Here is a 60,948-nt window from a genome sequence, read left to right as displayed (position 1 = left end):
TTACCAAATTTTCCTTTTATGGATTGTGCTTTCGGCATCAAGCCTGAGAACTTTGTTCTAAACACTAGGTCCAGAAGACGTTCTTCTATTTTTTCCCTAAAAGTTTTATAGTTTAACATTTTACATTTATGTCCATGATTCATTTGAGTTAATTTTCGGATAATGTGTAAGGTTTAGGTTGGTTCACTGTTTTGTTTCCATGTGTTCATTTAGGTGTATTTTTAAAGGTTAAGCCTTGCAGCAACTTTTTGAAACGGCTATTGTATTATCATCCCATTTTACAGATGAAGAAGCCCGGAGAGATTCGGTGTTGCGCCCCAGGCCCAGAGGCTGATGAGCGGTAGGGAAAAGCCCAGGCTTGAACGCACATCTGACTGCGCCGCTTGAGCGCTGCTCCCACTGCCTCATGCCGTCTCTCTCTCTCTGGGAGAGTCTTGCTTCCTGTGCAGATGCTCCAGTTGCCTGCACACATTCCATCATCTTGACCAACCTTGCCCTTGCCGTACCACACAGGCGACCAGAGCCTGGAGCCTGCCAGAACTTGTCCATGCGTCCTGTGTCATGTTTGCAGGGTGGAGAATGGGGGCAGATTGGGAAATTTTCCTGTATGCAAAAAGCTTGTTATTCTGGGTTTGGAGAAAGGCTTACATTGGGTTTCAGCATCTTCCAGAGTATAGCAGAACTGCTTTACCAGCACACTGCTTTGAGATGGCAGGTTGAAAACTCTAGGTTCCACTAAAATAACCACACACACACACCACCACCACCACCACCACCACCACCACCATCACCACACAATTCATTCATTATGTCCTAGGCCAGGAAATTTCCATCCCTGAGCTGCCAAAATAAAATGCATTGATAGAGGTCAGTAGGAAGGACTCAGAGCATCTTGGAGCAAATGTCCTATGTCTATAACATGCTTCTTGCTTCTTCTGGTGGGTTTGGGTCATGGTCAGACTATACCCACCTCATTCATTTCCATTCAGTCATACCATTCCCATTCATTCATAATCTATTCCCATCCACGAGGAGGAGTGGCACCGAAGGTGGAGTTTGCTTCTCCAACTCTCTCCTCTCTACTCACTGGCTGTGGACATTTCAGCCAGGTAGGACCTGGGAACTTCTGCACTCAGACCGCTGGAAAGAAATCAGCAGCCTCTAGGCTGACTTCACTCTTTCCCAACTCACTAAGCATCATTCCACTTATTAATGAGGGATCTAGGAGTTCTTTGCCTCTGTGACATTACACTCTGGAAGATCCCCTCCCACTACTATCCCAGAGCTTATCCAAAGACAACCAGGCTTTTTGTCCTGGTCTAATTAGGAGAGAGAGAGGGAGCGGAATGAGCCTGGTCTAATGACTCCAGTTGCTATAGGTTTATGCATATATCTATTTTGCCAGATTCTTCAGAAGCCTCAAGGTTGCTTGAACCCACAGCTCGTCTGTTTCAACAGCTAGGCCAACAGTAACACCCTTGGGTCCTGACTGTCCCTCAGCCCCACCATTATAAAGTTCACCTTCTCCATGCTCACCCACCCAGCAGATCTCCTGATCTCCCTGACAATAATCTTCCAAGCTTCTCTGGGGCGCAGCAGGTGAGACTTTTCAGGGCAGGCAGGGCCACTCCAGGAGCAATAAGTTTTATTGTGCCATGCCTTGCTCCCGCCAAAGCAAACTGGAGGCCTCCCTCTGACACTGTCTTTTGGTTATGTCTCCTGCTTTGGATTCAGGCTCCCTCATTCCGCCCTCTTTCAGGGAGCAATATTCTATTCCCTTTCTTTCCCCTATATTCTTAAAAGGCTAGCTTTGCTCTTCCAATGCCTAACCCTTTGCATAGGAACCAAATAGACCTGGGTTTGACTCTCAGCTACCACTTACTAGCTATGTAGCCATTCACTACTTACTGTTTTCAAGCCCGTTTCCCCCATCTGTATATAGGAAGACGTTGATCTCACAACATCGCTGTGGATTTAAATAAGATCACATCTGTAAAGTATGTGCAGTAGGCAAAGTAGCTACCGATTCTGAGACAAAGTTAGTGTTCAGTCGTTGCTGTCATTGGTCCCTTTGACAGCTGTCTCCAGGTCAATCTTCCGTCTTTATTCTGCTTGCCAGAATTTATCCTGGAGATGAAACGTAAATTGTTGTGGAAATAGCAAATTCTCCAGCTTTCACCTGGAGCCTGCTCAGCTATCACACCCACACTGTTTCCCGGGAGTCTGGTAGGAGTCATAGTCTCGCTGTCCCCTGAACCTCATCTCCGATCCTTGGCAACAAGCCACCCCAACAAGCCAAGAAGTCCACCTCTCCCACAGTCAACCCCAAACCAGACACAGATCTCTCTGAGGTTGGGGCTGAAAGCAGGGCCAGGAATGAAAGCTCCCTGCAGACAGGCACCCAGCCTCTCAGCCCACTGTCACTGCTGACTTTCTTGGTAATCTTTAGCACACCAAGGTTGACAAATAAATAAATAAATAAATAAATAAATAAATAAATAAAAGAACAAAACCCAACAACAACAAAGGCGATATTAAGCCAGTGAGGCCAAGAAATTCAGACCAGAAAATTCCTATTGCAACTTTTTTACTCCACACTTGCTGGATGAGGTGGTGGGGAAAGGACCCCCATTCAACCTGGGGGGGGGGGTACTCCTAGTAGGGCCCTGAACTCTTCATAAACCCTCTGCTAGCAAAAATTGCATAAATAAATAAATCGAATTCCACTTAGAGCTGGGTCTAAATCAAATGAGGACAGCTTCTCTGTCAGACTCTTGCTTCCAGGGCGCCTACTCCCAGCATCACCCCTAACTAGCTCAAGAGGTGAGCAGGGGGGAAAAAATCACAGGCTGAGACCAAGAAAGGATGCTGCGGTTGGAAGAGGGTCTTTTGGGGATCCTCCAGAGAAACATACCCTCTTCCCAGGCGGGGGTTCCCCCGTCGCTGTCCCGAGCCTCAGGGCTCAGGTTTGGGCTTTCCCCGCCCTTGCAGGGCAGGCTGGGCTCCTCCTAGCGCGGAAGGAGGGAGGGCCGGCTCTCCTCCCCATCTCCACCTTCCGGGGACCTGAGCAGCAGGAAGCGGCCACTCCGGGAGTGAGCAGGGCTTGTAGGGGCTGGAGGCCGCGCGACCCCATGGCCGGGGGCGTGGAACAGCGGCTGGGCAGCCTCACTGTCTTCACCTGCGACGACTTCGAGGGCGACTGGCGCCGAGTCGCCAACGGCGGATTTGGCCAAGTGTTTCAGGCGCGGCACAAGCGTTGGCGGACCGAGTATGCCATCAAATGCTCCCCCTGCCTCCTGCCAGACGCCACCAGGTACCTGCCCGCCCCGCCCCTCTCCTTTTACAGAGGAAAAGCTGAGGGCAGGGAGCTCCCGAGGGAGGGGCCGTCGAGGTTGAGGCTGAGGATTGTCCAGTAGCCTGAGCTCCCCAGCCACAGCATTTCTGTTTCTGTACCTGAAATGCAGTTGGCACACCATATGTGTTTGTGGAGTCCACAGAAGTCACAGGTGAGCAGGAACTAACTTTCAAGTGTCTTCGTCCCAGCCAACTTCCCAAACTGGTCCTGCCTTTTTCTTTCCAGCACCACCTTCCCTCTGGGCGACAGGGTGGTGATGACTGCTCTTGGTGGCTCTTTGCCACCCTCATACCCACCCCCAAACTCTCAAGGCAGGCAGGGCTGAGCTGGTTGAGAAGCTGTGGCACTTGGCCCAGTGATGTTCACTGACCTGTGGGAACCACCATCTCTTTTCCCATGACCATCTGAGGTGGCCCCTTCCCAGGCCGTGCAGGCTGGAGGAGTCCTGGGGGATGGAGACTGCCCAGCCTGCTGGCCTGAGATCCTGTCCAGGCCTCTTGCTGGCTCTCACATGCCGGCTCTTGACCTTGCTGGAAGGTCAAGCCTGGAATGCTGCGATCTCTGGCCTTGTTTTGTCTCTGACTCATCCCCCACTGTCATCATGTGCACCCTTTTCTTACTGTTTCCAATCATCTCTGCCTTCGTTTTGAGATATTCTTCAGTCTCATCCTCACCAGATTTGCTAGTACTGGCTGTGTACTTGCCCCCTGTGCAGCCACTTGGGATGAAAGTCTGAGCTTAATAACCATGTCCTCCTCACAAGGCTCCTGGGACTTCAACTTGAGGGCCTGGGAAGGAGCATCTCCTATTGGCATCTTATTTGGATGTTTTTTGTCATGTTCTCTGAGGATACTCTGCAAACTCCCAAAACACAGCCTCAGGTCCCACACGCTCAGGCCAGTCCCTTCTCTAATTCCCAGACTGCCACCTGATTCACGAATAAGGAATAAGGGCAAAGTGAGATAGCCTCGGACTCACTCACCTTCCTCCCTTAACATTCTCTTTTTGTTTTGTAGTTGAGACAGATTGACAAGACTGTTAGACATTTACAATAACTTCTGCCACTTTTTCTTCCTAAGTCCTGGGAACTCCCCAGGTGGAAAGGGCTGAGGGATGTAATGGTAATTAATGCCCGCTACATGTGGAATACTATACTAGGAGTTTTACATGTATTACTTCACTGGATCCTCCTTCCATCTCCTCATTCATTCATCCACTTGACAGATGTTTATTGCCCTTCTACTTTGGTCAGGCTCTGTGCTAGACCCTGAGGTATAACAACACATAAAACAGGTATGACCCTGTTCTCCTGGAGCTTACAGCCTGGGGGCGGGGGCGGGAGGGGGTGGGACATAATCAGCTAATCCCATATATAAATGTATATTACTGTGAAAAGTATTACAAGAAAGGAAAGATTTATGGTTCTATGAGAACTTATTAATAGAGCTTGACCAAGATCAGAAAAGGTGTTCTTGAGGAAATTACACTTGAGCTGAAATGTGAAAGATGAGTATGAGTTAAGTAGGTCAAAAGGAGAAAACTTTCCAGGAAGAGTCAAGAGAATGTGTAAAGGGCTTATGGTAGGAGGGGTATACCAAGTAAAGAATGGGAAAAAGGCTGGTGTAGCAGAATTTGAGAGAGAGGGAGCAATGGCTAACTCTGAGGGGTTTGCAACTAGATGCGGGGGGCTGGTGACAGGGAGAAATTGGTTAGAATTGCTCTGTGGAAAACAGATGGGAAGGGTAGAGTGAATGCTGGTCCTGTTACTCAGTATTTAGGAGGTAAGAATCCACTCACCTTGGTGCTGGATTGATTATGAAGGTCATGATGAGGAGGTGAGTGTTGAGGTTAACTTGATGTCTGGCTTGCCCAAACGAACCAGGGTCCACTAGAATATCTATCTCGTGAGAGCAGAGTCTGTATCTGTTTTGTTCACTGCTTTAGTCCCAGTGCCTGGCCTATAGTTGGTGCTCAGTAAATATTTGTTGAATGATATTGTTGACAATTAACAAATGGAATACGAAAAGAGGCTCAGGAGATGAAGATCATGAGTTAAGTTTTGTACACGTCAAGAAGAATTGTCAAATAGACTTCAGATTGAAGGACTGAGCTAACGACATTAAAATTTGTGAGTCATTTGTTATATGTAATTGAAGGTAGGGCATGGAAAACATTCATTCATTCTAAGCATCAAGTGAACCAAACAAAGTCTCTCCCTTCATGGAATTTATAATCTAATGAAGAAACACAATAAATAAATAAGTAGATAAATAAGTAAGTAAATACATAAATTTTTTTTTATAATGCTTACAACCACCTGAATATATTCTTGATTAAAATACCTAAGGAGAGTTGAGTACTCTGATCTTCTAAGAACACATTTGACCTAGAAATATTAATCCATTGATCATCTGTGTACAGGTAGATAAGGAATTCCAGAGTTGAGGTAGGGTTACTATTTTACATAGACTCTGAATCCTTACTAATTAGGTATCATTTGTGTAGAGATTTGAAGTGCAGGAGGAGCAAGCCATGTGGCTCTTAGGGAGGAGTGTTCCAGGCAGAGGGAGCAGCAAGTGCAAAGGTCCTTGGCTGTAGACACACTTGACATGGTAGAAGCGCAGCAGGAGGCCAGTTTGGCAGGAACAGAGTTGGGGAGGGAGTGCTTAGTAGGAGATGAGGTCAGGGAGCTGTGCCTGGGGACAGATCATGTAGAGCTTTGTAGGCCATTTGTAAGAACTTTGGTTTTTACTGACATGGAAGAGAGACACTGGAGGGTCCTTAGCAGAGCAGTGACATGCTCTGACTGACATTTTACAAGTATCACTCTGGCTGCTGGGTGAAGACTAGATGGTGGAGAGGAAGGGAGAGAAGCAGAGAGGCCGAGGAAGCTTGGGACGAGGTGCCCATGGGTAGAGGTATTGAGAAGTGGTCAGATTCTTGCTATATTTTAAAAGTAGGCCTGACAGGATGTGCTGAGGGACAGGCTGTGGGAAGAAGAAGCAGAGAGGATTCAAGGATGACCTCGAGACCTTGAGGACTAGAAGGGTGGAGTCCCCATGGATTCAGATGAGGAAGGCCGGGGGAGAAGCAGGTTGTAGGGGAGAATCAGGAATTCAGCTTTAGACACATTAAGCATCAAATACCCGAGTGGAGATGCTGAGATTGCCTAGAGATCGAGTAGTTAGACTGAGAAGATGACTGGAAAGGGCCTGGAGAGAAGTGACAGGATAGAAGCCTGCGAAGGACACAGAGAAGAAACCACCTGACAGAAAGGGAGAGATCCTGGAGAATGCTGGCACATAGCTGAGGGAAGTAAGTATGTTGAGAAAAAACAGAGTGAGAGAGCTGACCCGTAAACTGAGAACTGAAAATTTTTCATAGGCTCAAACAACGTGGGGTTTGTTGGTAACCTTAGCAACAGCTGCTCAGTGAAACACCGCGACCAGAAACCAGATGAAAGGGGGTGGTGGGAGATGAGGAAGAGAGAGAGACAACAGGCATAGCAAATGCTTTCAAAAAGTCTGGGTGTCAGGTGGAATTGTGCAATTACTATTGGTCCCATTTTACAGTTAAGAAACTGAGGCCCAGAGAAGTTGCTTACCCAAGGTCATGCAGAGAATAAGAGGTGAAACTGGGATTTGAAATCGGGACAAAGCTCCTTCGGATCCCTTTCTTTTTCTTTTTTCCCACTTCATGACAGATGTCTCAGTTCCTGACAACTCAAAAGGACATGAGGAGACAGATAAAAAATATTGCAGAGGTGGAAGGGAGCTCTCTGGAACAATAAAGAAGTAGAGAAGAGAACCTAGACCAGCCAACCCGCCCACATGCAAGGGAGAGCAGGTGGCTTTCCCTGGAGGAAAAGTGTCTGGCTGGCTTCCCAAGGAGGCCCCTGTGAGCACATTTCCAGCAGCCTCTGGCTGCAGTGCCGACACAGCTTTGCAAATACTGTGCTTTTAAAAATGTCATTCCTCCTTAATCCTCATTCCTGCAGTCCCCAAACAATCTGTAACAATTTGCATATTTACTGTTCCATGGGCACATACAGTGAAGAGAGCCAGAGGGTTTACAAATGCTTATTTTTCAAGGCTTTCCCTTAAATCTTGACTTTTGTTCAATTCAGCAAAGATGTATTGTGCCTTGCATGGTAATGTGCTGTGGGGCATAGCAAGATGAATAATTATTGTTCATCCATAAAGCGGAATACCATGCAACTATTACAGTCCTTGCTTTAGGAGTGTAACAGTGTAAGGAAGTGCTCAGGCTACACTAACATGGGAAAACAGATCACAAAACAGCCCACACTCCCACTTCATGTGATGGAATGGGAGGGGAGAAAGGAGTGAACGGGAGGGAGAAAGGGAGACAGATACTTTGGATATGTATAGTAAAAGACTATACTAAAATGTTAACAGAGGTCAGCTCTGGAAGGTTAGATTACTGATGATTTAATTTTCTTCTTCATAGCTCTCTGTATTCCCTAGATTTCCTATGAAGTGTATGTATTATTTTCATAATCAAATGGCAATAAATGATATTTTAAAACAGAAGCAGGAAACATAATATTGGCCTTCTAGGGCAGCAGTCCCCAACCTATTTGGCGCCAGGGACCGGTGCTCCTATGAGAACCTGATGCCTGATGAGGCAGTGATGCTAACGCTGGGGAGTGGCTGCAAATACAGATGAAGCTTCGCTTGCTCACCCACTGCTTACCTCCTGCTGTGCGGCTCGGTTCCTAACAGGCCATGAACCAGTACCGGTCCACAGCCAGGGGGTTGGGGACCCCTGCTCTGCCATCTACTGGGAGAGATAAACATATAGACAAGCAGCCAGAAAAAATGGCAGGCTTTTTGAGTCCACTTTATAGAATGGACTTGCTCCTAAACTTGCAAACTTTTTTACTTCCTATCTTGTTGCTGCTGGCCATCTGGACCCTAATCTGCATGCACATCCTACTGGGCAGCCTTTCATGTCTCTCTTTCCTCCTTTACGACCTCACAAGCTCCCAAGGCTTCTCTGGGTCTCCACTGCCTGGCATCCCTGGCATCGAGCCTAGTTAGTGTGTTTTGCTAGTTACTCTTGTAATTAATGGGTCACTTCCTTCCACCTCCCACTCTCTCCCCCTCCATAGCTCTGATGTGAATTGCCTCATAGAAGAAGCAACCAAAATGGAGAAAATCAAATTTCAGCACATTGTATCCATCTACGGGGTGTGCAAGCAGCCCTTGGGCATTGTGATGGAGTTCATGGCCAATGGCTCCCTGGAGAAGATGCTGCCCACCCACAACCTCAGCTGGCAGCTTAAGTTCCGCATCATCCACGAGACCAGCCTGGCCATGAACTTCCTCCATAGCATTAAGCCACCTTTGCTCCACCTGGACCTCAAGCCAGGCAACATCCTCCTGGACAGTAACATGCATGTCAAGGTAAAGGCCCTGGTCAACTTCTCTGCCCATTTTTTACTTTGGAGTCTCTCCCAGGTGAGCATCATTATCTACCTGCCTCACTGGCCTGTCAGGGGTTTTAAGCAGCTCCCTTCATGGACAAATACCAAAGGCAAGGATCACACCTAAAACAGAGGTAGATGAACAATGAAACTTGACTTTCGAAGCTGGGTATCAGGACGCCTGCAATAAGCCTTTTTAGACCTCAGTCTTTCATTTCTAATGCGGGTGGATTAATCCCTACCCCTCCCATCCTTTGCTTCAGTTGGGGATGTGCGTTAATGAGATGATCCCTAAGAAATGTCATGATGACTATTTTTTCAGTTTCCAAAACATGCCAAACTCTTGTTCTGTCCCAGGACTTTTGCATGTTCTGTTCTCACTGCCAGGAACAGTGATCCCCCATACTCTCTTTATCTGCTCATCTTTCAGCTCTCGACATAAATATCACCTCTTCGGGGAGGTTTCCCTAATCCACCTCACAGGCCCTTGTTGTATACCCTCCTTGTACCCTTGTCGCTTTATATTGTTAACCCCAATTTTAAGTCTCATGTGAAACTTTCGTTAGTGACTATACCCCTTATCTGAATAACACTTGGGAAAGAAATGGGTGCGGGGCATCTCATCTTTTCTATCTTCTGCCTGGTTCTCAGGACCCAGCCTTGTTGGCATTTAGTGACTGGTCATTTGGTACATGAATGAATCAATGGACAGAAGCCAAGCGTAGATAAATATTCATGGTGTAAATGCTTCAGGGCCCGTAGAAGTGGGATGAACAGAAGCTCACCAAAGACAGCAATTTTATCCTTAGTCCCTCTGGATGAAGGCAACACCTACCAAGTACTTACTATGTGCCAAGCATTATTCTAAGTGCTTTTTGCATATTTACTCTTTTAACAATGCTCATAATAGCACTATGAGTTAAGTACTCATTATTTCAGTTTTGTAGATGAGAAAACTGAGGCCCTGAGAGATAAGTAACTTGTCCAAGGTCATCCAGGTCATATATGGTAGAGCTGGGAGAGAGCCCATGCTCTTAACCGCTACCCTGTACTAGAAAGGGGTGGGAACCAAGGCAGGTTTCTGGAGGCAAGACTCTGTCGCCCCCTGTCCCCGCCTCTCGCCTCCTCCCAGATTTCAGATTTCGGCCTTTCCAAGTGGATGGAACAGTCAACCCGGATGCAATACATCGAGAGGTCGGCTCTGCGGGGCACCCTCAGCTACATCCCCCCTGAGATGTTCCTGGAGAGTAACAAGGCCCCAGGACCCAAATATGATGTGTACAGGTGAGAGGGAGGCTGCGTTCCGTCTGTCCCCATACCTGGGAGGTAGCTTGTTGTCACCACCCTGCCTGGACCCCATGGCTCAAAGAGCAGAGCAGGACAGGGATGAGGTCTGGCCCCTCCCTGCCCCCATGGGAGGGGAAGGTATAGAAGGCCTTCTGGCTGGAGAGGCTTTGCCTGAGATTGTGTGGTCCATGGGGTCCACATGTGAAACTTTTCTCGGGTTACCGAGAAAGTCACTCAGGGAGCACTTTCCCCTGTCTGCAGCTTCGGGATTGTCATCTGGGAGATCCTCACTCAGAAGAAACCATATTCAGGTAGCAGACAGCAGTGAGACCCTTAGATGGGGTCCTGAAAGGGGCTGTGGGAAGGCTAAGGGCTTGCGGGGGCAAGACAAGTGGCAGGTTTGTCTTCTCTTCAGGGGTTCCCATCCACGCCCTCCTCCCTTTCTCCTCCTGCTTTCTGGAGCTCGCTTTACAGTAAAAGGCAGGGCAGGTGTCAGCCCAGGCTTCTGTCTCTAACTCCTCTGCTTTCAATGAGCTATTTTCTATGTCTCCCCCACTCACCCCTGCCACTGGGAATGTCAGGTGCATAGACTGTCAGGAAACTGGGACAACCCAACGAAGTTGAAAGTCATGTTCATAACAAGGCCCAGTGGTCAGCCCTGCTATCTTTGGACAGCAAAGGCCTGCAGGGCGGGGTCCTATCTGGTCTTGCCCTCGGAGGCAGCTAGAACTGGACCAGAGACTCAGTTGCTCTAATTAGAACCTCAGGAGAGCCTGCAATTTAGCTGTTCGTTCATTATGCATTTGTGGAGCCCCCGCATTGGATCCTCAGAGCCCCACTTCCTGGCCAGCCCCTCTGCCCCCCTTCCCCCTCCCCCCGCCCCCGACAGCTTGCGCTTCCTCTCACAGGCCTCAATATGATGGCCATCATCATCCGAGTGGGTGCAGGCATGAGGCCCTCCCTGCAGTCTGTCTCTGATGAGTGGCCAGGCGAAGCCCAGCAGATGGTGGACCTGATGAGACGCTGTTGGGACCAGGACCCCAAGAAAAGGCCCTGCTTTCCAGGTTCTTGTCCAGCCTGACCTGCCCAGGGACCAAGGAGCGGAGTGGGGCCTGGATGTGAAGGGGGAAGGAGAGAAGATGACAGAAACCCTAGCCACTCCCGAGGGCTCTGCAGAGAGAAGCCCCCATGGCGTGGGGGCAGGATCTGCGCCACTGTGTTGGGAGGGTGGCAGTGGGGCAGGAACGGCTGAGGACTGTGGTGGTCTGGCGTCTGGAGGCCGATGCGCGCCCCGTGGGAGGGGAGCAGAAGCCGTCGTTGCCAGAAGGCAGCTGGGCCCGGCTCTGCTCCTTCTGCGCTCTCAGTTACTACATTGCCCTCGCTCGTGGAAAGGTCTCAGACTGAGATCACAGGCACGGATGGAACTTGGGGGTACACATCCTTATAGGGACTGTGAATACACGCACAGTATAAGTGTGAGCATCTTAGAGATCACCCAGTATTTCCCCTCTTTTTTGTGGAGCAGGACTGACCTTCGGAGGCTCAGTGACTCGCCAAATGTGGTCACGCTGAGCCACAGCTGGGACCCACCTTTTCTGCCTCCTGGTGCACATGTAGGGATGTGCGTGAGCCCTGGAACAGAGTTTGGGGTGGGGGGACACAGAAAATGTAGGATACCTAAAATGGGGAAGAGGCCAGCCTATTGCTTCTTTTCCCCTCTTTCTCCTTCATGGAGCAGACATCACAATTGAGACAGACATGCTGCTGTCCCTGCTCCAGAGTCCTGTGGCAGACCCTGAAAGTGAGGCCGTGGCCAGGAAGGTGTCCTACAAGCCGTCCCTGCACCGGCCGCAGGAGGTGAGTGCAGCGCTGGGCATGGTCTCCGGCAGGCACCGGGGATGCGTGCACAGGTGTGGCCTTCACAAGGCCATCTGGCGAGGGGGCTGGGGAGAACTGAGAGCCAGCTCACACTCTGCTGGCCAAGGTAGCCCACGTGGTGGCATCTTTTTTAAATTTTCACAAAAGTGCCCTGAGGGCTAGTGACGGCTGTGACTGGGCCCCTGAGAAGGACATGCCTTCTCTTAAATATGTGGGATGAAGCAGAGCTCTGTCCTGCAGAGGGAGACCTTAGCTTTTCCAGACTTTCAAACCGTGGGCATCGGCGCCATCATCTTGCTGTCCTGTCCATTCCCTAACGTGAGAACCAGCGTGGGTTAGTGTGGGGCTCCCAGCTGAACCCCGCTTTCCATGTGGCCCAAGGGGAAGTCGAGGCCCTGGGTCACCTCTTTCTGTCAGAGTCTTCCCTGCTCAGCGTTTTTCTCTAGACATAGCTGCTGGTAGGGATGGCATAGGAGAGGGTGTTCGAGGACAGGGTGGGATATGAGTCCTGACAGGGATGGAGCGTACTGGAGAAAGGGAAGAAATGGAGGACGGCACAGACCACAACTGCCCCGCTGGTTCACCCCCGTGACTTCTGCTTCTCCATCCCTAGGTCAGTGACGAGGTCAACCGGGAGCTAACAGACAGCGGTGAGTCCAGAGTGCCACAGCTGGAACCAGATAGTCACAGAGGAGAAGGAAGTGTAACCAAACCATACCCTTTCCCCAGACCCCCCGCCCACCTCCCCAGACCTGTCACAAGTCAGGAGTCAGTGTATTCCTTTGCCGGCACCCGGCTCCGGCTTCGGCTTCGCTTCGTGTTCCAGAGATGCCCGTGCTCTTCTGCTTCCTCTTCATGTCCGTGCTCTTTTAAGGCCAGTCCCCCCCACCCCCCTTGCTTGCCCAGGAGGTAGAGCATTGGTTTACACCTGCCTGCACATCAGAATTACTTGTGGAATGAAAAAAAATACTGATGCAGGGCCCACCCTAGATTAATTAAATCAGAATCCCTGGGGGTTTGGCCTAGCAGTGATTTTTGGTTTATTTATTTGTTTGTTTTAGGAATTATTGCTTTTAACTCTAATAGGCCACTGGGTAGAGCAGGAGGAAGTGGGTCCTAATGGCCCCTGGAGGATTTAGGTCATTAGAGCTGCTCCACAAATTTATTTTGAGCTTGCGTTCACTTACTTTGTGCCAAGTACTCTGAAAGTTCCTACCTGCATGATTTGTCCTCTCAGTGGTACAGTGAGGTGGGCATTGTTTGTGTTCCCTTTATGGATTGGGACCTAGAGGCTCAAGAGACAGAGTTGGCTAAGGTCACGTGATGCTAAGGGATGGGTCAGGATTTGAACCAAGGTCTCTTTCTGCCTGGTCCTTACGGAAAGAATGGCCAGACTCAGTTCTCTGGGTCAGGGTAGCCTGCCTAGAGATCTGCGATTATCAGGAAAGACACTTCTATAGTCTCTGTTCCTGGATGGCACTTCTAGGATGTAGAGGGATGGCTGACATGACCTCTAGACAGATCAGAGGTCCTTTTTTCAAACTCATCTCTCTCCCAGCAGACTCAGGAGACTACTTGACGTGGGTTCTGCAGCTCTCAGACAGTGAGAGCCTGGTCCCAAGCGATGAGGAGCTGCATGTCTACGAGAACAAGGTCACTCCCCTCCACTTCCTGGTGGCACAGGGCAGCGTGGAGCAGGTGAGGTTGCTGCTAGCCCATGAGGTCGATGTGGACTGCCAAACAGCCTGTGGCTACACGCCCCTCCTCATTGCCGCCCAGGACCAGCAGCCCGACCTCTGTGCCCTGCTTCTGGAGCATGGCGCTGACGCCAACCTGGCAGACGAGGACGGCTGGGCCCCACTGCACTTTGCAGCCCAAAATGGGGACGACCGCACCGCCCGCCTGCTCCTAGACCATGGGGCCCACGTGAATGCCCAGGAGCATGAGGCATGGACCCCGCTCCACCTGGCTGCACAGAACAACTTTGAGAACGTGGCACGGCTTCTGGTCTCCCGTCAAGCGGACCCCAACCTGCGTGAGGCCGAAGGCAAGACCCCTCTCCATGTGTCTGCCTATTTCGGCCATGTCAGCTTAGTCAAGCTGCTGATAGGCCAGGGGGCAGAGTTAGATGCTCAGCAGAGAAACCTGAGGACACCCCTGCACCTGGCGGTGGAGCGAGGCAAAGTGAGGGCCATCCAACACCTGCTGAAGAGTGGGGCAGCCCCTGATGCCCTTGACCAGAATGGCTACAGCCCTCTGCACACCGCAGCTGCCTGGGGCAGGTATCTTATCTGCAAGATGCTGCTCAGGTATGGGGCTAGCCTTGAGCTGCCGACCCAGCAGGGTTGGACACCGCTGCATCTAGCAGCCTACAAGGGCCACCTGGAGATCATCCGCCTGCTGGCTGAGAGCCACGCAGACTTAGGGGCTCCTGGAGGCAAGAACTGGACCCCTCTGCACCTGGCTGCCCGCCATGGGGAGGAGGTGGTGGTGGCAGCACTTCTGCAATGTGGAGCTGACCCCAACGCTGCAGAGCAGTCAGGCTGGACACCCCTCCACTTAGCGGTCCAGAGGGGTGCCTTCCTGAGTGTCATCAACCTCCTGGAGCACCGCGCAGATATCCATGTCCGCAACAAGGTGGGCTGGACACCTGCCCACCTGGCAGCCCTCAAGGGCAACATGGCCATCCTCAAAGTGCTGGTCAAAGCAGGTGCCCAGCTGGATATCCAGGATGGGGTGGGCTGTACACCCCTGCAGCTGGCCCTCCGGACCCAAAAGCAGAGCATTGTCGCCTTCCTAGAGGGCAAGGAGACTTCACTGACCATTCTGGGCAGTACTGAGCCTGGAGACCAGACAGAAGTGTAGACAGCCTAGGGTCTCCTTACTGTACGGAAGAGGGGTTGGTGGAAGTAAAGCTGGGCTTCTGGCAGGGCCCCTTTTCTGTACCTCCTACCTGCCCCTCAGACCTTGAGAGGAAACAGGAACTGGTCCTGTGGGTGATGGAGGGACGCGGAGAGGTACACTGAGGGTGTAGCTGGGGGAGAGCCCCTTGGAGAGCTCCTTCGAGCACTCCTCCCGCATCTCTAGCAGACCCCTGGCCTCCTCCTCCCCCTATACCTGGACTCAGGGCTCACAGGGGCCCTTGCATCTTAGGAACCCTCTTTGAAGACAGAGGGAAGCATAAAAGACAGAAGTGCTCCCTCTCGGTTCAGGTCTGTGTGACTTGGCCCCTTACCTGGTTAAGGCCAGGAGACCAGACACCCATGCTTTGTGCAAAGGACAGGAGCTAAAAGTCCAGAGGAAATTCTGCTTATCATTTAAAGCCCCAGGCAGCCCCTTGTTGCTACACTGACCACACCTTCCTGGAAGCCCTGGTCCCGAGCCTGGGTCTGCCACACAGTCTCTTGGAGGTGAAGGAAGGGTGTGCTCCAACTGCCCATGAGTGATCTTATGCGGGACACTATGTCCCTCGTCTCCCTGCCCCACACTTCACCGTGTCCAGTTATAGGGCCAGGTTCAAACCCCAAAGTCAATAAAGCTTCCTAACTGTGTCTTCCTTTTAGAGATGGACTAGCCTGTGGGGCAAGGTTGTATATAGGGGCCAGTAGTGTTAGTATGGTGTGTGTGTGTGTGTGTGTGCGCGCGCGCACATGTGTGTGCACGCGCACGCTGTGTAACACGTGTGTGAGTTCACACAAAGGGAGGAGGCAGCAGACTGAGGCGGGCAGTAGGAGGGGGTGGTGAGGGTGAGGAAGAGGTTGTCTGGGCTCTGCGTGGAGCTCACAGGGCAGGGCCTGTCCTCTCTAGCAGTGGCTCAGTGAGCTCTCTCCTGGGACCACACCTTGGCCACCCATCAGCTGGCCTGGCCTGTCCTGCTGGTTGTACGGCAGGTTGAGACAGGGCCGTGGCTGCTCACACTAACCTTGTGTGACCCGGCCATGGCCCAGCAGCACCTGCTTCTGGCTCTGGCAGGGTTGACAGCCATTGGAAGGGGCTGAGCCAGGACTACAGCTGAGGGCAAGACGGATAACTGCAAGGCCCTCTCCTGTTCCTCTCTGCCTTTCCACACTGCTGGAGCTGCCCCTCCAACTCAAAGATGTTTTGCCATTGTCAGAGAAAAGGAATCTTTTGCCCCAACTGATGGCCATCTCCAACCCCCAGCCAGCTGATAGGCCCACCTCTGTGTGTCACCCTCCTGGGTTGGATATGGGACACCAGTCAGCAGCCTCATATCAGTGTGGGACGAAAGAGGCAGAACAGAGGACACATGTTGCCCCATGTACACGCCAAGTGTATGAATCCTTTTTAGCAAAGCTGGCAGTCTTGTGTCTCCCATCCTGTGATCTCTGGACTATGGCACCAGCCTCGTGGGCCCTGGACACTTCACCTCACCATGTCACAGCCCGCGGCCACCATGGAGAGCCCTGAGAACTGCGCTGAGCTGGGTCATGCCCTAGGATAGCAACTATAAATCAAGCCTGCATATTATAATCTCCTGGATGACGTGCATGTATTGGGGGGGGAGGGGCTTATTAAATACCAGGCCCTACCCTTGGCCAATTAAACAGAAACCTTCAGGGTAGCAGCCTGGTGTTAGCTGGAGAGCAGCCAGGGCTGAGAACAACCACCAGGGGGCGTGCTGTGGTGTCTCTCCCTGTCCTCCCTTAACGTAGCCCTGGAGACAGTCACTGGCCAGCAACCCTGGGGGGTGGCCTTTTCCATTCCTGGTTGGATGAGTGGGGATGCCTGAGGACTGTGGCACAACAGACTGTCTCATCCTTCTACTCCCTGCAAGCAGTCTGGCCCATTCTCCTTTTTCTCCCTGAAACTAAGCCTTAGGCAAGACTCGTGGTTAAAAATCCGCCTGGGAGTTTTGTTTTTCTCAGAGCATGCTGGAACAGAAGAGGGAAGGGGAGGTGGCACAGTGCTGTTTGCTTTTTGCGTCCCGAGGTCTGGGTCTGGCAGCAAGTCTAGGATTCTGCACGAGCCAGAGAAGGCGTGTGGGCTACGTGCCTACAGCCAGGTGAGCTCGAGTCAACCCATGGAAATGTCAGAGTGAACCTCAGGGACACTGCCATCTGGCTCATCCTATTGGAAAGAGTTTGAGGAAAGACCTTGAAGAAAGGAGTTAGAAAAGGTAAATGATCCTTTTGCACTGATTGTCCTATAAATGGCAGGGATCCCATGGAGAGGTGGACAGGACTAGCCCCAGGAATCATTTCAGCTCTGAGGATCTCAGAGTCCAGGCTGAGATTCTAAGACCCCCTGCTTGCTTCCTTCCTTCCTTCCTTCCTTCCTTCCTTCCTTCCTTCCTTCCTTCCATCATTCCTCCCTCCATTCATTCCTCCCTCCTAGAGATCACTGAGGTGGGGATCCAGGCCCGCTCTGGCCAACACGGCCCCTTCATTGCCTACCAGCACCTTCTTCTCCCTTTACAAGCCACCCCTTTCCAAACACAGACCCACACAGACACACACAGCATCTACCTTGAGCCCCATTTTAACACAGCTGCCTTCTATCAGTTTCCTGGGGATATTTAGAATTGTATTTTAGTGAGGCCCTCAAAGGTCCCAAGGAGAGGGTGTCTGGTTAAATTTCAATCGCTGTTTAGGGGAGACGGGTAGAGGAGGATAGGAACTCCTCAGTTTCCTACTGGGCACTTCCACTTGGGGGTCCTTATTGACTGTTTAAACTCAATGTGTCCTAAACCGAGCGCTCCCTTCCCCTTCACGAGCCTGCTCCTCACCCTTTCTCCCTCATTTTAGTTGAAGGTACCCATACTCTTAACCTAGGAGTCATTCTAGAGCGACCTGCTTAACAGAACTTTCTAGGAAGATGGAAACTTCTTGCATCTGAAGCTCTTCAAGAGGACAGCCGCCAGGTCCATGTGCTACTGAACACTTGAAATGTGGCCGGTGCACCCAAAGAACCTAGATTTTAATTTCAATAATTTAAATTTAAGCAGCCACATGTGGCTGGTGGGCAGTGCAGTCTTTACTCTTCGAGATCCAACTTGCCTGTCTCTGCTCGCGACGCCTTCTCTGACCGACTGGCTGGAGACGGTCACTCTGTTCCAACACCCCCTGCGGTGAGGCTCCCAGAGTTCCTGCCTCACTTAGCGTGAGGCTCCTCCATGCCTTCGCCTATTTCTGCATTCCACGTAGTTCTTCCCCAGTTCACCCTCCAGGCTTGCTGACCTGCATTATGGCAGCAGGGTAGCAGGGTTGTTACTGTAATATAAGAGACAGAAGGAGCTGGGCTGAGGCAGAGGAGGGAAGCTCCGGGGGCTGGGTAGTGGAAAGACCACAGGCTTTGAAACCAGGCCGACTTGGGTGCGAATCCTGCTGTGCCGCCCACTAGTGTGTGACCTCAGGTCGCCGAAACCTTCTTAGCCTTGGCTGCATCATCCCATAGCCATAATGCTTATCTCACTGGTGGTCATAATCGAATCAGATGCATTGTGGGTCAAGGAGCAAAGCAGTGAGTAAGCACCCAATACAAAGTTTCCTGCAGTTTCTCCCAAGTCAGAGAAATTTTTCTCTTGGAAGAGGGCACAGATGAGCCAGCCTTTTGGGAGCCTTTTGACGGGATGTTCATAGAAGCCGCTGCCTACTTTCCTTTGCTGGCCTATCCAGGGAGGAGGGGGTGGCTCCTGCAGTGCCTCAGTGGGGGCTGTGACACTGATACCTCTTGAGACATGCCTAAAGTAGTGCCAGGTCAGCCACAGGGCAGGAGCGAGCCTCACTAGTGGGTTGTGCCTGCTGATGTACTGCTGTGATGACCATCCACAGATTGGATTACTCCGAGCCCCAAGAACCAGACACTGGGATCAGTGTCAGCAAAGCAGGGTGGCTCTGTCTGCATCCACCAGATGGGGCAAGGGTTCAAGGCTGACCTTAGACCCTACTCTGCCTTCGGACAGGCAAAGGCAGTGTGAGGCCTCAGCCTGCACAGAAAGAAGGGCAGGAGGATGAATATAGCAGCTGTGGGAGGGAAAGCAGAGGGAGGCCGGGGAGGAGGGTGGGCACCTGAGGTTAGGTGGGGAGCTGGGCCGGGGTCAGGCCCTTGCTATAGGCTTTCCGGGCTCTGGATCGCAGAGTAGCACCTTCTGTGGGGAGAACTAGACCATGGAACTTGTCTCCTCAGGTAATTTCCTTCGTCTCTTTCCCGCTCCAGCCTTTCCCTGCCCTGATCACAGCGCAGAGCCTGGCCTCCACGGACTACACCCTCGTGGGGCAAACAGGAAGAAGTGTTTAGAGTTGGGCCTGGTCAGGAAAACCCAGCATATGTGTATGTTGGAGCTTTGCTCCTGCAAAGTCCCCAGCTCCTTTCCATGCCCCAAGTGGTGCCACTTCTCTCCCCTTGCTTGACCCCCATCCTTCGTTTTACCCACAGCATCTGCCCCGGAGGGGCCAAGGAGGCTGCCTCCCTTGCTCCAGCCTCACATACATCTCCAGGTCTCAGGACAGAAGCCAAGGGTGAAGTTGAAAGAAAGCACAAGCAAGTACAATGGTCCCGTAGCATTTCCTATGGCCTTGGAGCTGTCACAGCTCCACCCATGAGTAAAAGGCCTCTTCAGATGCCCTCCAGGCCAGGCCTTCTGCCCAGCAGTTCTCGAGCTGCTTATTTGCCAAGCAGTAGAAGCTGAATGGAAGAGGGAAGGGGTAAGCTGTTCTCACCAGATACCCTCTTCTCCTTGCTCCTCAGGACCCCAGAAAGCCAGAAAGAGGGTCTGTGCTCTCCCCACCAGCTTCCTGCTTCCCCAGAACCTCCTCCCCCAGAACTAGAGCCAGGGGCAGCTAGCTGGCAGGAGACACTCAGGCACAGGATGCCCAGACTCTGTCCTCCTATTACTGAAACCCCACTAAAAACAGCAGCCCTTGTCCCGTCTCCCACCTCCCCTCGCCCCCAACACACACACATACTCATTTGCTCTAGCAGCCAAAATGGTTGTCAGGCTATTCACAGGCACACTAAGGGCGGCATCCTAAAAGTCTAGTTCCAAATGTTTTTTCTTTCTCTCAGTCCCTTTTTAAAATCTCTGACCATATTAGCCTTTTCAAATTTTGTTCAGAGCTAGTCAGAAAACACATGGAATGGATAATATAAGACATATAGTCAGAAGACCCAGGTTCAAGGACAGCCCTGCCCCCACCAACCATCCTCTGTGTTAGAGAGGCTTCTCTTCTATAACAGGGGCTCAGATGGACTCACCCCTGAGGTAATGAGGATAGGAGATCATGTGGGGCAAGGCTCATCATGGCCCTGCAGAGATGGGAGCTAAGCCGCAGACACAGCCTGGGTCCTGGGGTGGGAGGGCAGGGAGCTGGTGGGGCACGGGCCTGGGCCATGCATCCCCAGGACAGGGGTGGTGTAAGAAGGAATCCCAGATAGGTGGGCACTGGAAATGCCCCCAAGGCAGTCCAGTCCTCGCTGTCCCTTGTAGGCAACTGCTTGCCCCTGTTCTAAGGCCACCAGGAAAGCAGGACCGGCGGTCCCTTGCTTCGGGGACTTCCTGCCCTGCCATTCAGGAAGTCCTCTGAGCAGTTTGCTTGACCTCACCAATCCCCTACCTACTTGTTCCAGGCCAAGGCACTCCGAGGCTGCTGCATCCCACGTCATCGCCGTCATCGGGGTAAATGGTGCCACGGAGCTGGGCAGTGCATGTCCGTGGCGGTCATCTCCGCACCCGGCCAGGGCTCTGCCATGGGGGATGTGGAGCTTTTACAGCTATCATGTGATTATTGGATTAATGCCTACCGTGCATCGAACTGAGAATCAGTGAAGCCAGGGATGGTGTCTACCGTCTTCACCATCTTATTCCCAGCACCTTGCTCCGGGCCTGGAGCACAATAGTCGCTCAATAAATGTTCACTAAGACAATGCCTGGGTGCATGAAGTAACAGTTTCTCCTGCATTACACACCTTCTCAATTCCCAGCCCGTGGGCAGCTGGGACTCCTCCAGAACCCCCTAGGGGAAGAATAAGGGCCTGAAGCTTTGAAATCTTGCAGTTACGTGCAGGACATCTAAGAGGACATACGCAAAGTGCCCAGCTGTGCCTGACCAGAAAGGCTCACTCCTTAAGCGGTGCTTCCTTGCTGTGCTCTGAAAGGGGGTGAGGGGAAGACTCCACATGCTGCATAGGTATATGAATGATCCTTTGATTAAAAGGCATTCTACAAGAAAGACAGGGAAAAGGAGAGAAAAGAGAAAATCAGAGGGCAGTAGCCTGCCCAGCCTCTGGCTCCCTCTCTCTGTCTTCCCTGTCAAGGCAAAGGGGCCACCGTCAGGCCCTCTTGGGAAAGAGCCAGAGCCTGGGCCGCCCCCTTCCACCTTGGTGTTCCTGGGCCCCGCACCCATTCCTTTGCCCCTGAAGTACCGAGGGGGGAGAGGGTGGAGCCCAGCCCTCCCCCTGCCCACTCTAGCTGTCAATCTGCTGTCTGGCAGAAAGACTTCAAGCTGCATGACAGCTGTGGGCAACTTTCCCCAGCCCCGCCTCCCGCCCATGCCTGCCCTCTTCCCCTCTCCTCCCTGCCGGAGCCCTTCCCAAACTGCTCTGAGTTCGCCTTCTCTCCCTCTCTCGCTCCTTTCCTCCTTTCTTCTTTCCTCTTTTCTTCTCTCTCTTCCTTTGTCGTCCCTTCCAATTTCCCACACCTGATTGACCTGTGTGACCTCATAAGATTTCCACCGATGAGGTGAGCTTTTAAGCTCTCATCCAGGTCGAGATCTTTCAATGTGGTGTGGTGTGGTGTGGTGTGGTGTGGTGTGGTGTGGTGTGGTGTGGTGTGGTGTGGTGTGGTGTGGTGTGGTGTGGTGTAGTGTGGTGGTGGTGGTGGTGTGTGTGTGCGCGTGCGCACGTGCGTGCTATGGTGTGGGTATCAGCAGCTCAGAAGTATCTGAGGTTGCTACCTCCCTTGAGGGTCTGGTGTCTTGCTCAGAAGGTGGTCACTGGGTTACTGACCCTCCTGAGCTAGACGAGGAGCCTGTTTTGCTCACCCTCTGAAATCAAGGTGCTCCTGGGGACAGGAGCCTGTCCTGGGGCTCAGGGCTACATTCAGGTTCAGGGAGAAGATCAAAGTCCATAATTAAATGTTCAGGGCAAGTTAAGTGCTCCAAACTTTGGTGCTAAAAATATTGTATTTAGTATGCAAATTATGCCCTGACATCTTCCCAGAGCCTGAGCCCGTGGGTGCTGGGACCTTGTTTGTCATCACTGCTGTTATTCTCAAGGCAGTAAGAATATTCCTCCTTCACTGGGTTGATTTATATTTCACTTTTAAAAAGCCAAATTTCTGTTGTTGGGTCAGTGCCAAGACGTGGCCCCAGAAGGTTGGGAGCTGTGACTGTCCCGGAGGCTGAGAGGAAGGAGGACGATCCAGATTACATCCTGCTGGGCCTCTCTGCCTCCCCAACCTGCCCTAGAGGAAGGGGGTCCTGAATGGTGCAGAAGACAAGGCAAGGGGCAGACACAGACACAGCATGGCCGGCACCTGTAAGGCTACCTTCTCCATGCAGCCTTCTCTGCCCTGGGAGGCAAGGGCTAAGGACTGGTCCTTCAGAGGTGCCGGGACCTGGAGAGGAGGAGGTGGGAACAGGGACAGCCTGGCTTCCCTCCAGTGGCCCCTGCTGCTCTGGCATGGGATTCCCATTGGAAATGTTCTCCCTTCCTTCTTAGTTGACAGCTGAGGGTCAGGGCCACCGGATAGCAGAATTGAGAATGGTCAAGGCAGCTTGGGAGGAGGAGACAGAGGATGGGGATGAGGGAAGAAACACATAGGCACACACATCTTCTTGGTCCTCCCGGAGCAGCTTCTTTGCTCCTTTCCCCCAACGCCCTGCCCACTCCGATGGGTGTGGCCAGGGTCTCCCCTTTCAGGAGGGCCTGCAGAAGGCCTCTCCAACACCATTCCCAGCACAGACAGAGGGCTGTGCTGCAGAGGACAAAGGTGGCGCTGCACCCTTCCACCAGCGGGATCTCGGACGCAACTCTTGTCAAAGTTTTATTAGTTTGGAGCGTGTGTAGTGATGTTACAGAGTCTGGGGCCCGGGGGCTCCCCCAAGCTTCAGCTTCCCCTCCTCCCTCAGGGCAGGGCCAGGCCTCTTAGCCACGGGCTCCTCTAAGGCGGAGGCAGTGGAAGGGAAGGGGAGGGGAGAAGAGGCAAGAGAAAGAGAAAAGGAAAATGGTTTTGCGGCATAGTGTGGTAGGAGGCAGCCCCCCCAAGAACCTCGAACACCCCAACCCAAGCCCCAGACATAGTCAAAAGCCGCCTTCCCCACCTGTTTCCAGGCTCACCTGACATATGCTAAGAGAAGGAGTATATACGAGTCCATCAGGAGGCAGCAGAGTGGACTTAGAGTTGGGGTTCCTCTCCCCACAGACCCTCCCGAGGACCCTCCCTCAGGGCGGAGCAGGTCAAGACCCACTGCTACAGGGAGTAGATGCTCCTGTTGGGCAGGAGAGGGAGCAGAGATTTTTGGCTTGGGCTTCCCTGGGGTTCATCCTGTGGTCTGGTATTTACATGGGTCTCCCCAGACTCAAGTTACCTGGGGCCTTGGCAAGAACTCTGGCTTCCCTGGTCTGGGCTTTATGGACTGTGAACTGTCTATTTCCCTCCCCACCCCTCACCCCCACCACCCATTCCTCCAGTACAAACCTGTGAAGACCAGGCCAAGCCCAATAGAGGTTGCAGCCTCTGAGCCCTGACTCTGGCCCCAGCAACCCCAGAGCCCCCAGAAAAAGGTGAGCGAAGGCGATTGCATCTTTGGTGCCAAGGGGAGGAGGCCTGGAAGTGGGATGGGGGCTCAGTGCACTGCCCCGAGCCACAGTGTCCAGCCCAAGGGCTGACACCGTGCCTGACTCTCTACACCACCCTGGCAGAGAGAGGGTGGTGGGCAGTGAGGGACGTGGTGCCAAGCTAACACTGCAGGGCCCACCGGGCAAAGGGGAGGCCGAGTCCACCCAGCGCCCTCCTGCCCACGGGTCGCAGGGACTGGGGCCAGGCCGGCCTGGGCAGGGGGGCGGGCAGCAGGCTGCTGTGCAGGTGGGCAGCAGGGTCAGCAGTGGAGGATCTTCATGAAGGCCTTGCGGAACTCGATGTTGAAGGTTGTGTAGATGATGGGGTTCACGGCGCTGTTGACATAGCCCAGCCACGTGAAGGCGCTGTACAGGACAGGTGGGATGTTGCAATCACAGTGAATGTTCAGGATGTGTGTGATGAAGAAGGGCAGCCAGCAGATGATGAACACGCCTGGTGGAGAGGGTGGCAGTCAGGCTGGCCCCGGGCCAGGGAGAAGCTAGACTGGGAAGGCACCCGGACTGTGAGCTGCAGACCCTGGCCCAAGCCTTGGAATATATGCTCTTAGCCAGACTGACGTCTGTCCCACCCATCCTGCCGAACTCAGAGCTACCAGCTAGGGCAGGACCCTTGGTATGGAGGTATTGTGTGCACGGAGTGGCCCACAGGTACACTGGGGTTCCCTGGGGATGGACAGGTGCCCGGGAAGGGCAGGGCCGCACAACAGAGAGAGACCCTGTGGACTGGTGCAGAGGGCCTGGCTTGATCCCTGCTCTGTCGCTCCCGGCCAGATGATCAGCAGTCTGCCCCTCAGCCTGCTGCGACAGTGTGCGCTCATGTGTAAAACGAAGATAGTTATCCCTGCCCCACTCACGTCACAGGACAGTCGAGAGGTCAGAGGGGATGGCAGCTGAGGGGGGCGTCACACACTACTACCCTGGGCACCTCATGGGAGACAGGTGGCATCCGTCCCTCCTGGTCCCAACCGCCCGTGTCAGTTCCGCTCTTGATTCTTGACGTCTTGTCTGGTTCTCCAGGTGACTTTTATCGGAAAGCCTGGCTCGCCGACAGACCCGTCCCTCTCTCACAGTGTCGGTCCCACAAGGCCTTAGTTGAGCTCGAGCGAGCTGAATTTCTCAATTCCTCAACAATAATAATATTGGCAAAGACCATAACCATAACACTCACCTGCGTGTTTAGCAGTTTATAAAACGCTTTCACCACCATCTATCATTTGGTGACCACAACAATCCTGAGTCGTGGCCTACTCCACTGACGGCACTAAAGAGAAAAAGGGACTTGCCCATGGTTATGAGGCTCCGGGGGGTCATTATGGTATTATGGTAGACTGGTCAGGTCACAGATTCTGGAGTCGGACTGCCCAAGTTTAAATCATGAGTCCTCCATGGTCAAGCTATAGGACCACTCTAAACCCCAGCTGCCCCATCTGTAAACTAAGCATAATTATAGGATCTACCTAATAGCGTTCATCAATGGGCTTGACCTGGGCCTGAGAAAGTGCCAGTCTCATGACCCATCAGCTATGGTTAAGAAGCAGGTAATGGAAGCTGCAGTGAAGGGTCCTTCCCTCAGCCAGGACTGGATAGAGCTGGGCTGCGGCTAGCAGCCAGGGCCGACTCACCGAGGACGATGGCGAGCATCTGGGTGGCTTTCTTCTCCTTCTGCTGAGAGAGCTTTCTGCGGCTCAGGGTCTTGAGCGAGGTCCGGGTTTTGCCATTGGGCATGGACTGGATCTCGAAGATCTTGGCAATCTTGGGGTGGTCTTTGGCATGCCCATTCTTCTCGGGTTTGGCGGGGCTGTCGGGAGTGCTGTGGAGGCCGTGGTGGGATGGGTCGGGGAGGGTCAGCTGGTGGTGGCTAGGTGGGATGGGGCTGTACCGGGTCCTCTCAGGTGGGCTGGTGCTGGAGAGCATCTCCATCTCTAGCTCCTGGGCTCGGCGGGCAGCCTCCTGCATGAGGCAGAGACCTCTGGGTAAAGCCAGTCAAGTTCTCAGGCCTCAGGCACCCAGCCTCACCTGGCCTATCTGGCCACACCCAGCCCTTCCCTATCCCCCTCTTCAGACTCCTGAAAATGCCATAGGTCACTACGCCAGAGAGGCAAGGAGGATGATCACTGGGAGGCAGGGACTGGCTGGATATAGGACCCAGGACCCACGGTAGTCCCTGCCTGCAGGGTCATCCCAGGCCTCCTTCCCAGAGCAATCCTTCAGCAGCCTCAGTAACCCCACAACCATTTTGTGGGGGCTCACTGCCCAAGCACTTCTCTTTTATTAACTGAACAACATTTATTGAGTGCCAGGCGCCAAGCTGGCTGCTGGGGATAACTTGCTGATTGACATTCAGTGCCCGATTGATGTTCAGTGCCTGCCTCCAGGAGCTCATGCTCTAACTGCATACAGGGCACCCCTGTTCTTCCTGCCAGGCTGACCCGAAGCACCTACCGTTTCTCCTAGTAGACTGATCCAAGTGCCAAATGTCCCTCGGTCCCCACATTTTCCTGGCAGGGCTGATCGGGAGGGCCATGCCCTTGTTCCAGGCCTCTAGGTCTCAGCCTGAGCTGCCGAAGTCCAGCCTCACCATATGCCCAGGTGATATAACTGGGATGCTACTTCGGCCCCAATCCTGAGTCCCTGCTTTGGCACCTATCTCAAATACAACTCATTTGAGCCCCACCCTTGCTGTGCAGGTGAACGGGGAGGACCCGGTTTCTTGAGGACACCTGAGCTGGAGTTCACGTGTGGCCCTGGGTGGGTTTCCTGGCCCACCCAGGGGATGGGACACCTGCTGCCTGGACCCCGATGCTGCTACCACTGGGTAAAGCCCAGGGTCTGCTGTGCTTCTGCATCTCTGGGCTCTACATAGAGGCCGCGCTTCACTGCCAGCCCTGTGGCTGCTCTGCTCCCTCCGCTCCCGGCACCCAGCCTCCAGACCCTGAACCTGCCTGTCGTAAGGCAGCCCAGGGGAAGCACGGCAGAGACGTGGATTTCAGAGTTGAATAAGTCTAGGCTCACTGACTAACAGTTTAGCCTTAGATAAGTTACCCAACCTCTCTGAGCCTCTGTTTCCTCTTCCGTAAAGTGAAGATCGATTAAGACTTACCTCCCAGGGTTGCTCTTAGGATTTGATGAGAAAATATGAACATGGGAGGTATTTAATTAATGGTAATGGCCATTCTAATTATTTTTATCATGTTATCATGGCCAAGTTCTTTCTCCCAAGCATTCTCTTGTGCTAGCGTCACCTTGCTGTGTCTTGCGTAATCAAGCTTTCTGCCCCATGCCTGTTATGAGCTGTGCATGCTGAGTCTGGCCTCAGCTGAGGCAAAGTGGGGATCCCAGGACGTGCTTCTCCCTTTGACCAGCCAACGAGGTCTCTGAGAATCATGGGAGGTGGGTTTCCCTAAGGTCAGAAAGACCTGGCTCTGTGTCCCTGGCCTGAACACTTACCACTCTTCGCCTGTTCACTGGGAAACTGCCATTAGACTTCATGATAACGGTGCAGAGTTTCATGTCCTCGGGGTGAGTGCAGCTGCCCTGTGGAGGGAGCCAGCACACTGGTCACAATGGGGAGTAGAATGGGGACAGAAACCCAGTGTGGGGGAGTCAGGTTGGACATAGGGACTCGGAGAGGGCAGAGAATAGGAGGGCGGGGCCCTGAGGAGCCAATCACAGCAAGGGAGGTCAGTACTGTGATGAGAACAGGTAGGCAGGACGAGGGCCAAACGGGCCTTGACTTTTATGGAGCACTTGCTAAGCATCTGGCACCATGCTAGGCATGCTCACATCCCTCTCACATAGAATCCTCGAGACCGCCCTGTGGGGTCGGTACCATTATTCCCATTTAACAAATGAGAAAACTGAGGCTCAGAGAAGTTAAGCAAGTTGCCCAAGGTCACTCGGCAAAAAGTGGTGGCAGCAGGATTTGAACCTGGTGTGTCTAACCCCACAGCTCTTGTTCTTTCTGCGCCCACATACTGTCTTCCTCAGGGGAAACTAAGCACAGCAGAGAATTCGTAAGACGTGAGGGGGGTGATGAGAGAAGCGCAGAGGAGGGAAGTAGGAAAGAGCAGGGGAGGAAGGAAGAGGTGTGCGCAGAGGGGAGGACGGCGCGTGCGAGCAGCAAAGGAGAGGGATGGAGGCATCAGTGGGAGGGAAAGGGGGACAGAGGGGCCAGACTGAGGAAAGGAGAGGCGAGATACCCAGAAGGGTGCCACGGACCGCTGCATTCCGACAAAGATCCCCAAGCAAAGACTCCTCCCAGGTCTTCTCCACCACCGTGCCCTCCTCCCACTCCTGGAGATTCGAATCGCTCCCCCGAGGTCCAGGCCTTCGGAACCTGCCCTTCCCAGCTCCTCGGAGCTCCCCCAGCCTGGAACCCCTCCTGCTGTGGTGTCCCGGACTCCCACTGAGCACAGGATGAGTCCCCCTGGTATGGTTAGGTGGGGTCACTGGTGGGGAGGGGCATCTCAGGACCTTGAGTGGGGCCCTCAGGTTGGCCCTGAAAGCCCGGCTGCTGCGCTTGGTGTTGACCCGCTTCCGGCGCCTCCGCAGGACGATGTAGATTTTGATGTAGACCAGCAGCGTGACGATGAAGGGCACGTAGAAGGAGACTACGGAGGAGTAGACCACGAAGGCAGGGTTGGCGATGATGCACTCGCTCTGCTCTGGAGGAGAGAGAGCCCCAGGCGGGCGAGTCAGCACCATGCTGTGGAGGCTTTATCTCCTTCATAGGATGAGGAGCAAGGTTACAAAGACTATACCAGATGTCTAAGTTTGCCTGGAAATGTTAAATGCAAATAAATGCACAGCATAAATCAGAGTGTTAAAAACACAACTGTGAGCAAAAAGCTAAGCTGTGACTGACTGCTTCCAAGTTTTTCCATTAATATACCCTTGTTACTTCGTTGTTACTTCTGTCATCTATGAGCATATAAGTGGAGCCAGGGTTTTGGAAAAAATGTACAAAAAAATTGTTTTAATATAGTAAGCCATTATTTTAGCCTTTCCTATGTATTGGGGCAAGGTCTACCACCCTTTAGTTTTAGGAACAAGATCACTGGGTCCTGTTTGCTGAACTCATTTGTGCTCCACTGTGTTTCCAAGCTCCCTTCCTGGTCTAACAGATGTCTGTCCTCTGTCTCAGGACCCTGCCTTTCCAGGTTAATCTGAGCATATTTAGGACTTTTCCCACCTCTTAGAATTCCCACAGGAGTTAGACTGTGTACCACACACTTCCACAGCTGCGCTGTGTCCTATCGTCCTGTAACCGTCTCCAGAAGTGACCTGCACTGCTCTCGCCTCCCCAGTGGCAGTTCAGGATGGCATCTGCTCTGTCTAAGACACTCCAATTTAATTGCCTGGCACGGGACAGTCCTCAGTGCAATAGCCTTCTACTTCTTTCTGCCTTTTCTGCCCCAGGTGGCTGAGACCTGGCTGGGGCTCAGCCGGCCGTAGGGTTGCAGTCTCATTACACAAATACCATTGTCGGGGATGACAGATGCTCAGTATCCTCCCCCCATGTGTCTGTACATATGCGCACATATGCAGTTCGTGAGACTGTCTGGCCTGCTTCACTCTAATAAACAAAGTCAAAAATGGCCAGACATCCTCCTAAATCATTATCCCCACTCCTCATCCAATTCCATTGTGCCCCAGGCCATTGGTTCTCTCTGACTCAGCCAGGTACAACACGGACTCCGGCTTGGCCCAGGAGACCCAGCCTGGCCTCAGTCAGGGGTGACGAACAGGCCCCCAGTGTCCCCACATCACCTCTGCACCAGGGGCTCAGCCCCCTCAGGGTCCTGCACAAAGGCCAGCTGAGCTCCCGCAGATGGAGGCAGAGCTCACCTGTGTGGTTGAGTCCAAAGAGCAGGGGGCAGGAGATGGTGAAGGATAAGACCCAGACGATGGCGATCATAACAGTGACTCGGCGTTTGGAGCTGTAGCGTGTGTTGTAGAGCATGGGCATGGCCACAGCTGTGTACCTGCAAAGGCACAGGATGGAGGGACCCCTCACTCCACGACATGCACACACAAGGGACACCCCTCTCCTTGGGGATGGACAGTTGGTCCACCTCCACGAAGCCCGCTGACCCCTGACTCAGAGAGTGAAGACAGTTGGTACTTCCTAATTAACTGCTTAATGACAGACTGGCCACCATTTAATTTTGGACCATATCTATTACTCTAGTCTCCCTCCTTGGATTCTAGGCTTTGTAAGGGGCCAATGCTTGGGTGTTTGTGCCTTTGAAACTGCACCCACTAAACCTGTGCTGGGCCTCCAAAAGATGAGAGTGTTTGTTAATAGGTTGGTAACCAGGCCACTCAGAGCAAGGCTTAAGCCCCATTTAGCAGAAACTAAAAAGCAATGGCAATTGTGTACAATCTTTTATGTTTCTCTACCCAGCACTTCTCATACATTTGCTTGTCTTGTCTTCTAAGAATCCTTCAAAGGGTGTAGGGCCAGGGCCTACTGTGTGTACAAATTAGTGTGTCTCCAAGGATGTTGATTAGCAAGGCGAACACAGCCTGGGACTCTTTGACCATGTGCCCTGTGCTGGACATAAAATGGATAGTCAGACACTATAGCTTCATGTGGGCAAATGTCATCATCCTTGGCCTCAAGACAATGAAACTAGGGTACCCAGAACTTTCATAATCTATCCAAGGTCACCTGAATAGGGTATGATAGAGCTAAGGCTTCGGTCAAAATCAAGTGCATTCTCCTCTATATTAGTCACCATCTGGGTATTCTTGGTAGCATCACTGTAAGATGGTACTCTCCCAGGCAGCACACATGAACCCACACATATGCACATGCATACACATACACACACATGCACACATGCACACATGCACACAAAAACACAGGCACACAGCCAGCCACAAAGCAGCATAGGCAGAGCCTGACAGGGAAGTTAGAAGTAGGGCGGCCCAAGAAATGAATGGCCTGGGTCACCTATCCCGCCCTGGCTGAGCTTACCTGTCGATGCTGATGGCACACAGGTTCAGGATGCTTGCTGTGCACATCATGACGTCCAGAGTGACAAAGATGTCACAGTGAATCCTGCTGAATTTCCACTCACCCACCACCTGGGGACAAAGCAACGTAATAGGCAGACATCAGAGGGAGAGATTAGCTTTGGCCTCGTAACTCAGCTCTCCTGGAGCGGATCAGGACACAGGCTCAGATGGCAGCCATGGGGGTCTTGTGGGTCTCTGGCTGGGGTCTGGGGGAGAATAGAGGCAGCAATGGGGAGGCATGCCCATGGGTATCTGAGGCCCTCACCCCTGACCCCCTCTCCTCCTAGAGACACATATGGCCACCTTGTGCCAAGAACTGTGCAAGAATAAAGATGACCAACTTATACTGAGCACCTCAACTTTGAACCTTCATCTGTAAGGCATTTCTGTGATCGCCTTGAGACCCGTATTTACCAATGAGGAAACTGAGCCTCAGAGAAGTGCAGTGACTTGCCCAAGGCTTTTCAGCTCAGCTTCTTGGCTCCCCCAGAAACCTGGACCTTCCCTGGTCCAGGTTTCTGGGGGAGCCAAGCAGCTCCTTCAGAGCCCAGCATGGTGTGTGGCACAGGGTCGGGGCCCCATAAGCATCTGTTAAGAACAATGGTGAAGACGATGACCCTATGAAACAAGAAGGACATATGGTATACCTTGGTATCCCTGGAGAATGAAAGAGGAAAAGTCTGGGCTAGGGCTTAGGAACCCCCAGAATGGGGAGGGAGCTGTGATGATATAGCCCTGGTATGACAAGACATGAAGAGTCCAGCTTCAGGCAGGAGCATTTTGCAACCTCCCCCTCCATCACACACACTCATACATATCCCCTTACACACACACACACACACACACACACACACACACACACACACAGTCTCATGCCCCCAGTGCACATCCACCACCCACACCTCTCATTTACACACGGACACACGCATTCATACAGCAGACTGGCCCTGGCAACTTTGGAAGTTTGGAGCAGCCCCACCCCTGAGCACGGAGTCAGGACAGCAAGAGACACCTTGGCCTCCACCAGTAGGAGAGAAAAGAAGCAGGAAAGCCACCTGTCACAGAGGGCAAGCAGCAGGCCTAACGATAACATTGTTCATTCTCAGCGCTGCCCTTTTTTCTGCTCCCAGGCATAAAACCAAATGTTGGCATTTAAGCTCAGTGACGGGCACTGCAGCTGCTGTTGTCAAGTGTAGAGGAAATGGCAGCTTCTCCTGGAAGACAGGAAGCTTCTCATGTGGCGCTGCCTCCTCTGGAACTCCTGGGGGGGCCCGGATGAGGGCCCCTCCCATGTCACAGCAGAGCTCTCCCCGTGCCTCAGTGCAGCCCTGACCAGGCGGGCAAGAGCTGGATGTTCTGGGGGTGTGGGACAGAGGAGGTTGGGGAGGGGAATGGAATGGCTTCCCTGGCGTAAACAGAGTCTACCTTTTGGCACCACTGAGCGGGCCTCAGGCCTACCTGCTCCACTCCCCACCTTGAAGCCCCTCCTAGGTGAGTATTTCAGAGTTGCCTTCATGTCCCTGGGGATCTAAGTCTGAGACACCAGGGCACCCTTCTCTATCTTTCTCTCTTGCCTTTCTTCTTTCTCACAGACACTTTGTGTGTGCTGGGCTTTGTCCTAGACCCCAGGGTGCAGTGGTGAGCAGGACTGGCAAGGGAGCTTCAATCCCCTCCCCCAAAGGTCTTTCTGGAGCCAGAAGAAGGGCAGGCTTTCCTCCATGGCCCCGGGAACTGGTCTAGAACACAGTCAGGGGCAGCTGAATCAGAGACTCTATAAAATGCGTTGACAGCCACTCTTTCTAGAACACCTGCTGTGGGCATGTACTTTATCTCATTCATTGTTCTTAAAGCTTGTGCTAGAGGGATCGCTTATCTGTCATGGAGGAGGGAACTAAAGCTCAGAGAGTTCACCCAGGTAGGCGGCAGCAGGGCTAGAATCTGAAGCAAGTTCTTGGGTAGAACAGCCTGTGCTCTCATCTAAGCTGTCTCGGGAAGGACCATCAAGCTTGTCAAAAAAGATGATTATGTAAAAGGTACTAAATAAACAGAAGGCGTGAAAGGAGAGGTTATAATTGCAAGGGTGGACAAACGGGCTCAGAGAGGAAAATGGACTTGCCAAGATCACCTGGCGTTTCAGTAGCAGAAGAAGGACCAGACACTAGGTTTTCTCTGCGTTTTTGGACACCATTCATTGACATTATTGCTCACATGAAACTGAGACCTACAGTATGGGCCTTGAACTGGCTCGGCTAAACCCTAACAATAACTAGCATGTATTAAGCATTTACTGTCAGACACTGTTTCAAACACTTCACACTCATATCTATGGAATGTGACAGCAAACCTCCGAGGCTAATGACATGGCTGCCACACCTCGAAACCTCCACCCATCTTTACCCTCCCTGCTCAGTAGCTTTGCACACTTTTTTTTCTCTGCCTGGAGTGTGTGTGCCTTGCTCCCTCCCCTGGATAATTCTTCTAAAAGTATCACTTCTTCCTGCAAGGCTTCCTGGTCCCCACATGCCAAGGCACACACTCCTCCCCATGGTGTTCCCGCATCCCCTGTGGGGGCGGCTCCATTGTCACTTCTATCGGATTGTACTGTAACAGTCCTATCAGTCTCCTCATCAACGGCAGGCAGTGCTTTAGACCTCAAGGAAGGGGCAGGACGTAGAAATGTTCAATACATGTCGAATGAGTGAATAAATAACTCTGCGATCTTAGTCTGTTCACTTCTCAATCTCATTGGCTCATCCGGAAAATGCACACAGTAAACCCTCCCCTCAAAGAATTATGAAGCCCAAATGGCATGGCACAGGCCCACAGGTGGCCCTGGCTCTCCTCTCTCAGAAGCTTCTCCAGATGCAAAGTGGTAGAGCCAGGAAATGAGCCCAGTCGTCCCACTCCAAAACCAGCGCGCTTTCCATATACTGAGCAAAATAAATAACACACATCTATCCAGTCTCACACTAGACAGGTGCTGACATGGCAGGCTCTCAGAGGCATTTAGCATCGCTGGCCATGGAACAGGATGGAAAATTCTGGACAACGGGTGTCTCTTGGACAGGGTACAGTATGTGGTTGTGAGGATACTCTGAAAGCATGGTGTGAAAGGGTAAGACTCCACTTAGGACATTCTCTAGGGACGATAAATAGCTGAGACAATGCCCTGCAAGTAACGCTTGCTGTCTAGCTCTTGTTTTGGTAGGAGAGTTTGAGCATTGCCCTCAGAGCCGCCATTCTCTACCCTGTCCTCTGAAACACTAAACTTTCCCTTTTAAATAATGGTGAACAGGTATGTTTAAAATATTTATTTGAAAGACATGCAGATTTCTAGGAGCCCCAGTACAGCCCGTGTACAGATTTGGCCCTCCCCCAGAGTATCTGGGTGGGGCGGAAGGTCTGGAAGAACCCATGCCCAGAGTCCTGGGCAGAACACACCCTCTCTGGGAAGAAGGTGCCTCTTCACCTGGTTTGGAGAGGGTCCTCTCTCTGTGGAAAGGTGCTGGATATCATGGTAATCTTAATCTTCAAGACCATTGTCATGGCTGATTTTTACATAGTGCTTATTGTGTACCCAGAGCCATTCTAAGCACTTTTCATACATTAATTCATTTGATTCTCAAACAATGCTACAAGATAAATACTATTATTATCTTTATTATGTAGATAAAGAAACTGAGGCACAGAGAGAGTGTTTGCTCTGCCATTCGCCCCTCATTTGTCTCTAATGATCTGAGGCCTCCAGCCTTCCCTAGAAAGTGAGCAGGAGCGGGCAGGCTTAAGAATTCAGAAGGAGCTCCTAGGGAGAGGGCCTGAGATGGATGTGGGACGGACAGAGTCTATGGGCCCCCGTACACGTGGCAGTCGTGGAGAAATTGGACCCCTGGCCTGCGGCGCCTGTATGTTTTCATGTTCTTTTGTATCTATTGTTGCTTTCCTTTTGGTTCTTCCTTAACATTTCGTCAGGTCATTTTGAAATCTCCAGCCTGTTTAGGCTGTGCTAAAGGAAACCAAGGGAGTGATGGCCCAGAGCTCCCCGTGGATTAGCGTGGTGCTCACAACAGGAAGCACGGGCTGCCCCTCGGGACATGGAGACAGGGAGCAGCGCCACTTTCGACCAGTCTGCCCTCCCCACCTCAGCTTCTTCTCCTAGACGTCTCCTCTGTTCATGTTTTCTTTTAAAAGAAGTATTGTCTCATGGCACAGGTAAATTCTTCTCACCCAGGGCAAGAAGCTAATGGTTCTGTGATCTTAGCGACCTGGCATTGGGTCTTTCCTGAATGCCCAGTCAGCTTCCCATGCACCCAGACTCCACCCCAGAATCCTGGGCAAAGAAAGGGGCAGAATCCAGCCTGTGCCCACCCACATCTCCCTGACCCTCCCACCTCTGTCTGCCAGCTCTGAAAATCATCTGCCTGGAGACGGGTCCACTTAGGGATTTCTCTGTCAGAAGATTCTCCCTTTGCTAAGTGGTCTCAGTGCAGACAGGCGACTTCTCAAAGCTTCTTTTTCCTCTTCTGAATCTATGTCTGCAAAATGCCTGGCATGGTACCTGGACCGTAGCAAGGGCTGCCTACTCGCTATTCTGAGGCACAAAGCTGGGCTCTGTCCTGGGCCAGGCAATGGTGACTATATGGACCTTCCTGAGGAAAGGACCACAGCACAATTCACAGAGGCAGCTACTTGGAGGTCCTAGACACAGGCAGTAGAACAAACTGAGGAAGAAGGAAGGAAGAAAGAGAGCACAGAGCAGCAGTCCCCATTTTTGAAGTAAGGAGAGAGGAACGCCGAGTATGGGCCTGGAGGCAGGCACGTTTCCTGTCCTTGGGGGTCCTCATCAATTATTCCCATTTCCAGCAGGACCTAATGAATGAACTCTGAGTCCAGACAGAGTCCCAGCTTAAACCTGCCCACTGTGTGATGCTGGAGAGGTCACCTAGCTACTGTGAAGTGTCTCTCAGGGCTGCTGTGAGGACACTATAGGAAAATGCTATGTATAATGGACTTAACACGAGGCCCAGCACTTAGTAAGCACTCTAAAGCCGGCAGTTGAGATCGTTAGAGAGACAACCTGCCTATTTAGTAAGGAGAAAAACTGAGCCCAGAGTGGAGGCAGAGACCACCCAGAAAAGCATCGGCAGCTTGTTGGTAGAAACTAGTGAGGACCTGGACTTCAGCACAGTGTCCTCTCAGAGAAGGTACGAGAGCAAGGTGGGGCCCAGACCTACCTCCAGGTAGACAACCCACGGCATGACGAGCGTGGCAACGAGGAGGTCAGCCACGGCGAGGCTGACGATCAGGTAGTTGGTGGTGGTCTGCAGCGCCTTCTCACGGGACACGGCCATGCACACCAGCACGTTGCCAAAGACGATGATGAAGATGAGCAGCGTGAGCAGCATGGCGTAGTAGTTGTAGTGCGGCCTGCCGGCCTTTCCTTCGGACCCATTGAAGGGCCGGCTCCAGTTCTGGCCCTCCAGATCATCATCATACCAGGACAGGTTCAGTGGATCCATCAGGGCAGTGGGGCCACAGGGTGGCCAGGCTCTGGCCATGAGAAATGGACACAGGGAGTGAGCAGAGGAACCTTCCAGAGCATGCCACCTCCCACAAAGGAGTCTGGTGCTAAAACTGACCACCGGAAGTTAATAGAGAGAATTCTCCAGCTTCGGGAATTTTATATCTGACAATTTTCTTAAAACTGGGGCCACTGCCACTATTTTGCTAGCAAGATCTTGCTGATGGTAAAATAAATGAGCAAGTATAATTTTTTAAGTATAATAAAATAAACGAGCTTGAAAAGAACTGATCATTCACTAATTCATTTATTCCACAAACATTTATTAAGCATGTACCACATGCTTAAGTTAGCGAGGAGTTCTAGCTTCTAATGGTAGGAAAAGAAATATGCATTCATTCATTCTTGATTCTACAAATGTTTATTGAACATTGTCCTATATAGTGCTAAAAACATAGGCAGAAACTAGATATTCATAGTTCTCCAGCTCACGACCTAAAATAAATAATAATTAATCAAGCAATTAAATCTGTGAGTGGTAGGCACTCGGAAATGAAATGGGGGGAGAGACACATAACCTAGTTTAAGGATTCACTGAAGGCTTTCCAGAGGAAAGATGTGTAGGAATTATCTAGGAAAAGAGTTAGGAGCCAGGGGAGGGGTCTAGACATAAGAATCAGCATGTGTAAAAGACAGAGCTAGAGAGTACGTGCCATGGAGGAGGGCTAGAGAGAGATTCGGGAGAGCTGAAGGGACTTGACATGAATTAAACTGGGGAGGCTGCAATAGGTGAGATCATAGAGGGCTTTATAAGTCATACCAAGTGTTTAAACTTGACCCTAATGGTGGCAAGAACATGATCAGATATGCCTTTCGGAGGAAAGATTCTGACTGTTGTATGGAGAATGGAAGGTGAGGCCAAGCGAGGTAGCAGGACACCAGCTGGGAGGCTGTTGCAGGATCCCCAGAAAGAGATGACGAGGTCTGCACATGTGCACTGAGAGCCCTGAGGAAGGGGCATCTCATGCCAGGGGGAGGAGACATCCTGGAAGAGCCATCATCTGAGATGGCGTAGGAGGAGGAGTTAGCCAGGCAACTGCGTGGGGCCAGATGTCCAGCTAGAGAGAACACAACACAGTCCCAAACAGCAAAGAATTTCATTCGGCTAAAAGTATAGAGCTGTAATTCAAGTGCGAGATGCTGAACACCTGAATAAGGGTAGTGGGAACAAGAATGGAGAATAGTGCTCAGAATCAGTATCTAGCCTGGAATTTGGTCACTGGATAGATATGGGGTTGGAGTGGGGTTGGGGGCAAGGAGAGAGAGGAGTTGTTGAGGATAATTCTGCATCAGTTTCTGGGGGGCTGGTGGTGCTGCCCACTGAAAAAAGGGAATGAGGGGCTCAGAAGCAGACTCGAGAGACACTGATGAGCTTGACAGCCTGTGTTTTGGTTGTGATTGAAACATAATGTGCGTATAATAAAGTTGGTTTTCTTCCTAACGAAAGTGTTCCTTTTCACACAATGGAATTAAATTTATCAGTATTTCAAGGCATTCCACACAAAGCACCATAAATTTTAGGTGCTATGGTACCCAAATGAATTTGAAATCCACCAATATATGCCATTCTGGGTGAACACGGTATCATGTTCAAGTCAGGGTAGAGGGTACAGCAGCCATAATGGGTCAGAGGGGACCCCCGGAGGAAGGTCTGCCCACCTCTATACCCTCATCCCTGACTGACACATCTGCTTTTCCAGCTCTCAGCAGAGGAGTGTAGATGATATCCAACCTGGCACCACCATTTTGGAGTGTCCAGGGAAAGCAAAACACCCAATTCCACAGGGAAGTCCCTTGCAAAGCTAGGTGGTCCCTCTTCTCATCTGGAGCACACAGGGACGACCTGTATGTATATATTGACCAGACAACGGGGGCAGCTCATGACACTCATTCATTTACCCAATCAGTATCTATTTAGCCTGCTGGCAGAAAGCACGAAGCCAAGTACTGCTGGGGGCCTGGAGACATGGATGCACACTCACTTCCCCCAGCATCCTGACCGCCACTCTCTGCCCCTCTTCCCACTTTCTTAGCCCCTCTCTGGGTAGGGCTAGTGGCATCTCACTCTGAGCTCCCTGGCCCCACTACCCCGCCCGTTCTCTATGCCCAACCAGATTTCTGTTTCTACAATACAGCCTGGAGCCTGCCTGTGATGATAGCTTCATCTACCTGTAAAGGATTTTCTTTTCCTTCTTTCTTTCTTTCTTTCTTTCTTTCTTTCTTTCTTTCTTTCTTTCTTTCTTTCTTTCTTTCTTTCTTTTTTTTGATATATTATTTCGTTTATCCTCACAGCCACCTCTAAGGCTTGTAATTACTATCTCCATTCAGAAAATCAGAAAAGTGTCTGGAAAACTTCCTTTCACTTCTCTTTACTTGCCCAGTTCTTACTCATCCTTCACAGCAGGCTTGCTCAGAATCTTCCTGCCCTGGGATCCAACCCATGTCCTCCTGGTTGGATCTTTTTCCTCCCTCCTCGGGGCTCCCTCAGCAGTGTTCCATGTTCTGCAAATATCCCAGTTGTGTGTTTGTTGTTTTCACTTGGGTGTAAGCAACTCAAGAGTTATATTGTGTCTTGCTCATGCCTCATCGTCTTTGTGGAATAAACAAAAGAGCATACTTATTCTTCTCTTCTGGCTCCTAATACTGTGATTTACAGGCGGTAAGTGTTCAACAGATGTTTGCTTAACTGAATCAAAGGCTCTGCGCGTCCACCTGGGAAGAACCCCTTCCTGACCCCACCCCTACACACACTTGAAATTAGCTATTAGTGTAGGCCAACAGAATAACAAGTGACAAAAAAGAAATGCAGCCCAAGAGTATCATGGGTGTTACACCTTGGGTCTTCAGAAAGCAGATTCCGAGCAGGAAATTTACCAGGGAAGTGAAGGAAGCAGGACTGGACAGAGAAGTTGAGCTGCTTTACAGCCACATGAGGCCTTTGACCTCCTCAAATAGCCTTACAGAGTTGCCTGAATTAGGGCAATAGGGTCAGGCTTTTGCCACCTCTCACAAAGTCCTAGGTTGTGGGCTGTCCCAGGGAGAGGGAGCGGCCTTAAAGAGCCATCTCTCTGGGCAGTGGGCAATCACCAAAATAGTGGACCCAACTGAGGACCGTCAGTTGTCAACATTCCCAGCAGTTGGGAAGGAGTGCTTCAGCTGCACAGTGTACCACACCACAACGCACACCGCTGTGCCCACCACAGTGGGTGTTCAGAAACCAGAGAGGATGTGCACGTGGGCATGGGTACTCATGGCTTCCTGGACCAGCAAACTTAAACTGGGACTTTAAATTACAAGTACAACTTGGATGGCAAATGCGAGCCTTGCCTCAGGGAGAGGCTGCAGGGGAGCATCCATTCTTCTGTGTGCTGGCTGCTCTGCAGGGCAAAGGTGAGTCTCTTCCCCTAAGGCTGGAAAGGCCTCATATATTTAATTTTCTAATTTAGTATCTAGTCTCAATCCTTTTCGATGCTTTTTGCTGATGATATAAATGTAATATGTTCACATCGTAAAAAGACTGAGAAATCATGGAAGACGCCTAAATATCTGTAGCCCCTTTAACATCTTGATACAGGGCTCTCTTCCAACCCCCAAAGCCAGCTCCCTTCCCTCCCGTGTCCTCAGCACCCTTCCTTCTGGGGCTGACATTGCCACAGCAGGGGCTGCCTGGCTAGCTCCCACGCGAGGCCAGCTGAGCAGGAATCTGGACAGCAGCACATCCACACCCACAGATGTGGGCCTCCAGCATGGGAGGTACTACTATCACACAGCCTTGTAGGCTTTTCTCTCTCAGCTGTCCTAGTATGTGGGAAAGAGGAGGAGCCATCTCTGTGCACAGCAAAACCTGCAAGTCTCAGACCATCCAAGTGCCAGAGATCACCTGGCCCTCGTCTGCCTCAGTCCTCATTGCCCTACCCCAGCTCAGAAGGGCAAAGGTCTACTGAAAGATCTTCTGGAATCGTCCACTCTGGTGCTCAGCACCCCTCCATCAAGTTCTCCCTAACATCCAACACACCTCCAACCTGCTACAATAGTTGCTCTCTCCAGAGCCCATACAGCAGCTTCCCAAGGAGATGTGCAGGGTTATCAGAGCAAATGGAATGTGGAGCCATTCCGGCCTTCATTGGTACCATTTTCTGTGCATGCCTTAATTTGAAAATTTACTGGCTCTCAAGTCAAGGAGTACTGTTAGAGCTCAGACAGACACCTGAGGCCTAGCTGGCCCATCAAGCTTGCCCCAGACTGCTGGTCACTGCTCAGACCATCTACTGCATTGGGGACTGTGAATAGAGCAGGTAGGGGCTTGGGGATAAACGTCATGGCGGGAAGGTGGGCTGCTCTCCCAGTCACACCCAGGAGCTGGCAGGCTCCCCAGCTTCTCACATGCATGTTGGAAGGAAAAACTCTTAGAGCTCCACAGTTTGAGGCTGACACCCCAAACTGACATTTTCTCTCAGGAAAAACTTGGAGGTCGTGGTTACCTTTGGTCCCAGCCTGTTAGGGTAGCCTGAGCCCCTGGAGGACAGCTGACTGGTCCCAGAGGAGAGAGGAGAGAATTTCATTCTCTCTCTGGTTTCAATTCTATTCACCAGCAAAACGCTGGGGCCCAGGGCCCAGGGATGGGGGGCGGGCTGAGGAACCCTTGGCGCAATATAAACTCTGGCAACCTAGTTCTTGTGTGCTGCCTCCTCTGAAAGTTTGGCATTTGAAGGAATCAAATTGTCTAATTAAAATTTAACAATCCCTATCAGGCTCGATGGCAGGTGAGACACTGCTGTCTTAAACACATCATTTTTTTCTCTCTTTTCTGAGAATCATTTCAATGAAAAAGGATTGGGGGGGAGCATTTTTCATTTGCATTTCAAAAGCAGCTTTGCTGGAGCAACTTGAGTTGGATGGGAATTGGGAATGAGTGAGTAAAGGGGCTCTTCCTCAGGCCCCTGCAATTCAAGCTACCACCTGCTCCTTCAAGTCAAAGGTCCAAGCTGTACTTGGGAGTGGGCCCTTCTCTAGCTCCCCCTACAGCTCCAGGAAGGGAGGGTGAGAGTGGAGGAGGGAAGGAAGGAAACCCTAGAAGATGGAAGGAAGGAGAAGGGGAAAAGCTACATGTCATGCCTCACTTACTAGCCCAGCAGGGCGGCCTCAGCAGGGGACAGAGGAACCTGGACCTCAGGCTCCCAAAGCCTGAAGGCCAGGTAGCCATCTGCAGAGAGAGCCTTCTGGGCCCCTAACCTTGGGAAGGCCCTGGTGGTGAATGGACAGGCATAGACCTGTCTTATCTGCATGGAAAGGCCTCCAAGCCCAAGGGCTGAGGATGGAAGGGATGGTAGGGAAGGGTCTGTAGGGTGGAGGTGGAGGTGTAAGAATAGAGAAGAATGTTGAGTTGGAAAATAGGGGAGACTAAGGAGTAGCAGGGGGTGGGGGGATCTGTGTCACCTTCAGGACTCACCCCCTTTTGGCCCTAAACATCTCTTTTATTTCCCAGTCCAAGAGCTGCAGGGGGGAAGTGGGTGAGGCTAGGGGTCTGGCCCAAGCACCAGTAGTCATTCTACACATTAGAAACACTGATTTCTCCTGGTTAAGGAGAAGGAACTCCTTCCTTCCTCTGTTCAGGCGAGGTCCTGCTCCCAGAAATCCCTTGGCTCTAAGAGTTTAGGGGAGTGGCAGGGTGCCCTGTTCCCTCCTGGATACCCTCCATCACTCTGACCCCTCTCTACCCAAAGCCTTAGCACTGTTGTAGGGAATAGGTCCAGACTATTTAAAGAGACCTAGGCAAGTGGGGAAACCTGCCCTTCTGTCCCCTGGGGATGGTAGAGTAGACCACACACTGACACCATGCCTCCTTCGTGGCCCCTCCAGGCATGGCAAGCCTCCCTGGTCCAACCTGGAGTTCTGCAAGTCAGCCGCTCAGCAGCAGAGCAACATCTGTTGTCCATGGGAAAATTGCCCAGCTTTCCTCAGAAAGTATAAAACATCTTGGATGAATCTCACCCATTCGTGCTCTCTGACTGCCTGGCCCCACGCCACTGGAGCCAGAAAGCAGGGCACAAACTTGATGGCTCTCAGTGGCCCACAGCCTAGTCACCTGCTCAAAGACTTTCCCCTACTCGCTGGAGTTAAATCTGGCCTTGCCTCCCACCTCACAGGCAAGACACATTCATGCCGCCTCCTGTCGCTAAGCCGCAAACTTGCCATTCCCTCCCCTCGGGTCCCAGTGTCCCAATTCCTGACCAGGCCCATTCCTCCCACCAGGGCTCAGGACCCAGTCCGGGCCGACCTCCTCCTCCTTCTCGCCCTTCGGGTCAGCCTCTTCGCCAGGGAAGCCTTCCTGATGCTCTAGCTCAGAACCGTCCTCTTGCTTAATGTTCTCACAGCACTTGTGCTCCTTGGTGGCACCTTATCACAGGTGAAATTAAGTCATTATTTGTTTAGAGTCCGTTCTTCTTGCCAGACTGTGAACTATACCAGCACAAGGATCCCACCCATCTTGTCTTATTACAGTTTTCTCCCTTCCCAACAAAGCACCTGGCAGTGGTAGGTGCTCAATAAATGTTTGAGAGGTGTCCATGGGAGCTGGTGTCTCCCTCAAGTGTGGAGGAGCCAGTCCCAGGGTCTTTTTCTACCCTGGTTGTTTCTCTCTCTGGGTCCTTCACAAGGGGTACCAGTAGCCTCCTCTGAGATCTCTACCTGGATGGCTAGGCCCTAGTCGTGGTGGGAGCTGGGTTGGATGCCCAGCTGGCTGGAGTCCACCCAGGGAGTTCTCAGGTGGGCCATTACTGGGGCACGCAGAGTTACAAGGCATTGAAAGAGAAAGAGAACGCATGTGTGAGAAAGGGAGTGTAGGTATGTGGGGAGTTGGGGAGATAACATGAGTTCTGTGGAAAGGGAAGCACAGAGCTGGTAAGGATGGCTTCTGGGCTCCTGGAAAGCAATCCTTGGGGACAGGGTTTCACAGTGTCTAGGTTAGAGCCCCACTAAGGGTGTGAAGTTGCAGCAGGCCTAGGTGGCTGAGAACCATCTCATGCAGCACCAACCAGCAACTATAAAACGTTCATAGTGAGCACACTGAGGGTAGCTGAGACTCACAGCTCATCTAAGGAGCTACATGGTGGGGTGGGGGTGTCCCAGAAGAGTCTGAAGCACACACAGCTCCTCATCCAGCTGGGGAAAGGGCCCCTGCATGAGAATTCATCTAGGAGCAGGGAGAGACCAGAGTTGGGCATGACCGTGGCCTCTTCACTGATGCTCTCATCCGGGACACCTGGTCTGTTTATGCTTCTCCCCAAGGTAGCCAGGTCTCCCTGGGTCTGTCCAGGTATCCCTGGGAGTGTGGATTGCCTTGAGAGGCTAGGACAGTGGAGGATTTCAGGGCCTCATGGCCTCATCCCAGGCCTCCCTCAAGGTCAGGCCAGGGGCCCCTACGGTGTACAGTGGGGTGAAGAAGGGTCTATGGACGCAGTGAATGCAAGAAGGGGTGCCTGCCTGACAGCCTCATCTCTGTGGATTTTGATGGCTCCATAAAAATGTCTCCTTGCAAACTGTCAAAGTGTCACAAATTAATTAACTGTTAGCTGGAGTGACTCAGTGTGGGGAGGGGTGGGGGAGAACCACTCCAGCAATGCTAGGCAGGGTGGTGGCTGTTCGGTTCTCTGTGCGCTGTCTTTTGATTGAAGATCTTAACTGCACAACACTGTGCAAGGAAAGAGGCAGATCACTAGGGCAGCTCATGTGCATGTGGAGCAGAAACTTGGAGGGTGGGAAAGCAGGGTGGAGGGCGTGGGGCCCAGGGCCCCTCCCTGAGGAAGGGAACACTATGTGGAGAAGGAAGCCTCTAGAAATTGCTCAGGAGATCTAAATTCAGAACAGAGCCCACAGGCGGGTACTGTTCTCTTTTTTCCTTTCTGTCTCTTTCTCTCCTTCCTCAATTTTCCCTCAGTAAGAAAAATAATGGGAAGTTGAGCTGGGTTTGCCTTGGGGCCAGGCCAGGTCACAGGAGCCCAGGACATAGGCACACTCAGCCAGCAGGAGCTCGCAGAGCGGGGAGGGCTATGTCTCAGTCCAGCCTCCTTGACCTTTACTTTAATTTCAGGAAAGATTTGAGAAAACATGTTCTTGAAAGTCAGAAGGGAGACAAATCCTGAACCTTATTACTCTAGAAGGAGGAAAAATAATCTTCACTATTTGGCAGAAAATTGTTCTGCTTTATGAAAAGACAACCCTGTTCATAAAAACAGAGAAACGATCCAGTCCAAACAACAGCCCGCTGCTGAGAACCCTCAGGAAGCCCCTTTTTCCACGTCCCCCCAAACTTTAGCTCCAGCCAGCTGGCACTGGGGGCGCTTCTTTTCACCAAGGAGAAGAGAGTGGGGGCAGCAGGATCGAACCTGATGACTTCCACAAAACACCTGTACCTAAAGATGAAGTAAAGATAAAACTTAACAGGAATGCAATCAACAAAATCCAGATCGTGGAAAGTGCTTCAGGACAAGCAACCCAGTTTCTTCCAAAAATAAATTGCGAGGAAACAAAAAAAAGAGATGGAAGGGGAGCATTTGTAATAAAAGTAACTTAAAAGCCACATCAGCCGATTGCAACATGTGGACCATATTTGAATCATGATTCAAAGAAACCAACTTTTTAAAATCCTTGACATTGATAAATGAGAAAATTGAAAATTTGAAGAGTACATTTTTGAAGATATTGAGGAATTATTGATGACAGTGTTTAGGTATGGCAGCGGCATTCCAGTTTATTATTATTATTATTTTGAGTCCTTATGTTTTAGAGATACACGCTGAAATATTTATAGATGAAATTACATGACATCTGGATTTACTGGAAAGAATATGGGGGATGGGGGTGGATGAAACAAACTGGCCGTAAATTGATTGTGGTTGAAGCTGGGTGATGAAGTTCATTGTGCTACACTCTCTAATATCATATATGTTTGAAATTTTCTATAACAAACTGTTAAAATAGTCTAATCTGCTCTTTAACATCCTCAATCCCCAAATATGAACACAAGTCAGACCTCAGTTCCTTTCTGACCCTGTTCCTTTCCTTTCTTGTCAGTCAGGCTGGACAGACTCTGTCCCAATCACTCCTTTGTCTCTGACCTTCTGTAAAAGACATGACAGCCTTGATCTAATGGGCCATCTTCTTTTCACAGAGGATGGTGGCTCAACTGTAGGGACAGGAGATGGGGGTAAACACCCACTTTAATGATAAATGTGATAGCTACTGAGCTCCTACTCTATGCCAGTAATTGTGTGAAGCACTGTGCATGTATTATTTCATTTAATCTGCACCACAGCCCTATGAGATAGATGTTATTTCATGTTATAGATGAAGAAACAGGAAGAGAGAGGGTGAGTAACCTGCCCAAGTTCACCATGTACAGTGGGTGATGAACACAGGTCTATCTGCCTCCAGAACCCAGATTCTTCTCCCTATACCAGGAGATGAGTCTGCGTACACAGTGGATCCAAGACCTCCAGAATCCAGGTCTGAGATGCATCCATAGGACAGGTGCCTTTATCTTAACTACAAATGCAGTTTCTTTAAGGACGTGTCCAGGGCCTCATTCCACCAAGCTGTTAGGTCTCAGACTGGTGTCCCACAGGAACCCCTCACAGCCTTATAAAGAGGGAAGTTGAGGTCCAGGCCACACCCAAGTTTCTTCAGAGTCCTGAGCACCATTAGGCAATTGGATGTTTTCTGGAAAATGACACTCTTGGAATCTCCCTGGCATCGGGGTACTGTGTAGAAGTGAGCTCTGAAGAGGACAGGACATGCTGGATTTTGGATAGAGTAGAGATGTGTGGGTGAGAACTGGGATCTCACTTCATGCTCTCTCAACCCAGGGGCAGCCTATGGGCTCTCCCCTTCAGGTTAATTCAACCCAAAGTCCTCCTGCCACTCTCTTGCTTTTCCTTTCCTTCCATGGGGTGTGGACCCACCAACAGGGGTAGCACTGTGAGCCTGGGCATCTTGCCCTGCCTGAGCTCCTGGCACCTCACTCAGAGGAGGGGCAGCGTGGGCACAGCCAGAGAAGGGAGCAGGGAGTCTGCTTCTTTGCCCCAGGACAGGCTGAGGGGTCATGGACAGACTCCCAAACTTGCTCTCCCACACGATGGAAGCAGGTTGGAAAGGAAGCCACAGCGATGGGCACAGAGTCCTGGTATCTGTGTGCCCACTGGGACTTCTTGCCCTCCCCCCTCCATGTCCTTGTCCCCAGTATTTGAGGCTTTTCTAAGCAGCGATATCAGAATACAAAGAGGAGCTGCTTCCTTCTATCCTGGGAATAAAAGAAAGGAGTCAATACAGCCCAGTTTTTTAAAGACAGACCTGGGTTTTAGTCTCACCCCAATACTTGCTAGTAATGTGGTCTTGACAATACAATCATTTGGAGCCTAACCTTCTCATCTATAAAATGGAGAAAGTAACTCCTTCCTCACTGCTGTAGTTGTAAAATTAACTTAGAAAATGCAAATGAAGAGGCCGGTACATGGTAGATGCTCATATGGCAGCTAATATCATTAAGAGAGATGCTGTCGGAAAGTCGGAATTATGCTATGTGAGGGTCCCAGAAAAAGATCCAAGCTGTGTGTGAGGAGCCCTTAGAGACAGAGATCCCCTATTTCTCTGTGGCCCCCAGTCCTAGCACTCTCCAGGGAATCTCCAGCCATGTCCAATGTGTAGTTCCCATCACCCAGCCCTGAGCTGCCGACCTGAGGGGGAGCTGAGGCGGTGATGGTAGCAGCAGGGAGTGGCTACAAATACACATGAAACTTCTCTAGCTTGCCTGCCGCCCCCTCCAGTTGTACAGCCTGGTTCCTAACAAGTCATTGACCAGTGATGTTGGAAGCACCCAGTAGGAGACCTTGGTTAAAGGCTCCATGCAGATCTGCAGCAAGCTTGACTTTTCCCTCTAAATCTTCAAGAAAAAGAAGACTTATGTGGCCTGTAGCCTTCCTGGTAAATTCTGGGGATACAACAGCTATGAGGGTCTATATTCTTAAAGGCAGAGGTAGACCAGTTACACAATAAAACCTGGATAACTCTATAAGGCCAGGGTCCCCAACCCCTACTACTAGTCTGTGGCCTGTTAGGAACTGGGCCGCACAGCAAGAGGTGAGTGGCTGGTGAGTCAGCGAAGTTTCATTCGTATCTGCAGCTGCTCCCCAGCACTGGCATCACTGTCTCAGCTCCACCTCAGATCACCAGGCATTAGATTCTCATAGGAGCACTGGTCCCTGGTGTCAACAAGATTGGGGACCGCTGATATAAGGTATGGAGCATTAGTCATCACTGGATTGGATAATCTAGCTCTCTTGGATGAGCTAATTCTCTAATTCTCAATTTAATAAATAATAATTGGTAATAATTTAATAATGAGAGCAATTATACCTAAATTCAGGGAATAGTGGAAGAATCAAATAAAATGATATATTTTAAAATGTCTTGCAAACTCTAAAGTCCTATAAAAACGTCGGTGTGCTTTATCACTTTACTTTAAACTCTCTTTTGGCCACTTATAAGTTGATCGTACCTACATTCTCACTACGGAGCCATTCGCCAGCAAAGGTGGCTGGTACCACCGCACGTGTTCCTCGGTGCTTGCGCTGTGTCCGTTGCCCACGTCTCTGATGTGTCTGATGAGCAGAGGTTATCTTAAACCTGTGTACATCCTTAGCATCTACCGTTAATGAGCGTTGGTGGTGCCAGTGGACACTGACAGCAACAGTGCTGTAAAACAGGTGAGACGACCTTCCTCGTGGGTTATTTCGAGAATTAATGAGACACGAAAGCCCTTAGCCTAGTCTCTGGCCTAGGCAGGCACTCAGTCGTTCCTCTTCTCTTGATGACTACCCGGGAAAAATGTAGAATATTTCATTTTACTCTGGGAAGCAACGTTGGAGAAGATCCCATCTAATCTCTCTATTTTGCAAATTAAAAAGAAAAATGAAAGGACTCGCTCGAGTTCACAGAGCCAGTTGCTTTCATTAGCAGGATTGCAGTTAAGGTCTCTAGACAGTAAAGCCACGCTTCACACTGCATGGCTCTCTGTCCAGCTCCTGGAAAGAGCCTAATAACCGGCAGGTATTCACTATCACCATGGTTACTATCATCATCATCATCATCTGCATTTTCAAACATATCGAACCAGCTAAAGGAGAATGATTTTGGAGGCTCTGTGGGTATTCATCCTAAATTTATCCAACTTCTTGTGAACGATCCCTGATTCCTATCCTCAGCAGAGATGGGCAACAGCTGGCATTCAGGAACCTGCTATGTATATAATCCCCACCCAGCCTGTTCATTTCCTGGCAATAACCCTTCTCTTTATTTTAACCTTTTTTTTCCAAGGGCTGCTTTCTAAGCCTGACACTTCTCTCACTTTCCTCTAAGATACAGGTGAAGTCGTGCACACAACAGATTATGTGTTCATAGATAGTGCCCAGATGGTCAGGGCATAGCCCAGGGCCATGGGCCTGGTAAGTTTCTTTAGGAGACACTGCTTCTTGAGACAATTTCTTCAGGAAGTACTCTGTCCCATCTCCCCCAGGAGCCTGGGAGAAGGGCCAAACCTCTGGATGTGTGTTGTTCAGCAGCCTGACATGGGCAATGATGGAGACAAGAGGAGAGGCAAATAATCCAAATCCAGAAGGGTTTTGTTATGTGCAAGCACAGCAAGGAGTTCCCTGGCCTGAGAGCTGCTCAGCAGTAGAGGATGCTGGATTGGACCAGAGGCCCTGCTTACCTCGGGCCATCTTCTGAAAACTGCTGCCTCTGGCTCTCCTGCCTATGAATGGTGGGGGTAGGGGTGGAGGAGGACAGAAAAGGCACCCATTAGGAATGTCGCTAAGGAAACATCTCTGGCTGGAGCTGCTACACTGGCTTCTGATCCTGAGAAATTTGGAGGCAGAATATAAACATCTCGATCTTATCTTGGGACTCCTGGGACACAGATGAGCGAAGTTTTCTAAGCCGTCATGGCAAACAACATAATGTCACTAATCAAACTTCCTCTGCGCCCACCCAATTTGATAAATCAGCCTTTGATGCACTAAGTGAAGATGAATTAGCAGTAATGAGGCTGTGACAGCTCCCTGAGGCACAGGCTGACGAGAGCTTTGATGGCTGTGGCAGGAGGGAAGGGAAGCTCTTCTCAGGGATCAGTTCAAGCTGCCAAGTTTGTGCAAATAATCTGCCGATGCCAAGGCACCTTGGCTTTCACCCACAAATCATATGCTCTCACACATAAAGTCACCATCCAAGAAGTTTAAGCCAATGCCCAATGCATATCGGACAGAGTTTGCTATCTTTCTGTAATAAGCCGTGTGCCATAAGCCCCAAACTAGTAATGATTTTGAACAGGCCAGAACACGGAATCAATCCATTTTGTTGCATGGAAAAATGAAGGCTGGCAATGGCAGGCTGATGAAATTCTTATTTGCAAGGTTGCCTACTACTTGGGCATAGTCTCCACCAGCCCAGCAGTGAAGACTCAGGACTGGTTAGCTAATCCTTTTCATACTAGAGACTGCAAGCATTTAGCTTACAGATATATTTTGTTGGGCTCATATAACATTGTTGAAAAGTTACAATTTACTGCCAGCATTTAAAATTTGGAGATTTTACATTAAAATACAGATCTCTAGCTTCTCTTACAAAAAGAATCACAAGATTTTGGAAACACTGGGTCAGCGTTCTTGCAAGGCAACAAGCTGGAGTCAAGTAGAGGTAGCCCTCTTAACACAGAACACACATGGACTGAAGAAGGCAGAGGCCTTCCCCAACCAGAGGACAGCCCAGCTTATGGGGAAGAGGCTGCGTGTGTGTACTCCAGGACATAAGAAGGGGGAGATGAAGGAGCTCTACCCTGTGCTCTCTACCCTCTATGTTCTCCTCAGTTGCCCCCATTTGAAAGGAGCAAGGCCCTAAGGTTTTGGCAGAATCTTCCTCCCTCTGTCACCATGTCCCACCACAGCCAGTTGGGGCACAGTGCCCCCAAGTTTACCACAGTCCCATCAATCCGTATAGCCCTATAGCCAGCTGGTTCCACTCAATTTACGTTTACTGCCAGGCCCCAGAATATATTTAAGTTTGAATCTCCTGTTTTATAACAGTGTCAGGGGTAACAGAGCTGCTGAGATGTTGCTGCACTACCAAGGCTGTGTCTAAACAAAGCTCTAAAATCCTCTTACATGATCCTCGCCATCAAGGCTGGTGGCAGCAGGAAGGTGGCATTCTCAAGGCTAGGAAAGCTTTAGGAAATGCTGGTGCCTTTTAGGCAAAGCAGAGGTTTTTCTGCCACTTCCCAGCCCTGTCTGGAGATTTCAGCCCTCTCTCCAGAGGCCCTCGTCCTACTGTTTTTGAAGCATAGGCTCCTTTGGGGCCCTTTCTGCCCGGCTGATATTCAAAGTGGCACAGTAGAAGCAAATGTCTTTCCCCAAAGGTTGCCTTTGCTTTAGACTTTCTATGACTGATCATCTAATTCGATTTTTGGCCCAGGAAGTGGTAATCTCTTCAGCACCTGGGGCGTGCGCTGCAGGTTGAAACAAAACATTCCATCTTCCTGGCAGGAGACAAATGGAGGTCTGGAGTTTACTGTGCACACCAGCCTGACATGCAGAGCGGCTATAACCTGGGATAGGTGCCCTGTTCATTATCTTCTGCCTTCCGTACTCCGTGCAGCTCTGGGAAGGCTGTGAGAAGGTCGTTTTTTTCTCCTCACCCTCCTTCCTTATCCATAATTCTAACAAACACACCAGGGTGTACTTAATGGAGGAGAGAGCTAAGGATCCTATCCCCTCGAGGATGGATGGTGATGACAGTAAACAGATGAACCCAGGTGGCACTGGTACCTTCTGCTTCCGTTTCAGGGAATATCCACATCTTGACCTTTTTGAGAAGATGACACTCAGTGGTCTCTATATTTTCCAGATTCCTTTCTCACTGATGGTCTCTATTGCCACCTCCTCCAAGAAGCCTTCCATGATCTCCTCCAGGGAGAATGACTTGTTTATTCCTCTGCAACCTCACAGCCCACTATTTGTTCATCTTGGCAATTGTGATATTAAAACCTAAAAGTCTGTCTCTTCCCATCTCCTGTGCCATTTCATGGCAAAGTCTCTGCCTTTTTCCTCTTTTGCTTCTCCAGCATCTGGCACATGCTAGGCATGGGGTGGGAGCTCAGCAAATGACAACTAAATTGAGATGAAAGACCTTATACTTTAAATGCTCCCCAGTGCCCTCCGCATTGACGGCGCGTTGGATTAATCATCACTCTCCAATCATTCTCTTAGGAAGGACGCTGACCAATGCCCATGGCACACGGCACACTCGTCCCAGGAAGCTGTGCTGTGCCTCCTCTTCCGGCACCCCTGGAGAGCTGTGTGCTCATCAGCCAGTCAGGTCTGCTCCCGAACCTGCTCATCACGGTTCTTGTAATTGTTATTAATCTAGCTCACTATTTTATCTTATATACATTGCTTATATTTTATAAACAATGGAATATGAATACCAAATTGAAATATTGGTTCCATAAAAACTAAGTTAAATGTATTGGGGAAATTTTTGATAAAGAAAAAAGTCACTAGAAACAAAGATCATGACTAGTTATATCTGAATGAGGTAACTCTAAAAATTATGAAAATCTAGGAACCTACATTTGCATTGTATAATAAATTTAAATCTTTGCCCTGCTTCAAAAAATAAAAGTAAAAATACTGGAAGTTGTATACACAGGATGATGGGCACACTTATCCAAATAAGATGAGGTAAAACCCTAATTGGTAGAGTTTCATACTCAAAGAAAAGACCCCAAATATACACAAAATATTCGGTAAATGAATGTTCTAAAATAAAATGAAATGTTTGAAGTATCACTTTTCAATGAACTCTCACTTTAGTGAACTGTTTGAATGGTCAATCAACCATACTGGACAAAAGGACTTTTACTGTACTGTCTGGACAGTATGCTAGATTTTTCTGTATATTTTTTGGTCTCCCTATGGGAGAAGATGACATGCCTTATGCTTCTAAAACCTACATGCCTACCCTTTCCACTCTATGGGCCACTTGAAAATGCTGGCAGATGGTGATATTGATTGCTTATTTATTCAGCACATTTGTTGAGCCCCTGTTTATTATATATAGCACTGATAAGGAACTGGGAAGACAGCACTGAACAAGAGGCGAGCCCCTTGTTCTCATGGAGTCTGCTATCCAAACGGAGTGACTGGCCCAATGGCTGAAGCTCAAATGGAGCACAAGCTGGACAGTGTGAGTCAGAAAAAGAACACACTCTTGTGGAGGAGAGGTGACATGGCTCTTGTGGCACACTGAACAGGCTAACTTCCTACCACTTCTGTAGTTGAATGGGATCTTGTACTCTACTGGGAAAATTGGGGGCAGACGCAAAGGCTCTGAAAATCCAGAAAAATGTAAGTAGAAAAGTACAAAAGCAAGACTAAAGAACACTGTGCTGCTCACTCCATCACAGATGTTTAAAACAGGCATCCCACATTCTGCAAATACCCAACCAGTATTCTTCAAAAGGCTCCAGGTCATCAAAGAAAAGGGAAAACTAAGGAACTATCATAGATTTGAGGAGACTGAGATATGACAACTAAATGCAATGTGAAAATCTGGATTGCATACAAAGCCAGAAAGAGGATATTAGTGGGAAAACAAGGAAAGTACAAATAAAACCTGTTCATTTAGTTAACAGTATTAAACCAAGATAGCTTTTCTTAGTTCTGACAATTGCACTACAGTTAGGTAAGATATTAACATTAGAGGAAGCTAGGTGAAGGGTATATGGGAACTCTCTGTACTATTTTCATAATTCTTCTTAAGTCTAAAATGATCTCAAACAGAAAATAGGCATCCTGCTGTGGTGCACTGAATGGTCAGGTGGGAGGCACCTCTGATAGCCAGGTGTCTGTGTGAACGGGCTGGGCCACAGACCCACCTGCAGGCAAGGATGCTGAAACGTCCCCTAGGAAAAGTTTTCCTACCCACTCATCCATGGGTAGATAGAGCTTCAGATGTGAGTCAAGCTTCTGGTGCAAGGGGCAGGAGGCAGAGGAGAAAGAAAGAAATTAATATCTGCCAAGCGATCAATTTTTAATTCTGGTCATTTTCATTACCTACTGTATTCTGGGCACAGTGACATTCCTTATGTATGTACTCTCCTTTAATTCTTACAGTGCCCCCAGTTTCCAGGTGACTGAGACCCAGAGAGGTTCAATTATGCATCCACAGTCCTAGCTGATAGGTGGCAGAAACTAGACTCTAACCAAGCCTGTCCCCAGAGCCAGTGCTGGATACAAGATGCTGGGAATGGCCTGGCCTGGGAAGCTCTTCCCAGCCACTGTTCTGGTGCACTTCCAGGGCCTGAATGTGTGAGTTCCAGTGAATTGTCCATTATCCTGGCCCAGGAAGTGTGTCTCTCTGACCTCCGTTCTTCATCCTGTGGTTTCCTGTGGATCGTGGGGGCCCGCATCGCCCCTGCTGGCAACATGGACTACAATTGATATGTGGGAACCTACAGAGTCTCTAGGCTCCACCTGTCCACTCACTCCTCTCCAGGGGTGCTCCCTGGAGCACAAAGGCAGAGCTGTTCCCTGAGCCTGAGGTTCCATGGATCCCAACCCTAATAACTCAGGCGCCCTCAGCATCCAAGTTTTCCTTACAGTCATTTCTGCTGAGAAGACCAGTTTCTATCCCCTGACATGGGGCCGCTGCCAGTGCTAGAGAAAACTGACTCTAATCTACAACAACATATTAGTAATTGTAGCTACTGTTTATTGACTATTTGCTGTGTCCTGGATACTATACTACTGTATACAACCTTAAATGAAGTTTTAAAAATGAAGCCTCTTTTTAAAAAAGTAAATGTCATTCCTTTTACTACAGATGAAGTGAGTGTGGCTATGGTGGTTCTTAGCCCAGCTCAGCTGTAAGCGCAGAGGAGGACTGAGGCCTGCATGAGTCTAGTTGCAAAGCCGTCTTTCCACTGGGCTGGGAGGTCATACTAACATACCAAGGATGCAAGACACTCTCTTAGACATTTTACCCATATCACTGCTAAGCTTCACAACAGCCTACAAAGTCAATAGAATGGCCCCATTTTACAATATTGGTTGATGCAAGTAGTCGTGAAAACAAGAAAAAGAAACCTGTAGCATTTGTCATGCTAATGTGTGAAGACAAATGCTGCCTCTTGTGGAATAAGGTGCTGCTTGTTCCCACCTGTAATTCCACTGAGAAACTTCGTGACCACACAGCCAGCAAATGGCAGATCTGGGCTCTCCAAAGCCCACGTTCTTGCTGCCATCATCAAAGCAGGTTCACTCGCCCTCAGCCTACTGGTAATGTACAATCAAACAGAAAGATGCCCCACTGAGATGCTCAGTGCAACTGGCACCATTTAGGGACCAGGTGCCTGTGGCAAATGAAGATTATGTGTCACCCACAGTAAAGCATATTCTGTTTCTGAAGTGGGAGAAGTCACACTTTTGCATCTGCCTGTCTTCCTGCCACATGTGCTGACAGGCTGGCATAACAGACCCTAACTGGCCACTTCCGATCTCGTCTATCGCCTTGACTTAAGCAGGGCTAGAACTGGGCCCCGGAAATGACTGCACAAATGCTGAGCAGATCTGTGTCCTCAGATCCGGTAGTATGTCAAAGCCCTTAGAAGTCCAAACCTGCCCCAGTTCTGCTCCAGCCTCCAAAGATAGCAGCCCCCACACACTTGGGTCTGGACTGAAAGAGGCCTGGGGTGAGATCCCGAGACCACTGCTCTGCACGGCCGCATTCCATTTCTGCACCCACGTCTGTCCCCACTATTGCTACACTGGCAGTTGCACAGGTTCTGTGATGTGCGTGCGCGTATGTGCCGTGTGTTTGTGTGTGTGTGTGTTTATCATAAAATCCTCTCCCACTCCTGCACTTTTCATGGCCTGCTCTCTCGGGTTTTCTACTGAATATGCAATTTCTTACACATTCCTGTTGCACAGAATGCCTGGCATGGATGGATGAAAGCAGCTGTGAGACAAGAAGAAGAAACTTCGCCACTTCCCAGTGTCTTCATTCCACCCTCTGAAGAAGAAGAAAAAAAGAGCGAAAAGAAGGTGCTGCTTGTTCCAGCCCTCACACAGTGCGTGAGCCAGTCAGCCTGTCAAGCCGCTCCTCGCCTTGCATGTAAGCAAGGGCATGTGGCCTCAGTGGGCGACAGGGGAAAAAGGCCGAGATCTGGGGCTGAGTATGCCCGTGAAACAGGACGGATGGACATAGGGGTGCGTAGAGAAAGCACTCTGGGCCAGCGGTCAGCCCCTGAGTTCCAGCCTAGCTCTGTCCTGCATTTACAGCTGTGTGACCTCAAGTAAGTCACTTCTCTCCTCTGAGTCTTGTTTTCCTTTTCTAACAAATACGTGTGGCTGCTAGAGGACCTCCAAGCTCTCATCCTCGGATGTCCTCCCATCCTGCCATGGTATGACCTCCAGCCTTGCCAGTGCTGAGGGGCCGGTGCTGGAGGACGGTGTTCAGAGTGTCTGGGACATCCTCCCCTTTTGGTCTGGGAATAATTGTCTGTTATGGTTACTGCCCATTAAAGCAGATGTCTGTGGTCATGGTGAGGGTAAGACCCCACAAAAGAACCCCAAGGAATCTCTGGGAGTAGGTAGGGCCTAGCAACAGAGAACATTTACAGTGTGCCTTCAGGCTGAGCAGTCATCATCACTCTGAGATAGAGCCAGGAGACAGGGGGTTGGTAGGTGAGTCACCTGAGATAATGAACTTCAAGACAGGAAGATTCAGGAATCATCTGACGCCCCCTTTCATGTCTTGATGATATCTATGATACAGAGGCCAGTAGAGTACCCAAGCCTTGAGGGTAGCCCAGAGTAATGGGTAGGGGGTCTAGCTTCGACCTGGGGCAGCCCAGCCTTGGCACGCAGCTAGTGACTGTATGCCAGCACCCACCCCAGCACAGATGAGCTGTGGCTGGGAGCCACACCCCATGCTCTGGGGGAACTCCCTGGCTATTCCTGGAATCACAGGGACTCCTGGAGTCCTCTCGGAGCTGCTTCCCACTCTAATAAGCCCAGAAGTCCCTGCCACAATATTTTCTCCTCTGAAAGAACTGGCGTCTCAGTAATTGCAGCGTGGTGCTCCCTTGACAGCAGCATTAATCACCTCTCCCAGCTCTAGCCCGAGCCACGAGAGAAGGAACTGGGGAAGGCAGAACCAGAGAGGCCTGGTACTGCTAACAGCTCTCACCCAAGGGCGAAGCAGTCCACCAAGGGCCAAGGGCAAAGCAGTCCACCCTGTGCCTTTCTCGAGCTGGTCTCCCTTTCCAGAGAGGAGTAGGCTCAGACTTCGTTTGTGTTTTCCTGAGGTGAGGGTTGACAAGGAGTACGGTTGCTCTCCCCAGCCACTTCTAGAGCATCTGTGCCATGCTTGGCCTATGCAGTAGAGGCCTGCAGGTCCAGAGGAGATGTGAGGAGTCAGGGGGACTGGAACTTGGAGTCTCTCCTCCCTTTCTTTCTTACATCGTTACTTCCTGACCATCCTGCATGAGCCTCTATTTTCCAAAGCCATGGCTTTAGGCTCATGTCATCACCTTGCTCAAAATACCTTCGGCGACTTCCATGAAGGGGAAAGTCTAGGTTCTTTGCTCTCAACTTTAGACCTACCAAAATTATACCTGTGTTCTCCTATGGGAAGTCTACATGCTAGTTGGAGCTGGTCTAGTCTGTGGCTTTTCCTACCTCCTCACTTTGTCTCATCCGCCCCATTTCTTGACTTTGAACATCACCATTTCTTCACCTATCTCCATTCCCAGCTGTCTGAATCCTACCGACCTTGAAGGATTCTCCTTTAGAAATTCTCCTAGAGGAGACCTTCCCCAACTGCCCAAGCTCATCGGCACCTCTTCCCTCTGCACTCCCATCGAGTTTGATATGGGAGGTTCAGACAGGCAACATTCATAACTAGTTTTTATTATAAAGCTGAGGTGCATCCTAGATCCCCGGGGGAGGAGGACACCTGAGATGCCCTAGAAAGGTGAGCAGGTGAGACAAGAAGGGCTTAGCACTCATTAGGTGCAGACGTGGCAAGCACCTGCACTACGTGGATGAGCTGTAAACTACAGGGATCCTTCTAACAGGCACAGATCACAGTGGACCAAGGGCAGGTCTTGGAAAGCATAATGCTTCCGCCACTGAGCACACACCCACAGTAGGTGTTCAATAAAATTTGCTGACTGCGTGAATGCTATACAAGCAGAGTGACCGAGGGACACGGAGCTATTCTCACCAAGACGGTGTCTGCCAGAGGGAGTTACTGGGAGGCTAGGGCAAGATTTCAAGCTGGAGTAATAGCTGACAAAAGAGCAGAACCAGCCTTCATACCTGGCAAGTGAACACGCTCAGACGAGCCAGATGGGTCTTCCCAGATTTGGAGCCAGAGAGACTACGAGAGAAGTGAAAAGTCACCCCCAAGTTAGATCGAGATGGCTGAAAGCCCAGGAAGCAATCTAGGGGTGGAGGTATATCCCAGTGGGGGAGAACTGATTGTTTCCTGAGCTACTGCTCAGAGTGCTGCCCGCCCTTTTTGTTGGACTTGACACCTGCACGGTTCGTTAACAGGTCACATTTTGTACGCATCTATTCCCAGCACCTGGCACTTGAGGGCACCCTCAATAAACACAATGTTCATGAGTGAAATAGTGGGTGTGCTGGTAAACTGGGGAGAGCATGCCCCATTTAAAGGGAGCTCCTCCATCTACTTTTGCCATACGAGAATGTGACAGCTTCCAGTATTTCAAAAGAAGACCGAAATCTGGACTTTTATTTGTAATCCTTTTATTTTAAAATGCTGGCAACTAATACAGTGTTTAAGCCAAAGTACTCTGATGTGTCAGACACAGCTTGTGTCCTCCACTCACACCATCTAAAACACCAAAGCTAAACCAAAAGCCACAGTTAAAGACATTGCTGTATTCTTCAAAGGCCTTACAATAGCCCCCCACCAAGCAGGACAGCGTTTTACTCCCTCTTTAAGAGTCAAGGAAGCTGGCCCAGAGAGGCTTATTAATTTGCCCAAGGTCACTCAGCTAGTTAGGAGCAAAAGCAGGATCAGAACTCATATCTCCACACTCATGCTCACGGGTTCTTTCCCCAAATCCCACATTGTCTCTAGGACTTAAAGAACAGCAGGAAGAGTCGAAGCAGCAGTCTGACTAGTCTGACTCACAGAGATTTAGAGCATCAACGAGCTGATCAGGGTGTGTACTACATTCTTACTTGATCTGTATAAGCAGAAAAGTTCTAGGTCAAGTAAACATAAGTCTAACTCGAATCACCAAAATAGAGAGTCATAACCCCTCAATCAAATCCCAGACTGGAACCAATTTATAGACCTAGAATTATCTGAATAAAGAAGAGGCAAGTTCCATTTAAGGAACAACCTTACTACATTGCCAAAATTTTATATTGTTAACCTTTCTCCCAGCCTTCCCTAGATTGACCTATGGCCTATTACTGGGTTGACTGTGCACCAGAGTAAAGGTGATAATCTGACTTTTCAGGGATATTGAATGCTGGCTCCAAACTGACACTGTTTCAGGAGGGTCCAGAACATCATTGTGGTCCACTAGTACGATCAGGGGCTCATGGAGGCAGGTGATCAATGGGGTTTTGAGCTCATTCCTTCTCACGGTGGGTCCAGTGGGTCCCCAAACCCAGCCTGTTGTTATTTCCCCAGTTCCGAAAGACATGATTGGAGTAGGCATACTCAGCAACCGGCAGAATCCCCCACAGCACAGGACCAGCTGGATTCCTCTGAGCTGCTAAGAAATCTATCCAAAATTTGGAAGGAAGGCAAGGAGGCCACCTAAGGCTCATCTGACTCTGTAAGATAGATGTTAACAGGCAGGGAATTGATAATATGCCGTGAATGACTTCTATTCAGTAGAGAAGATAATCCTGAACTTTATGATTGTGTTGCCATATAAGAGAATAATAAGTATTGTATCAAATTTAGCAATCTTATTCTAGCTTTCTTCCATTGATATATAGGTACATAGATGATAGATATATGATGGATAGATAGAGATCTCAACATATATTTCTTGTATCCTCTTTTGAACCTAACTTTGTCATCTCACTGGTTCTCTCATTAATGAGTTAAATAAATCTTTGACATGTAATTGTTTAAGAAATATGTTTTTAACCTTTTGAAAATTATTACCTTAACAGTTTTTATGACTCAAAAAATAAACACTCATAAGGAAATTCAGCAGCTGGGATGCGTCAAAAGGGAGAGTGAACTCCACGATCTCATTTGTTCTCCCTCATCCGGCTTCACACCAGCTCAATGCACTTGGCTCACACTAGCCTGCCTTTAGGACAAGTTGTATACAAACTCTCATATCTAATGGTGTTTCACAGCTTCAGGCTGGGCCTTTGTGGTTATACCACTGCCCTCAAAGTGAGAGGTGGCTAACTCCTGATTATACATGGGAGACAGGTGCTTTCAAGTACTTGGGATCATGACATCCTCTCCAGGAGTCAGAGATGAACACTCATGAGAAAGGCCAATACTGTCTGGGTAGCCTAGGTGCTGATGGATCCTTTGTGTAAATAAACACACTAGAGAAGCGATAGCAGCAGCTGCTGCCAAGCACTTCTCCTGTGGTCTCCATGAGATGGGGTGAGCTTCTCTAAAAGCTCTTCCTTGCTTTCCACTCTGGGGATCAGGAAGCAGGGTGGTTGGTGTGTGTGTGCGTGTGTATGTTAGACAACACAGGGATGACACCTGCTGATTCAGGTCAAACCCAGCTCCCCAGGGTCCAACTCAAGCCCCACATTTTGTAAAAGACTGCTTACGTGACATCCAGTGGTGTCATCCTTCTTTGAAGGGGCCTTTGCTGTGTAGCACCTGACGTTACACTTTATTATGCTATTAGAAGGCCTAGGTCTCAATCCTGCTGCTGCATCCTGCTAGCTGTGTGATTGAGCGAGTCACTTAATCTGTCTCCCTCTTGAAGCCACTTTTCTCTCCTTTTAAAATGGGAATAACAATGCCTTTCTCTATTTCTTGGGACAGTAAGTATCAAGTCTTAGGTTCACATCCTGGCTCTATATATACAATATCAAAAATAAAAAATATGAGGAATCTACCTAACTGCTGTTGCTCATTTTATTCATATCTGAAATGGGGATGGTAATAATTACAATACTTGTTCTACTGGGTTGTTGCAAAGATTCAATGAGATAATGTGCTGAGTGATTACATTGATGTCTAGCATACCACAAGCATTCAATACGTATTTTAACTATTTCAACTGAAAATGCTTTGAAGCAGTAGGATTCTTACCAAATGAGAAGTTTTGTAAGTATGATTGACCATTATCCTGTATTATTGACTGAATGTTTCACATGTGTTAGTTTTGCCTCCTTAGGTAGATTTTGAGCTTATGAAACAATTTGAAAAATATTTGTTGAATACTTTTGGAGTGCTAGGCAATGTAGATGCCAAAAT

General features: G+C 50.3%; 2 protein-coding genes across 2 annotated transcripts; one reads left to right on the top strand and one right to left on the bottom strand.

The window, feature by feature from the left end:
* Positions 1-3,084: 3,084 nt before the first annotated feature.
* On the top strand, positions 3,085-15,100 carry ANKK1 (ankyrin repeat and kinase domain containing 1). The gene is made up of 8 exons (XM_016148991.2): positions 3,085-3,313; positions 8,490-8,784; positions 9,937-10,088; positions 10,353-10,402; positions 11,000-11,155; positions 11,830-11,948; positions 12,583-12,619; positions 13,531-15,100. Exons 1-8 carry the CDS (start codon positions 3,132-3,134, stop codon positions 14,832-14,834), a joined length of 2,295 nt encoding a protein of 764 aa, XP_016004477.2. The 5' UTR covers positions 3,085-3,131; the 3' UTR covers positions 14,835-15,100.
* Positions 15,101-23,634: 8,534 nt separating this feature from the next.
* On the bottom strand, positions 23,635-36,648 carry DRD2 (dopamine receptor D2). The gene is made up of 7 exons (XM_016148990.2): positions 36,041-36,648; positions 30,769-30,878; positions 29,634-29,770; positions 28,260-28,450; positions 27,234-27,320; positions 25,409-25,736; positions 23,635-24,219 (listed from the first exon to the last, which is right to left on the bottom strand). Exons 1-7 carry the CDS (start codon positions 36,362-36,364, stop codon positions 24,026-24,028), a joined length of 1,371 nt encoding a protein of 456 aa, XP_016004476.2. The 5' UTR covers positions 36,365-36,648; the 3' UTR covers positions 23,635-24,025.
* Between the last annotated feature and the right edge of the window lie 24,300 nt (positions 36,649-60,948).

This window comes from Rousettus aegyptiacus, unplaced genomic scaffold, assembly GCF_014176215.1.
Source record: "Rousettus aegyptiacus isolate mRouAeg1 unplaced genomic scaffold, mRouAeg1.p scaffold_m13_p_5, whole genome shotgun sequence".
Taxonomy (NCBI): Eukaryota; Metazoa; Chordata; class Mammalia; order Chiroptera; family Pteropodidae; genus Rousettus; species Rousettus aegyptiacus.
This window is presented reverse-complemented; position numbering and strand designations above follow the sequence as displayed.

Bases quoted from the DNA above. Each gene is read 5' to 3' on its own strand.
- ANKK1 (XM_016148991.2), top strand. From the start codon at position 3,132: ATGGCCGGGGGCGTGGAACAGCGGCTGGGCAGCCTCACTGTCTTCACC. The intron at 10,089-10,352 runs GTGAGAGGGAGG...CCCTGTCTGCAG, and splicing joins CCCAAATATGATGTGTACAG to CTTCGGGATTGTCATCTGGG. The intron at 11,949-12,582 runs GTGAGTGCAGCG...CTCCATCCCTAG, and splicing joins CCCTGCACCGGCCGCAGGAG to GTCAGTGACGAGGTCAACCG.
- DRD2 (XM_016148990.2), bottom strand. From the start codon at position 36,364: ATGGCCAGAGCCTGGCCACCCTGTGGCCCCACTGCCCTGATGGATCCA. The intron at 30,879-36,040 runs GTAGGTCTGGGC...CTTTGTCCCCAG, and splicing joins CGTGGGTTGTCTACCTGGAG to GTGGTGGGTGAGTGGAAATT. The intron at 25,737-27,233 runs GTAAGTGTTCAG...TGCCTCATGCAG, and splicing joins CAGTGAACAGGCGAAGAGTG to GAGGCTGCCCGCCGAGCCCA.